General features: G+C 30.6%; 1 protein-coding gene across 1 annotated transcript; it reads left to right on the top strand.

Annotated features, from left to right (window-relative positions):
* The first annotated feature begins 23,811 nt into the window (after positions 1–23,811).
* On the top strand, positions 23,812–30,544 carry LOC147814111 (uncharacterized). The gene is made up of 3 exons (XM_087160206.1): positions 23,812–23,827; positions 25,584–28,220; positions 28,449–30,544. Exons 1-3 carry the CDS (start codon positions 23,812–23,814, stop codon positions 30,542–30,544), a joined length of 4,749 nt encoding a protein of 1,582 aa, XP_087016332.1.
* Positions 30,545–66,210: the final 35,666 nt, after the last annotated feature.

Here is a 66,210-nt window from a genome sequence, read left to right as displayed (position 1 = left end):
GTTGTTCATCTAAGTCCTCTCTCCCCGTCGACGGAGTTGAATAAAACGCATGAGGAATATTTAATATTCGACGAGAATGAAGTGTACAACAATTTCATTCACTTCCATTTATTTTTACTTCATTTTCCATTTAAAGCGACAGTAACTATTTCAGAATATTTTTTTGGCTGTTAATCATTAAACTCTATGACATGAAATAAAGAATTTTAGAAATTAATATGCTAATCGTTTTAGGTTTGTATCAGTTAGTGATGATTTTGAAATTAGGTTTTACCTATATTTAGGTAACGCTCTCTTTGCTTATTACAAAATTGGCTCAAAAGCTACAGTTTTGGTGAAATGCAAATTGCTTACAACGAGTTTTTTTTTAACTTTCGAAAAATTTCTCCTACGTTAAATAGTCAGGGTTCATCAGGACAGAAACAGTAAGACTTTTTCAATATTGGACAGAAAAATATTTAGCACCTAAGGGTTAGTTAAATAAAAATATTGAACTAACCATATTAAATTAGATTAATCTTTAGAGTTTACGACCAGCAGCACCATTTTGTACATCCTTTTTACCAGCGTCTTCTACCTATGTTTTACCTTGATTAGCATAAATTATTTAAAAAATGTATACCCCAATCAAATTGCATATTCGCCTATTTAATAACATCTGTGATATAATGCAGGAAGATTTATTAGGTAAATATTGAAATTTCTTAAAGAACATTAATCACGTGCAAGTTATTTGTTATAGGATATTTGTGTATTCTTCTGGATTGGTTGTTCTTGTTGGTAACATACACGATCCTAACTTCAATGAAAAATGTTGTCAGTAGCCAAGAATTGCTACTGCTCAGTTTTTGTATTAAGCACCATACATGTATTATAGTTGACCATATATGTATTATAGTTGACATTTTACAAAACTCAACAAAAATTAATGTATCATAATGTTAGTAAATTTGTTATTGTTAACAATAATTCTATAAAAATGTATTTTAAAAATTTTATTGATTTAATAAAAATTTCTGCTCCAAAAATGGAATTTTTAAGTTTGTTTGGAATTCAAGTTAAATAAAATCTAGTGTAATGCTGTGTATCACTTATAATTTATTTATATTAATAATATAAACAAATTATATTTTATTATAAATAAAATATAACTTATTATAAATATGTACAATTTACTTATAATTAATAATTATTATTTTTTCATGAATCTTTATATAAAATTTGCATATGAATATTTAAATCGAGCTAAAAGTATTTTCTGAAAAAGTAGTATACCCCTCACATTTTAAGTTATAAATTATGGTATTAATTCGAGTTAGTTTACTTGTTCTGGCGTATTTCACTTAATGAGGATATTATTTATAATAGAACTTAGTATATTAATTTCAGCTTAAAAATTTTTCTCGAATTCTACAAATAAAAACTAAGCATGAAAAATTCAGTTTGTTATCTTACTACCTGAAGAAAAAAAACTTTTGCTATTAACACTTGAAATCATTTGTTATTTTAGAATAACGAAAGCCATAGATTAATAGAAACTTTAATTTATCACCATTTCGAAGATGCTTATCTACATCTTTTAAAAATACTGTTACTTTAAATTCATATCTGCGTTTTATTTTTAACTAACACATCGCCGCGTCTGATCTGCGAATGCGATAAAACTTTACAGTCAATCCAGCAGTTGGAGACTAACACCATTAATAACGTCAGTCACTGTTGTCTTCGGGCATTTTTGTCACTTCAAAAAGAGCGCAAATCAAAGCCTAAATTTGATTGAAGGTTAAACTCCAACCATGAATTTTCAGGGTTGAAAGCTCCTCCATGCTTGTCTCGCCTAATCCCATTAATGACATAAGCGATGGTATTTAACGAAGCAAAAGACTTCTCAACTCCACCCATTTCATTAATCAGATGGGCAGACATCTTGTTTTAGTGGTAGTTGTTACAGTACCCCCTGCCGAGTTGTTGCTTAGTTCTTGATAATCATGTCGTATCAAGCACACGCAAAGGATTAATAAAGCGCTGCTGGAACTTACAGATTAATACGTGTATTCGTCTTAGCAACGTTTTCTGCGAAGTTTGATTAATGTGGTTCTTGGTATTAGCATTTTACAAGGAATTCTTAAGGTGTAAAGACTTTGCAACACTGTTTTATTGTTCTCAAAGGCCACTAAGTCGTATATTTTCGAAAAAGTACTTTACATGGGGATAAACTTGGAATTGAATAAAAAAAAAAGTGGAGAATAGAAAACGTGAAGAATTTCGCTAAAAATGGCGCTATCTTATAGATTAAAAAAATATATATATATTAAGAAAAAAAAGAAACAATGTGAAACTGACATAAAGTTTCAACGTTGAAACATTTTTTTTTCTTTCTAAAAGACGCATCAATCAAATAAAAGAAAAATGAAGAAAAATCTAAAACGTTGATGGTATAATGGAGGGGGGGAAAGTAGAATGAAATGATGTATGAGATTTTATGTCTTAAACATTGTAAGACCAAGAAAATAGAAAAATTTGAGAAACTAAAAGAAATATTTGAAAAAAAGTTTAACTACAATTCAATTAAGTAAACTAGTTAATAATGAAACAAAAAAGCTCTAAAAAGGATTCAATTAAGTTTAATCGAATTTTGTTCAAAGCTTAACCAGAACTATTTTATCTTCAGAAATAACGCATATAAATATCTTATTTGTTCACCAGAGCAGTAGAAAAGAAAAATTCAAAATTACAATTGGCGAGACTGTATTTTTTACTAGAAATTGTATAAGTAATATTAAAAGATGAACGAAATGGGAACCATAAACTGAAGCAAAACTAATTTGATCAAGGGTGTTTTGTCGTGTCATATGAAATATTGACTTCTAGCCAATAACATATTATTTTCCATAACAGCTGTGAGTTATTTATAATTGAAAGGCTCTTTAGTCAGTGCCCTGTATGCTGATTATGAATACAGCACGAAATTTCAATATGAATAAAAGACTCAAGTATTCAAATATCTAAAGAAAAAAGGAGAATATTTGTACCTCATAAGAAATCTGTAATTCTGAGTCGATCTGCTCCAAATGTGGTGTAAATACGTTCGAAGACACAGCGGATTTAACTGTCGACTTTAAAACTCTATCTGACCACAGATTTTCGTTTTACATTTTATAACCGTCGTTGAACTGACGACCCAATTCTTCGGGTTCACGCCTACTAATGTTCAACTCCGTAGCCTTATAATTTTGAACCCAATCCAGAGGACGAGGGAGCTCCAAGATCAAGTATTGGGAAGTAGACTTCGTAGAAGACTTTTTGATGGAACTAACCCATATTTGCGTTATATTGATAGGAAAACCTTTCACGGTTAGCCTGACGGCAAAGGGATTCTAACCCATGATAAGTCTTCCACTCAGGATGTTTTACGTCAGCACTGTGGTCGGTGTAAGCCGGATGAAGAATTCGTATCGACCAGAGCCATTGCTGGGGTTCGAACCCGGTTCACCACAGTGGAAGGCGGACACACTTTCCCTGAACCGTCTCGTGTTCCATGTGAAAAAAAGAGTTTTGCGCTGTGATTTCCTAGAATGCAGCTCTAATCAATCAAAAATCAGTTTTATCGCACGTTTTTATGAATGATTTATTTCTGGTTTCCAATGTTAGGCTTACACGAGTAAAATCAACGCTAATAAATTCGAAACAAATAGCGATAAAGTCAACGAAGAAAATTTATATGAAAAAATGTTAAAAAGGAATCTGATACCTTGTATTTTAAATCGTATTTAAAAGGTGTAAGAAATCACGAGTTACTTATATTAATACTTTCGATTTTTCAGTGTGCTTTATGAAGTTATGATGGAAACTAATCAAGAACTAACAAGAATCTGAAGTTATCAATTAAGCTATGAGAAAAGTGTGCTAAATGCTGAGTATCGCGTTTTTAATGACGCGTTTTTCGGAGCTCCATATGATTCTATAATTTTAGGGAAATAAATAATTTTTATTATTCAGATTTGATTCATATCACAAATTCGCCATTTTATAGCATATAACTTTACTTTAATTTAATATTTTGGCCGAAGACGTTTATATTCTGCAGAAAACAACAGTATTTCTTAAAATAACTCAGATAAATCTATGTAGTTTTTGTTATTAATGATTTCAAGAAGCCAGGAAAATGACAGCATAAAAACCTACTTACCTTGAAAAATTTTTCGAAATAGATTTTGAGCCAGAAAATTAGTTCTTTATTCATGCAACAAGACATGTTCAGATAGGAGGGTATCTAATCAATCTATTAACATAAGATATTGATTCCTGGCGCTATCTATTTTGGTTATAAATCACTAAATAAAAGTAGCCAGGAAAATGACAGATTTTCATGGGACAAACAAATTATTGACAGAAAAATTTATTTTAAACGAAGTTTTAGTAAACAATACCCTCTGCGTATATTCTAGAAATGCTTACATAGGATAAAATTAAAAAAAATTAGATTTTGAAAAATGTATGGGAAGTTTTGAAGCTAGTTATTATTGGAAATATTGCTTGGGACGTGAAAGGAAAATTACATTTTGATATTCAATTAAATTTTTTAAGTACACAAAACAGTCAATGCTAGTACAAAGTCATTTTAAAATGCTAACAGCAATGCTATTTATTAATTTTTTTAAAAAAAAGTTCTTTTAGTATTATAGTATTAGATCTGGGAACAAGGGACAGTGAATATCATGTTTCGTGAGAATCACGCATATAACAAATGCATCAATCAACATTTTCAACTCCAGGTAATTCATTGAACTTCTTCAACAAAACAATTCTTGATAATTATTTTTAAAAAAATCAATTCCACTTAGTTAAAAGCTTTTTTTTTACGTATTGCAATTATACGTATCTTAACAGTCAAAACTTCCTTTTGGAGAAATAAATTTCTAAAAGACTTAAGGGGTTTCAAAATAAAAACTAAGAAACTCTCATGGTGACATATTGAAAACCCATCCAAATTAATAAAATCGAAAACTAAACTTAACTCAAGCTGTTCTTTTATATTTATGCAGAAAAAAAAACATTGACTATATGAGCCAAAATATACAGATATTTGTTTGTATTTTAAGTAATAAAATTTCAGACATTGCAGCTACCAAACAATTCAACTTTCAAAAAAATGTTTGATTGCCCTCAGGAATGAAAAATTTTAAATCCAGCATATTGTAAAATCCATTCTCTCATGTTTTCTGTGAAATGAAACTGGAAGACTTAATTTTAAACTTTTCTTTTTAATGTTTATTTTCATGTCTTTTGAGTACAGAAAAAGAATTACTAATACTTTATTAACGATCTTACATCACCTCAGGTGGATTCATTCAAGGTGGGTGACAATCGAAAAGTTTACCTCTTCCTGAAACTAAGAAATTCCATTTGATATCAGAAATTATTAGTTTTTTTGTGCTTCATTTGTTGTAGTTTAATGCAATTAATTTTCATTCACATTTATTTCAATTTATAAATGATAGTCAAAAAATTAAAGCTTACTTTTTTCTGTAACGAAAGAAAAGAATAGAAAAGTTTGCTTTTATTCCATAACTGAGAATTTTTTTTTTAATGTCGTAAATTACTTGTTTTTTAGAGCTTTATAAATAGTTTTAGTTTGAAGTAATTAATTTTCATTCTCGTGTATTTGAATTTATAAATTCAATAAAAGAGAAATAGAAAATTTGCCTTTTTCTTGCAACTAAAACATTCCTTTTGATCAATGTAATTATAAATTTTTTTAAACCTTATTTGCCGTAAAATATAGTTATTTTTTATGAACATTTATTAATTAAATTAAATAATTCCTTTTTTTCTGTACTTAAAAAAGTAGAAAGGTTCCTAGCTGATTCGTTTTATAGGGACCATGAAACCATGTTTAAGTATGAACAACGCTTGCTAGCAATTATGCAATAGGTATTTCAAATAGGACAATATCGCTATCGCGATAATTAATGATAACAATGCAAATCGAGTATGAAAATATCGTGGTCATTCAAATACGATAATACCAAGATCGTTATCGATAACATTACAAGTAAAATATTTATCGCCTACATTATATATTACGATAATTATTAGATGCGATATTATTGTGAGACTCGATAAAAATTTTTTGATTAACGAAAATATTAACTAAAATAAAAACAATACAAATTAGTTAAATGATTCATCTTTTCCGTATTAAAATAGTGGGTAATCCTGCCTGTCCCCCTCTACCGCTGTGGTGCGACGTTGAATGCTGAACATCTCCTCCCGATACTGGGAGGCTAGAGACCTATTGTTCAATTTAAATTCTTGATTTAATTTTTGCGTTTGATGTTTTGCTTTTGTTTTTGTATTTTGTATATTTCATCTCTTTCTGTATTTGTATTTTTCTTTTCTTTTGATCTCTGTACGGCGTTAGGATAATGCCTGTATCGCCTGCTGCATTGGAAATAACGAAAAAAAAAGAGTTAAATGAGAAAAACATAGGTAATATTAAAATTTTTATTATTAGGGTCATAATTAATTGGGCCTATATTCGTGTTGGCGTACAGCTCGGAAACGCAGTCAGGAACACATGGCTCCTATACCCTATAAGTACTGAAAAATTCTTTTTTTTCTATAACTAAGAACTTTTTTCCATAACAAATAAATTATTTTTAATATCGGAAATTACTAGCTTTATTGGTTTTTTATAATTTACTTCAGTTAAACCCCTTTTGGATAACCCCTAGGACCCCGAGCTCAAGGAGGTCTTCCCTAGAGTTGAGATTTGGGGTATCGAAACTTTAGATTTAAGACCTTTTTAATTCTTTAACCCGTTCTTCGAAATAATTGATCATTTTCAAACTTTTTTTGGACACTTTCTATTACCACCATATCTAATACTAGCTTAACTTTGACAAACTTAAAATTTCTTTTCTTTCTCAAAATTCTAATCTATTTTTTTAAAAATTATTTTGAACTTTTTATTAAGTTGTTTATAAATATTTTTTTAGTAAAAAGTAAAATCAAGTAAAAATAATGACTGGGAATAAACACACATTTCAACCAGATGATAGGATATATAAAAACAAATAAGATTAATTTCGGGGGGGGGGGAATTATTCGAACTTCCGAGAGACCATCACAATCGAAAGGAGTTTTTCCATACAAAATTTGAAAAATGCATTTTCAGAATCTTACTGAAACGCAATCCTGGAATTTCGAATAACTGGATATTTTAACAAATCAAACACAAACATAAATAAACATCGTTTTAATTTTAAATGAAGAGATTTCGATACATTATTCGTTTAAAAATCAAGACGATATTTAAATTTTAAAAACAACCTGAAAAGAAAAAATTTCCATACCGTTCATTTAAGGGTGATTCTAATTACAGATCATGTAAGACACTTTAACCATATCTCATAAACAAGAAGAATATGCGCTGAAATTTATTCTTCCTTATTAATTATCAAAAAGGCATTTTAGGCCTATAACACTCGATAATGTAGTGAATAAGTAGAAGAGAAAGAAAGGAAAGAATGGAACATTTTTGCTGAGCCCTTTCAAAAGATAATCGACTAATTTATATTCATATAAGCAATAGAGGGCTTACATTTAAGGCTCATTTTCTCGAAACAGCCCCCAAAAGATCTTCGAGCATAAAATAAATATTGAATCAATGAAAAACACCTTAATTTGAAGATTAAATAAAAAGAAAGTTCTTTTGATGGGGTTTCTCTTCTATTACTTTTCTTTGCATTTCAAATCAAGATTTAGAACTAATATTATCAATTGCTAATTTGCTTCTATTTCATGACCAGTGTTATCTTTAGAACAAACGTATAGAGAATGAAAACTTCTCTTTTTTTTAGGAATTAGGGAAGCTAACAATAAAAATCAAAAAGTGAAATTTGTCTCATTTAAAATTGAATAAAGACAGACATCGGGTATGTTATTTATTGGAAGAAAGAAAGCGTGAAAGAGATGACTTCAATTTTTTTTTAAGAATTGTGAAATTTATTACTTTATTATATCTTTTTGAAGTTCAACAAAATTTGATCTATATTAAATAATGGAGTAGAGAAGATTTTTTTTTAGCTCTAACAGATCCAAATTACCATGTAAGATAGATTTCCAGCGTCTGCTATTAAACAAAAAAGAAAGAAGGAACAGTTGCCTTCCAGCTCTTCTTATTGAGAAAATAAACAACTGAGGAACAGTTGAATGTTTTTTATTACAGTCGAATCTCGATCCATGGTTCCCGCAACTTTCGTTTTTTCCATCGTATCGTCAAGTTTTAACGGTCTCATCACAAATGCCATTCTTAAAATGTTGAAACTGACAAACTCTTAAAACTAGCCCACGTTTATCATTCAGAAATTCTACCAACATTTAAAATTCTAAAAAAGAATTATTTTTTTTTATTTTGAGAAGAAAAACAGTTACATATACTAATGATGAAAGGGAAAATTGGGATTAGCTACACTTTAACGAAAACGAAATTCACCAAATTGTAACTAATCCCAATTTTAACAGCCAACTTTCACCAACTTGCACGTGAACATCGCGATTTGCATCAGATGATGAAGATTTTCAAATGTGTGGTCGATTCAGGAAATGGTTGCAGAAGTTATAATGCAGAATGATATAGTGAAATTTATGAACAAAATGGTGAAATTGATGAATGATATGGTGAAATTGATGAATGATATGGTGAAATTGATGAATGAAATGGTGAAATTGATGAATGATATGGTGAAATTTATAAATTAAATCGTGATATTGATGAATGATATGGTGAAATTGATGAAGGAAATGGTGAAATTGTATCACAGCTAGTGTCAACTTCTGCGAAAGACTTCGAAGCTTTTGATACAATGAGAAACGATACTCACGCGAATTTACAAAATATAGAGGACATTACAAAAGTCGAAAATTTATTATTTGTTCTGAGATGAAAAGAATTCTTAAGCTAAAATAGCCTTTGATACAATGAGGAACTATACTCACACGAACTTACAGAAAATAGACGGCAATCTGTTACAAAAGTCGAAAATTTATTATTTGTTTTGAGAAAAAAAAAGTGCTTAAGATAAAATATCTAATAATTTTAAATAAAAAAATATGCTTATTTTATTCTTTTGCAACGTAAATAAGTTTGCAATAAGTAAATAATTTTTCAATTAAAATTTTTTATACGAAGGTGGATCAAATATAAATGAGGCTCTTTCAAAAGCAGTAGACGATTTTTATTCCCATTGTCATGGCAAGAATAGAACTTCATGTAGAGTCTAAATTATTGTTTAAAAGTGTTTAGTTCCTTATAAGTTCTTTTTTTAGTAACTTAAATCATAAGTGAACCTAACGTTCCAAATGCAGCTGCACAACGTATAAAAATTAAATTTTTAACAAGAGAAAATGTCAAACCAATTGAAATTTTTTCCTCAGTTCAGAGGTACAGTTGCACATTACAGGTACAGTTCGACAATGATACTCTGTCGAGAGCTCAAGTATGCAATTGGCACAAATTATTTGAAAACTTGCCTCGGGCTCTTTGATCAAGAATGATCACTCTCACGGCAGAGGAAATAGACCATGTTCCTCATTCATAATCACAGACATTCATAATCACATGACCTCATTCATAACGACATGACTTCATTCGTAATGACATGACCTCATTCATAATGATGGACGAAGGAAAGTTCGAAAGATTAGTGCTATAACATAGATGAGTTATAAAAAGTATGCAAAGCATAATTAAGGACGATTTGGAATATCGAAAAATCTCAGAGAGATAGGTGCTTAGAATTTAGATACACAAGTCAACAGGAGGCAAGAAAAGACGTTTGCATAAAGCCGTATAGAACCACAGTAACACAACAAAAGTTACTGACAATTTACTGAGAAACAGTTGAACATCCTCCATACAGCCTGGACTTAGCACCTTCAGACTACCATTTGTTTGGACACCTTAACGATGCATGAGGGTGATTGATATTTTCATCCAATGAAGAGGCTTAAGATTTTGTGCGCAATTGGTTCTCTTCTCGGCTTAATTCTTTCTATGCCACCGGTATAAAAAAAACTTCAAAACGTTAAAAGTGTATAGAAATTATGTAAAAAAATAACATTTTTGTATTTTTTGAAACTAAAATTATTACATTTTATTATTAAAAAGTTTCATTCATATCCATCGTATTTATTATAAAGTTATAAAAATTAAAGTCTCTTACGTTTCATACTTTTTTGAATCATTATTTGATATTTTATATTAACCCGTATTCCTCTCGTTTATCCGTTTCTATCGCCCACTATCCCATAAGATACTATAGATCAAAATTCTACTTTATTAAGAAAACAACACAAACAGAGTTATTTTCCATGTTTCTTATTAATCAGGAAGAAAAGTAACGGAAAAAAATTAACTTGTCAGCGCATATTATTAGATGGGAAAAAATTACTGTGAAGCAGTTATGATTTACTGTGAACTCTTGATATTGGACAAGAAACAACAATGAAGGAGTTGTTGTCCAAGCCATGCGATAAATGAGACAGTAGAAATCGAGCATTTGATTTCAACAACCCGTTTTTTGACAAAAAATATATATATTTCATCTCAAAATTTGTCATGCCTATACTGAAGCTTCCTGACTATATTTGGAAGCTTTAATAGCTATCTTACTTTAATTTGAGTATGGAAATCAAAAATAAAATAATGCTGTAAAATATTACTGTAAAAATCGCGTATATGAGATTCTTTTTCGTTCCGTAAAACTGTACGGTAAAAAGTATTGGCAGGCGGAGTTGTAAGTAATTTTTATCGTAATTTGTCCCTGAAATTTTTACAGTGTTAAGCTACTGGATTTTTGCACAATATTTGCACACTTACTAAATTTTACGATGAAACGCACACAAAAAAATGCAATTTTTTTTTACTAGTCAAAACGGTACTGGGCTGACCAAGGAATGTTAAATTATTTCCATTTAATTTGCTCTGGTGCATTTCTCTCGAGTTTGCGCGACTTTCCATGAATGAGAAATGAACCAGAAGCTGAGTGACGTCACTTAAAGCAGCACCAATACCGCGCAAGTAATTGTATTTTATTTTGAATACATGATTAAAATACAATTTAATAAGAATTATAAAATATAGACTATCTAAAATTTAAAGAATCAACATTCCACAGCGATAAAAAGGTTGAGGAGCACTGTTCTAGACAGTAAAAAAGAATAATCCCCTAGTTAATTCTAAACAGTAAAAAAGGGGAAAAAATTTAGCTGTCATTTTCTATCATTTTACTTTTAAAGTAATAAGATTCCTCTTTTTTTTATGAAACAATAGATCATTTTCATATTTTTTTATCTAAAAAATTATGTTGAGGAAACATGATAAATATTTTTTTTAAAAAATCATATCGATATTAATAAATCTCTTAGCCATTTTTTCAACAAAAATAAAATAATAATAAATAGTGAAAGAAGACATAAATCTTTCCTAAATGAAATTTCTTTTTCAGGAAAACAAATTGTCTTTAAATTCATTTACAATTCATTTTGTAGCTAGCAGAATTTTTTAAATCGGAGAACAAAAGTACAGGAAAAAAAAATAAAACTGAACCTAAAACATTAGTTGCTTAAATGTAATTATTTTTTAAGAAAATGGAAGAAATATCTATAAAGCATTTTCAACAAATCTTTTACAACGAAATAAATCATTATAAGAAGTTAAAATAAAGAATCCTTATGTTTTTGGACAAAGCCCAAAAACATAGTTTCACTGCTTTTTGTTTCATTTTCAAACACATCTTACTTTCAACAAATGAAATTTTTCGACAAAAAACTATCGAAATAAAGACATTGATGTTTGTTTACTTCTTTAAGGAATAAAAAAAAAGTCAAAAGAAAATGTTGCCAAAAAAAAACTTCTTAAAAGGTCCATTAACTTCAAAGCTGCTGTATAAAAAATATATCTAAAGATACTTTTTTTTTCTTTTCTTTTTATTTCAAAAGAAAAAAAAATCGGCCATCTGTCTTAAACGACAGAAGTTTCACTACGTTAACTTCGACATGTATACTTGTAACACTCTGGTATTGCGACTTCTATCATTTTATTGGTAGCTTTTTGTGAGAGAAAAAGGCGCGATTTGTAAGCATTTTAAAACGAAATGAAAGGAACCATTTAGGATGTTTTTTTTTATATCTAAGAGAACCAAGGACACAAAAGATAAAAAATTTTAAGTTTTTTTTTTTTTGCTTAATCTGATATGAAATTATTTAGTACATTTTATAAACTATTTGCCTTAATTTTGAACTGTATAACAATTTTAAAGAGTTCTTATTAATATAACTTTCAAATTTGAAATATCATATAACAATGATAAAATACAAGAATCCCCAGCGTTTCAAATTTCAATGTCATATCTTCTAACTCCATCTACAGTCAGTCAAAATCAGTTGTTTACTTATAGCAAACCATGATTTTTTTTTTTTTTTTTTTTTTTTGTGGTGTGGAAAAAAAAATTTTTTTTTCTTGGATTTAAACGAATGTAAATTAAGCAAATTTTATAATCTCATTGGCTTAATTTTGAAATCGATGACATTTTAAAGGAATTTTTATTGTTAAAACAAAACAGAAATATTAAGCCATGAAACAAATACAAGAACCCCAATAATTTACGGTTGAATTTTTCAGCTTTCCAAAAATCAGTTTTTGTTTAACATTAGTATTGCTTGAATTCTTTTTATTTATTTTTTTTTCAAATATTTTATGATGCATTTATTCTGCAAAATATATTTTTTTACTAGAATTACTTTTTAAATAGATCTTAAATACTTTCGTATCATTGATATCAAATCTGCAATTGGTTTAAATGTCTAAGCTACAATCTTTTTTAGATGACATTTTTAGTCTATTTTTCTCGAAATCAACCAAAAGTTTTAAATTGTTACGTATAACAGGAGTTCGCATAAATGTTACGACAACCTTCTAGGGGAGTTAAGAGCAAGCACATCAATCAGAATTAAGAAAACATGTCTGGAGGGAAGCCCGCTAAGGGCGCTTCTCTAGTAAGAATTGTTTCTTTGTGTGCTTTCTGAACAGGTAATTTATAAATGTGGAGGCTATTTTGGCTATAATCAGAAGTAGCTTTAATTCGTGTAGAAACTTTTTTTCCCTCCTTTTATGCACATTTAATTATTTTTCTATTTCGATTTTTTTACTCATTCGATTTTTCTACCCGCTCAATTTTTTTATTCTATCAATTTTTTTTTACTCATTCGATTTTTTTTCACTTTTTCGATTTTTTTGCTCTCTTGATTTTTTTTACTCTTTCGATTATTTTACTCAGTCAATTTTTTCACTCTTACGATTTTTTTGCTCGCTCGTTTTTTTTTACTCTTTGGATTTTTTTTTTCCTGTTCAGGTAGGTGGAGCAGCGAGTAAATATGTGTTTGTATATTTTATACATGTATATATATATATGTTTACTTAAAGAAAAAGAGAATTGTGCTTACATAATATATATCGTTATGCTTGCATGATATGAGAACGTTAATGAGAGAACGTTATGCTTACATAATATATATTTTTACATAATTTATATGTTTACATAATATATATGCTTATTTTATATTGGTTTTCTTTGCGTCCAATTATGACACCAGATCAAGGCAACTTCATTTAGGTGGGACACTCTGTAATGATGTTGTTTAAAAAATCGCTCTTTAAATAAATATTTTAGTACAACAATTTAAAAAATTGGAGTAATAATTTATTTTGTAAAGAAATAGTTCATTAAGAAAAAGAGGAAGTTTAAAATAATTAAGATTGAAAAGAATAAAATAATTAATTAACTAGTTAGCCATTAACCTCAACAACATCATTTTGGTGTTCTATAAAAATTCCTAAACACACCTGAGCGAAAAGTATTCCTCCACAAAAACTACCCTTAATGTATAATTGTAGAATTCTTGTTAAAGATGTGGTTAAAAATTAATATCTAAGCGAGGAATAAGCAGAAATGCTATGAAAATTTGTGAAATCGTAATTGAGGAAGGCGAGTGTACGAGGTATCAAAACTTTTTTAATTGCCGGAAGAAACAAAAACTTCACAAGGGTAAGTAAGACTTCTCAAGATCCCGGGTGTAATTTCTGTCTTGAGCTTTGGCAAGCATTCTTAAAATATATATTAAGTACTGGTTTTACAGGACACTAAAATATATACGATTGCAACTTGCATCGTCATTCAGCTCAGAGATCCACTTAAAATTTGAGCACTCCAACTTGTCGGAAATTGGTCGAAAATTTGATACAAAATTGAGACTTCACTCACACGAAAGCGACTTAATAAAAACATGGTAAAAACGTGGTTCGGCACAATATTTGTAAAAAAAAAATTTTTTTTTTTATTTACTACAAAATACTTTTCCTCTTGTCAGAATTAATTCAATCAATTCAAATTAAGACAAAAGCTGTAAAAAACTTTTAATCCATTTTATTTGAACTTATTGTTCTAAGATATTACCTCTCTCTCTCTCACACACACACAACATTTAATTCATAGAAATTAAGACAATTAGCATAATATGTTTACCATAATAGTTTTCGCAAGATTTTTTTTCAAGTCTAGACAATGTCAAAACACAAGAATATGAAAAAGTTCGAAACATCATACCAATTTGGCAACATTAACTTTCATGACAATATTTTTTTTCTCTAAACTATTTTCAAGACGCAAATAAACTGTCTGGAAATTTAACTACCAGTTTTTTTTTTTTAAGAAATGTCTATTATTTTCGCTATATATAATCGAAAACAGAATGATAAAAATGTCTGACATTTTTCGAAAAGAATACTATCTAACGGAATGTATTATAACATCAAATTCATGTATAATTTATGTAGAAAAAGGCATACGTAATGCGAAGCAATTAAATACAGTGATTTATCCAAGTTAAAAAGAGAACTGGCGTCTTTTCGATATTGGATTTCCTTCGTATAGTGCATAACAGAATGCATGGAGATGCGGAAATAAAAATTTTACAGAACACAAAATCGAAACCTCTAAATGCTTTTATTTTAAAACAACATTTGATTACCTTGTTGACAGAGTTTCAAAGAAAAGATTCGATCCATTACTTTAAATTGTTTCTTATATTGAATAATATAGTACTCTCCGAATATAGCATTCTCTCTATTGCTGAAGTTTTCTTTGCTTTATATTTATATTTTGAGATTTCTTTAGACACATTTTCTTGTAATTTTTCGATGTAAAAAAATATTACCATTTTTCAGCTACTGTTTACAAACTTTCTTTATCTTTCATCCGAGTTTTATTTATTTTTGGTGTTTTTTAATTCCCCACTATGACGAAATTTCAAGGTAGATGGCGTTGCAATGATAACACAAGCGAGAACAAAGCTAAAAGTTGGGGAAATATCAAAATTTTCTTTTTTTTTTTTTTTTTCGTTTCTTTCGAAACGATTAGATGCTTACTTTTTACATAAAATAAATCATAAGATATCGTGTAATTATATCGTTTTTCACAGCTCGTTGTTTAAATGCGAGGATAAGAACCATTCGGTAATTTTTATCAAGAAGTTTTATCTATTAAAGCTTTTTATTGCAGTGGATGACTCTAAAAATATGGGTGGTGACCTTGTGGTGACATCAAATTAATCTTCCACCCACTTAAAATTCGATAATTTTCACCAAAAAAATTCTTATTCTGTTAATAAAATATATAATTATTATAATTGTAAGCAAGCACATTTTGTTAATATGTTTATCATAACAAAATGAACTAATTACATGAATTCGAAAAATAATGAACTGTACTTGGAAAAATAATACTTGCACTTCGGTATATATGGGTGATACAAGAAAAGTAATAAAAGAGAAGAATTGTTACGTGTTAACAAACTATAACGATACAATTACAATGTAAAACAGTTCAAATAGAAAACAGTTTATGAGGAATTTATATTTTTTTTTAAATTTCGAAACAAATGCGATTTTTATTTTGGAATTCATATTTGCGATTCACCTTCCATGCGTGGGTAAAATCTAAAAGAATATATTTTTTTTAGATTTTACGCAACAAAACAAAATGTAACATAAAGCAAAAAAAGTTAGAAAAATTCGCAATAAAGCATGTAAATTGCAATAACTATTGAAAAAAAATGGAATTTTAAAAAAAAAATAAAGAAAAAAGGAAGCTCGTTTTAAGTTCATGAACAAGCATGGCCCTGGCAGCAAGTCCGTTTTCAACTCCGCATGTGCATTCCTGCGGTTCACATGATGTTTTTTCCTACAAGTGATACCAATTTTAATGTTATTTTACCCTCAACTTGAACATGAAAATTTGAACTTTTTAAACCAAGGATGAAATCACGACTATCATTTTTCTATAAGATAAAATGAAAAGATATAAATAGTATGAAAAAAAGCACCTATTTTAATAAAATCGCAAATTAAACTTTACTTCGTTACAAGTTAAGAAAAAGACATTATCCATATGGAGTGAGCTTGTTTGCCTCTAAGTGTACGCCAAATGGATGCCAAGCTCCCAGCGCTAACGTATATCAACATCGCCGACTCTTAAGACGACGTTACACAACCATCATTTTGCTTGCTTTCTTAAATCGTGGGAAATGAGGAAAACAAAACTTACTGAATAATCAATAAACAAGTAATAAGAGTTAATAAAAATGATATCTAAAAAATCATTCCAACCTCATTTTTCAAGTACGAATGTACTTAATTATTGAAATATATCTTCAGGTTCCTTAAGACTTCGAAACTGTAACTTTTTTCTATAATTGTATGATATATATCGTAAAAGATAGCACGAATTAAATTTCTCTTTAACGTGATTAAATTTCTAAAGCTTTTAAATTGGTTTGAAAGCATATTTATTTAACTTGATAACGAAATAAAACGGAACTATAAGCAGTCGCGGATGTTTACTTAAATCCTATACAGCAATAATCTTTTCTTAACTTGCAACGGTGTATAGCAATTTTAATTTAATAACTCGATGATATCAATTTATAGGAATGATCATCTAAAAGATCAAGATCATTAAATTAAATTAATCAATTAAATAATTTATTTCATAAATAATTTGGCATATTTTAATTTGATAATGAAATAAAACGGAACTATATCCAGTCGCGGATGATTACTTAAATCCTATACTGCAATAGTCTTTTCTTAACTTGCAATGGAGTATAGCAATTTTAATTTAATAACTCAACTGTAACGATTTATATAAATGATCACCTAAGAAATCAAGCTCTTAAGATTAAATTAATTAATTACATAATTTATTTCATAAATAATTTGACATATTTTAATTTGATAACGAAATAAAGCAGAACTATCAGTATGATTACTTAAATCCTATACAGCAATAGTCTTCTCTTAACTTGCAATGGAGTATAGCAATTTTAATTTAATAACTCGACTGTATCGATTTACATAAATAATCACGTAAAACATGAAGCTCATTAAATAAAATTAATTAATTAAATAATTTATTTCATAAATAACGCGTTTTATTTTAATTAAATAATTTAACATTATTTATCAATGAAAAAAAATACAGAACTTAATAGTTTTTGAACGATTTTAATGATCACGGATTATAAGAAATGTTATTAGTTATAAAATTTAGCGTATTGAAATTATTATTAAATAGTTAGTATTAGAATTCAGCACTGTTAGCGCTGTTTAAATTTCAGGATCATAATACAAACGGTAAAGGAGTAAGATAAGTAAATCAGTAATAGATAACAGTAAACAGCAAATTTATCAGTAATTATAGTAACATTTCATCACAACAACCAATGAAATCACGCGATCCCATTTTTGTTTATTAATTTCAATCCAGTAGAACGCGAAGATCAGAATCGAAATTAGAAAAAATCAACGATGAAACAGCAAATATACCATTTTTCAACAAATTGAAGATGAAAAGATATAAATTGCGTGAGAGTAGAAAACAGCTTTTTCAATAACACAACACATCACAACGAGCCATTTTAATTCAATAACTCACACTGTATCGATCTACATGAATTATCACCCAAAGAATTTTAAGCTCATTAATCTTAAATTCAGTTTAATTAAAGAGCGACGATTGATATCAGATCTTAAATGTCATTAGACGATAATACTCGCCAAAGTCTCTTCGCCAAACAAAGTTCCATTCCCTTAATTAAGATACTATGTCTGTCCCATTTGAAAACATTAATTAGAATGAAGTGTAAGCGATGAAATTAGCAACTATTTATCTGTTTTTGTCTTCGGTATAAAGCGAGATAATTCGTGCTAAGAGTAAATTTCCTTTAGATGATTATTTAACGTACTTTACGAAAGGACTTGTTTATCAGATAAAAACAAACAGCGTTGCATGATTAGGAAAGTTTGAGATAAAACCACTTTTGAAAATGAAAACTCGCATTCTCTCCGACGTAACATTTGTAAGAAAGTAAAATAATGACCCAATTATGTAAGGAAAATGTAAAAAGGTGGTTATCACCTAGACTATTACATGTAATTTTATTTTGTAACTGGCGTTGAACAGCCCATCACCCATTTTTTGGTTTATAGCCATCAATGATCAACTACGTTGCCTCGTAATTTTGAATCCAATCCAGAAGACAAAACTCCTTAATCAAGCATTGGAACAAACTAGCTTTAATGAAAACTTTGTTGACGGAACTAGCCAGCACTTGTGTTACATGATGGGGAAAATCACAGAACCTCACACGGCAAGGTTTTCTAACCCATGATCCGTCTACCATTGAAGATATTTTTAATCAGCAATGTGGTCTGCGCGAGACGAGAGCAGAATTCGAATTAACCTGCCATTATTGGGATACGAACCTGGCGCATCTTATTAGCAGGCAATCTGCTCTGTCATTTAAAATTGACTTTTAAACAATAATATCCATTTTTTACCACGTTTATATAAACTTGCCTTCGTGTATGTCTGTCCGGGTGAAATTTTGTAATCGATTTTAAACTAACTTCCCGACTAGCTACAAACTTCAAATTTGGCACATAGTTCAGAATTCTGTGACAATGCATGAAAATGAAGAGAAGAAAGGCATACAAAGTAAAATAAAATTAAAATTTAAAAAAAAAATTTCGAGATTGTCTTTTGTTGTCGATTCCATTATTTCAAGTCCCGCAGTGAACTGATCGTTAAGACACGGTTCCCAGCAGATCACCGAAGTCAAGCATCACTGGCTGCGGTCAGTGTGCGGGTGGGTGACCACTTGGATCAGTCTACTTAGGGACAGAGGGTGTGCGGTATTGGTCCTCTTTAAACTGTGCTACCGTACAGTCCTCGACTTCGCGCGCAGGTCGTCGGGCGACCGAAGCGAGGGTGCCATTCCCTCCGCAGAGGATCAAAATTGTGATGGCATGTCTTCGGATCATCCTCCGGGATGTTTCCCAGACCGTCGCCAATAGCCCATTGTGCAGCTCTAGTGCGACGTAAATTAACAACAACAACCATTATTTCAAATTAGTATTACAAGTCAGGTGAAAAGATTTTTATTGTCGGAGTATTTTTATTGGCTGAAAAATCACGTGGTAGGATCCAGTTTTACCTCATTCATTGGTTGTCATCAGCATAAAACTAATGAAAGTCGTAAAGGTATTGTTTTTCTATAAAGATTTTTGCATCCCTAATTTAAAATGAAAGTTCTATTATTTCAGTAGTGGTCTTGTAGTAGTCTTGACTACTCTTGACTAAGAAAAATAATCTAAATAAAAATATATATTTTTAAAAACCACGTTTTTTGTAGTGAAGAATAATAATTAAAAAGTAATAATTTTAAAAAAATATAAAATAAAAATTAAAAATTAAAAAAATTATAATTCAAAATAAAAAAATTCAAAAAAAAAAAAAATATTTTTAAAAACAGCGTTTTTGTAGTGGAGAATAATAGTTTTTAAAAAAATTTTAAAGCGAAAAGCGTGGGGCGCATGAAATACATAACAGTACATATACACATTTTCTTACTCATACACATGCACAGCCACATATACATCCACATACATATGCATATACACAAACATATTCCACATTCAAATACAATTACAATTACAGATATACATACACATATTTTCAAGAGCACACATACACACACTAATATAACATTACTGTTATGCATATCATGCGCTCCACGTTTTTCGTTTTTCAAATTTTTTTTTTAATTATTATTCTCCACTACAAAAACGTGGTTTTTAAAAATATTATTTCTTTTTTTTGAATTTTTTAATGTTGAAACCATACAGAAGTTGTTAGAATTTTGCTCAATCTGAATGTCTATTCTTCTTAATTCGACAGGATCGCTGATAATTTTTATATAATGGATGAAAAGTGCAATTGGCTCAGAGAAGTTATGCTGCTGGACTAAACATGAAAGGTATTCGTAGTTTCTATCACCATGTAATGAAAACGTTGGTTAATTTCAATGAAAATGACCTCAACAGAAGCGAGTGTATCTTAATTCTTGTTCCAAGAGCTTCATAGTCTTCTCATTGTGTTTAAAATAATAAAGTTGTTGAATCAAACAATTGTAACTGAGTAATACAGTTGATAAAATTAAATAAAAAAATATTTATATTTAAAATTGTCATGTTAGCGCAAAAGGATACAGCACTAGCTTTGCAATAAGGTGAACCATTTTTGAAATCTCAGTGTTGGATCAGTAGCCACAGTGATGACATAAAATGACCCCAATAGTGACAGATCATGATTTAGAGTCTCCGTTCTTCTGGATTAATTTGTAGGATATTTGCTTAGTTTTACTCTCCATGAAACAAAAATAGGAACTAGCTTCATTCACGCTTTATTCAAAACAACCTATAGTGCGGCTTTCAGGAGAACTCCTCCCGACACCCGTCTCGCGTCATGGCGGGTACTATGGTTACAAGGAAAGGTCACTTCGAATAGGGATGTGGAGTGAATAGTTTTGTCTTAATCTTAGCGTAGGACGTCGTGAGTAAACCAATCGACACCGTCCTTCTTCCATTTCACCCCCATTAGAAATGTACAGCAAACAGCCCCAGACTTTCAGTCTGGAGGAGTTCTCCTCAAAGCCGCACATAGTACAAAATGCTTGATATTTTATGCGGATCATATTGCTTAATAATATTACCGTCGTTGAACAGCTGATCCAATTTTTTGGGTTTACGACTACTAATGTTCAACTCCGTAGCCTTGTAATTTTGAATCTAATCCAGAAGGGAACTCCTAGATCAAGTATTGGAAGAAATTTACGAGAGAAATTCGTTGAGGACTTTTTGATGGAACCAACCCGAATTTGCGTTACTTGGTAACCACGAGAATCTCCCACGGTTAGCCTGACGGCAAAGGAATTCTAATCCATGATCCATCTACCACAGAGAATATTTCACGTCAGCACTGTGGTCGGTGCAAGCCGGATTCGTTCCGACCAGCCACCGCTGGGGATTCGAACCCGGATCACCTGATTTGAAGGCGAACGCTCTATCCCCAGAACCATTGCGGCTCATCATATTGCTTAAGAAGTTTTTAAAAAAAAGTAGCTGTTGTAAATCTAGTAAAAATATATTTGAAGATGCCCTCAATGAAAATTGGCAAATTGTTTTGACGCCCGTTGTATTTACCTGCAAAATAAAAGGGTTTCGGAAAGAAAAAGAACACATTAAAATAACATAAACAAAAAAAGCAAAAAATATATATATAATTCAAATAAAATGCATTTTATATCAAAATAAAAATACAGAAATAACGTACAAAAAGTTGTCGACTATGTGCAGCAAATGAAGGAAATATTACCTTATATAGATGCTTCTACCCTGGTTGAATAAATGAAACAAAATCGCTCATCCTAGTGACCAATTTAGCGATAATCCAATGAAAACATCTCGTAAGATATAATATAACCCTAATTCTTCGAAGAGAAACTTTCTTATTAGAATGTTCTTGAAGGCAGAAAAATAAAAAAATTCCGCAATATGAGTTCCTTAAACTCAATGTAAAGTTCAAATTTTGTATACTCAATAGATTTTCCAACTACTGAAAGCGAATTGAAATAAATCAATTATTTTTATTATATAAAAATTTTTGTGATTGTTAAGTTGTTATACAATGCAGACAATGAATACCTGCTCAAAAATTTAAAAAAAATTGGATCATAAAGAGGTTTGTTTTTTTTAATTTTTAGATTTTTTTTTTTTTATGTTTAAATTTTACATTATTTTCGATACCAAAAAAGACAGCACTGGCTAGAAATGGAATACGAACTCTAAACATAAAATATAACTTTCTTTCTGGTAAAAGACGTTATTTCGCATGATGCGTGAGCTTTCGAATCGAAAAAAGCATTGTTAGACCAAAAGCAACAACAAAAAAAACAACAACAAAAAGTTATGAAATTAAACAATAAAAATATTAATAACTATTAAAAAAGAATTGGCATTATCTTTTAATTAACGAGCTATACAATTGCGTACAAAAAATTTCCGATAGGCTTAAAAAGTTCCTGAAATATCGCGAAATACGCAAAATGGCAAAGTAACATGAAGAAGTCTAAACATTCGACAGTTCTCTTGACTAAACAATTTGAACCATATTTTTCAGATTGCGCTTTTACCCAAATTGTGAAGATAAAGAGCTTAATTTCGTTGAAAAAAAAGGCGTGTATATTCCGAGAAAGTGAGTTTCATAATCTAATTTCGTAACTTAAAATATCGTCTGTACTAATTAATAAATAACTTTTATGCCAATCCCTCGAAGCACAGAGATTGCATGTTAGTACGTTAAAATCCGATTATTAAATTAAAAGTTATTCAAATCTCCAGCTAATTTTGCGCACTCTATGAAGTTACAGTCAAAGCCAAATTTTAGGAAATTCAGCCTTCGTTAACAACTTAAAATATTAGTTATTCTCGATTACATAAATAGTATTCATTTTTCTCGATAGATAAATAGCATTCTATATTCCACAGCATAGCATTATTCTCGATTGATAAATAGCATTCAATATTCTATAGCATAGTATTATTCTCGATAGATGAATAGCAAAAAGTTCTTTAAAGTAGAAAATTTGTGTCGAAAAAAATTCAAGTTTCAAGCAATATGGTGAGTTAATTTAATATTTAAAATCAAAATCAAGTAACACGTTAACTATATTTTATTTTATATATTCTGAAGAAAAAAAATCAAACAAAAAAAGCATTAAGAAGGATCAATTTTATTAGTTTCGTAAAACATTTAAATTTCATCTCCAAATAATTTTTCTTTTATTTATTTATCCTTTTTTTTAGCACAGAAGCATATATAATATACTACGCGCATTTGCATTATTCCTCAAATTCTCTGAGTAATTTGCCAATTAGGAGAGATTATTAAATTTGAGAAAACATTTGCTCTGCTAAGCTTTCTCTAGATCCTAACTAGTTACACTTTAAACGCCGGGAATTGCGTATCACATTTTTTCAAAACGCCAATTAAAACCATCGCAGCTAGATATACAAAAAGAGTTTTAATAATCCTATTTAATTAATTTAGCATGTTTACATTTTTCATTTCATTTTACAGCAAGGGAAAAATATCGCCAATGGTTATCATCGCGCTCTAAAAAAAATTCGTACGAAAGTTTGCTCGAGATAATTAAATTAAATTTTTCTCGAGAACAATTATGATTCACCTGGGATGCATGAGATAAGGTGAATTTCAATTCAAATGGAGGGAAAGGAACTTTAATAGGAATCATAACATAATCACTCGTGTTTATTTAAAGATAATGAAAATGAATTCATTTACTCGTAAGTTACTCTTGATACTTTTTTATAAGAATGGGGATTAAATATATATGCTATATTTTCGACAAAATAAATTCCTTTGCTAGACACGAAGCGTTTTATTTGTCCTTAAATCACTTTAGGGATACAGGCATACTTGTATACGTTTACTTTCTTCAAAGTTTTCGTTGGATCTATATGCAGTTTACCCCGCCATCTTTGATTTCAAGTTTAATGTTTGATTTCTATTTTATCGATATTCGTTGTTTAACAAATCTTCATATTATTAACAAACTTTTAATGACAAATTCAAACTTTCAAAAATAGATAAGTTATTTGCTATAACAATTGGTAAATATAGCACTCGATAACTTTTAAAACTTTTTTCTCCAAAAATTTGAGGCATTATAATTTTATTTTTTGATTCCTTCTTTGTACTTATCGAAAATATCAGCATGTGTGTATGTATTTGCTTGATCAAAATTTTTCTTATAACTATTTAAATACAGCTCCATTCGCCTTCTTGAAATCGAAATTTAATTTCTGTTTTCTCGATATTTGTTTAACAAATCTCCACATTATATACACATTTTTGATGACAAATTTAACGGCACAATGCTTTTAAATCTGATGATGGAAAATAAATTATTTTTTATATTAGATTGGAAAAAAGCACTTGGAAACGTTTAGAAATTTTTGTGTTTTTCCCTAAACATTTGAATCATTTAAATTATGCTGTGTGTATTTTTGAATTGTTCTTTGTCATTTTCAAGGATATAGGCACATATATGTACATATATGTACACATATATGTAAACAAAAATTTTTAATCCATGTAAATGTCCCCAAATTTCTATGTTTTCTAAATATTTAAATACAGCTTTCGTGTTAGTTCCTTTTTTTTGCCATCTTGAATTGTAGTTTTTCATTTTATTTTTCTCGATGTTTGTTTACAAATCTCAATGTTATTAATCTTATGGTAATAGTGTTCCCGTCAAGTAACAATTTTCTTCTTACGTAGAAGTAACGACGCGCATGCGCACTGCCAAAAACAAAAAAAGAACTGAATATTAATATTCATTCGATGTTTAGAATTTCATGTAGCTGTTGAGCTAAAAATTGCAATGTAAACTTTTTCTTTTCTCCTCCCTTTCTCTTATTAAATACTTAAAATATTCTTAGATTTGACTGTTGAATTAGAATTGCGTTGATTTCCTCTTATTCGAATTTTGAGAATTACTTTGATCATTTCCTGATAAAATTTCTAAAATCAGATTTTATAGATGAACCACCGTTAGCATTTTTGGTGCATACGCCGCGAAACAACATTCTTGTTGTTATAGATTGTTTCGATTTCGGATTGATCAGGAAGTGTAAAGAAAAGAAAGGTAGGAATATTTGATAATTTGATCTATATGAAGATTTAGATAATTTGATGCTTCAAATTTAAAGCAGTTGTTAGTTGTTTTGTAGAAAGTTGCTTTGTTTTGATTGTGTGATGCAGTATTTGTTTACATATTTACTAAATATTGAAACATCATACAAATTATAAATTTGATTATTAGTGTTGATAAGAATTTTTAAAATATGGAAGAATTAACTAAACAGAGAAAAATTAGAGGCGTTTTGCGTTCTAGCATAACAAAATATATTAACAAATTAGAACAAGAATTTGATGAAATAAATACTGATACTGAACTAGAACAACATTTAGATTTTTTGACTAGTAGATTAAAACAAATAAATGATTTAGATAATACTATACAATCTCTAATTGTAGATGAAAATGATTTTGATGCAGAAATTGAATCTGCAATGGAATATGGTCAGAAAATTATTTTATGGAATTCGAAACTTTCTTCTAAGATAAAATCCTTTCTTCGTAATGCATCTGCTAATAATTATGATAAGGTAAATTTAATTCAGGCACAAGAACATTCCAACAATACTATAGCCACAGAAGTTTTGAATCGGAAAATAAATAATAATGTTAAACTTCCTAAATTATCGATAGAAAAATATTATGGAGATCCGTGTGTTTGGATAGAATTCTGGAATCAATTTCAAAGTACAATTGATAAAAATGAAACATTATCTGTAATAGACAAATTCTCGTATTTAAAATCACTTTTAGGAGGTGCTGCAGCTAATGTTGTTAATGGGTTTTCGCTTTCTGAGGAAAATTATGGAAAAGCTGTTAAACTATTAAAAGAAAGATTCGGTAGAGATGAATTAGTTATAAATGCTCATATGAACAAATTGTTAAATCTCTATCCTGTTAAAGATGCTAATAATGTTTTAGGATTAAGAAAACTATATGACACTTGTGAAGTACAAATTCGAAGTTTGGACTCTTTAAAAGTAACTTCCGGAATGTATGGACATTTATTGTACCCCATTTTGATTAAATTAATTCCTGAAGAATTAGCTTTAAGCTTTAACCGTAGAAAATTAGATAAAGCAAATCTAAGTGATTTTGATGTAATGGAACTGATAAATTTTCTAAAAATTGAAATAGAATGTAGGGAATCTGTTTCATTCCAAAACTCGAGGGTAGATAGAAAGAAAAACTTCATTAATCATAATACTGTCGCAAAACAACAATTTGGCAATTCGCGTGAGTCACCTCGAAATCAAAATCGCCCTTTCAATTCAAATGTAAACAAAACAGTAGAGTATTTAGCTCCTGTCACAGAAAGTAATTGTATCTTTTGTAAAGAAACTCATAGTTCGGAACACTGCAACAATGTAAATATTGATGAAAAAAAGGATTTGTTAAGAAAACAAGCTCGTTGCTCTTTGTGCCTTCAAAAGAATCATAGAATTAGAGACTGTAAGAAAAGGACATTTTGCGATATATGTAATCATAAACACAACAGAACAATTTGCTATCAATTTGGTAAAGCTGAGGATAAAAACGAAACTAAAATTGTTACTGCTATTTCGCAATGCCATGAAGTTTATAAAACTGATTCGTTGATTAAATCCACTATTGGAATTTATTTGCAAACATGTACCGCTATGATTAAATCATCATTAAATGAAGAAACTTCACCTGTTAGAATATTATTAGATAATGGATCCATGCGAACATTCGTTTTAGAAGAAGTTTCAAAAAGATTAAAACTTCCCATTGTAAGATCGGAAACCTTATCTGTTTATGCCTTCGGAGCTGATGGAGCTCAAGAGAAAATTTATGATGTTGTTAAAATCAGATTAGCTAATAGGGATCAACCTTCTTTAAATATTGAACTTGAAGCTCTAGTCACCGATCAAATATCTGCTACTAATTTACCAGCACCTGATACCAACATTCAAAAAGCATATAAGCAGTTGAGAGGCTTACAGTTAGCTGATTCCTATGACTCTAAAGAAAATAAGATAGAAATTTTAGTTGGAGCTGATTTTTATTTTGACATTGTCAGTGGTAGAATTAGAAGATTGAACGATAAACTGGTAGCTTCAGAAACCATTTTTGGCTGGTGTCTTCAGGGACAAGGAAGCATTCATAAAGATCTATGTAGCTTCAAAATTATCGTCGAAGAAAAATCCATCTCCGATCAACTAAGAGAATTTTGGGAGCTGGAAAACTTAGGGATTAATGTGGACTCAGAAACTAAAGATAATGTTGAAAAGGAGATAATGAAAAATTTTGAAGAAGGAATTTCATATGCAAATAATCGCTACAAAGTGAAGTTGCCCTGGAAACCTGAATTAAAGAGTATGTTACATAATAATAAGGTAGTCGCCAGTAGAAGATTTCAGTCTTTGAAAAAATCTTTCATCAACGATCCAGTCTATTTTTTTGAATACAACAAAGTTTTAGAAGATTATCAAAAAGAGCACATTATAGAGCCTGTTACAAAGGAAAACGAAACTTTGAATGAAGAGAATTGCTTCTACTTGCCTCACAGAGCTGTGGTCAGAAATGACAAGAGTACAAGTAGATTACGAGTCGTCTTTGATGCATCATCGCATTCTGCTGGACAGATTTCACTAAACCAATGCTTGTATACTGGACTTAATTTATTACCTGATCTTTTTCTTCTTTTGATTAGATTTAGACTTCATCCTGTAGCTGTGACTGCTGACATCAAGCAAGCTTTCCTGCGGATTGAAATTGATGAAGAAGACCGAGACTACACCAGATTTCTTTGGAACAAAAGCCCAGACGATTTCAGTCCTGATGAGACCTACCGGATGACAAGAGTTCTGTTTGGTGTGACATCTTCTCCTTTTCTACTTAATGCCACCATAAAACATCACTTGAAGAGGTATGTACAGAAATTTCCTCTTACTGTTCAACTGTTAAGTAAATCGTTGTATGTTGATGATTGCCTCATAGGCGAAGATGAGGTAGAAAGTGCTCTGACTACTTGTTTAGATAGTCATGAAATTTTTAAAGATGCTAGCATGTGTTTGAGAAAATGGAAAACAAATTCCCCAGAACTGTTTCACAAGTTGAAAGAACTTAAATTAGAAGTAGATGACATAACTGATTCTTTTGATCAAACTTTAATACCTTCAAAGGTCATGGGAGTTGCATGGAATCCCAAGGAAGACTATTTTTACTTTGATACTCGAAATGTTGAATTATTACTTAAGAAAAATAAGGGGACTAAAAGATATATTTTACAAATTGCAGGTCGCATATTTGATCCTATTGGATACATTGGGCCATTTACTATTCGTATCAAATGCCTGATACAAGAAATATGGTGTTTAGGCTTAGATTGGGATGAGGTTGTACCAAATAAAACCATTGAGGCATTTAATAAATGGTGTGATGATTTAAAGAAATTGAGTAACATTCGATTACCGCGTTACTATTTCTCACATGCATTACCTAAAGATATAGACAATATCCAGTTACACCTATTTTCAGATGCTTCCATCAAAGCTTATGGAGCGGTTGCCTATCTAAGAGTAAAGCTAAACGATGGAAACATCATTACTAGTTTTGTTGCCTCTAAAGGACGAGTTGCGCCGTTAAAGATGCTCTCTTTACCTAGATTAGAACTTATGGGAGCACTTTTATCTGCTAGACTGAGTGAAAAAATCATAGAAGGTTTAGAATTTCCAGTTGAGCGAATTTTTTGGACTGATTCGTCTATTACGTACTTTTGGATAAGAGGTTCACCAGATAGGTTTAAAATTTTCATAAAGAACAGAATTCAGGAAATTCACAAACACAGTAATCCTTCAGAATGGTTTCACTGTCCTGGAACGGATAATCCAGCTGATTTAATATCACGTGGACTTTCGGTTTCAGAATTAGAAAACAGCGACTTTTGGTGGCAGGGTCCACTGTGGCTGAAAGAAGATGAATCGTCGTGGCCAAAATCTTTAGAAACACACAAAGAACTTATTGCAAATCCAGAGACACTAGAAATTCGGAAAGTTTTAACTTTAAACACAAACGTCGCAGAGAGAAACGAAAACATCAACAATTTCCTTAATCGATACTCCTCTTTCACTAGGTTGGTTAGAATTACAGCTTATTGCTTAAGATTTCTTAAAAACTGTGAAGATACAAATAGAAAAAGGGATAATTTAAGTACATTCGAGCTACGAAATGCTACACAGGTGTTAGTAAAATGTGTGCAATCTATAGAGTTTAGCTCTGAGATTAAATGCCTAAAAAACAAACAGCCAATTCCTCAAAATAGCAAAATCATATCATTGAATGTGTTTATGGACGACAATGGACTTATGAGAGTTGGTGGTCGCTTGAAATTCTCCGAGTTAACAGAATCACAAAAATATCAAATGCTTTTACCGAAATCTCATCACCTTACACAATTAATCATCGAACACTTTCATAACAAATCATTACACTCGGGAGTTCAGACAACACTTTATTTGATTAGACAATTTTACTGGATACCTTCTGGACAAGATAGAGTCCGAAGATTCATACATAAATGCTTGACTTGTTTCAAGACTAAGACACAAACTATTAATCAAAAGATGGGTAACTTGCCCAAAGATCGGATCGTACCATCACGACCCTTTGATAAAGTTGGTTTAGACTTTGCTGGTCCCATATTAACAAAACCTAATTTGAAGAGATCTAAGGTTGTAATTAAATCTTACATCGCTATATTTATTTGCTTCAGTACTAAGGCTACTCACTTCGAGGTTGTCTCAGACTTGACAACAGATGCTTTTTTAGCTTGTTTGAGAAGGTTCATTTCGAGACGTTCAAAACCGTCGATTATTTGGAGTGATAACGCATCTAACTTCAAAGGTGCAAGAAATGTTTTGAACTCAATGCTTGAACTTTGCCAGTCAAACTCTGTGAAGAAATTTAGTGCTGAAGAGGGAATTCAGTGGCATTTCACACCGCCTGCGTCTCCTAACTTTGGTGGTCTGTGGGAAGCTAATATTAAATCCATGAAGAGAATACTCTTGAAAGTCACAAAATCTAACTTACTAAATTTTGAAGAACTGACTACGCTCGTAGTGCAGATCGAAAGTATTCTCAACTCACGCCCACTTTCGCCCATGTCATCAGACCCTAACGATCTGCAGCCGTTGACACCAGGACACTTTCTAGTTGGAGCTCCGATTATGTCATTTCCTGAACATCATACTGCTCCAGATTCTTTTTCTCTTTCTTCTAGGTGGAGCCTGATTCAACGTCTGAAAGACAGCGTTTGGAATAGATGGAGCCATGAACCTGAGTCAACTACAAACACGTTCGAAATGGACTTGTCAACAAGAAAATCTGAAAGTTGATCAACTAGTCCTTCTTAAAGATCCTAGTAAGACAGCAATGCAATGGAATCTGGCTAGAATTGTGAAAACTTATCCTGGAGAAGACAATCTTGTCAGAGTGGTTGACGTCAAAACAGCTAGAGGAACTTTTCGCCGAGCCATCTCTAACATACTTCCACTACCGGATGATGTTGGACTAACATCCAACGGGGGGTGGGATGTTCCCGTCAAGTAACAATTTTCTTCTTACGTAGAAGTAACGACGCGCATGCGCAATGAAAAAAAAAAAAGAACTGAATAGTTGAGCTTAAAATTGCAATGTAAACTTTTTCTTTTCTCCTTCCTTTCTCTTATTAAATACTTAAAATATTCTTAGATTTGACTGTTGAATTAGAATTGCGTTGATTTCCTCTTATTCGAATTTTTAGAATTACTTTGATCATTTCCTGATAGAATTTCTAAAATCAGATTTTATAGATGAACCACCGTTAGCAAATAGGATGTCATTCAAAGCACAATCCATTTAAAAAGTAGAAAGAAATAAAAAGTTAGCTTGGTGTTAGATTTGCAAAAATAATACTTTAAGTTTTTCACAAAAATTTAAGCCATTAAAATTACAAGGTTCGACTTTTTAAGTTTTTTCGTTAACCACATCGATAATCTAGGCATAGACATGAATGCTTCTACTTTAATCAAAACTTTAGGCTTAATTATTTGAATACGAAAAATAGCTCGTTTTCTTTAGAATGTTAGGCATAATTTTTTTGATTTTTCCTTTTCTTGATGTTATCACAAATATAGTTGTTTTTAACACACTTTCGTTGATAAAAGACCATTAGAAAACATAACGCATCCCCTCCCCACGCCAAAAAAAGATAAATGAAGGTTTTGTTGTGTAGAATAGGAAAAATAACATTTGAAAATTTCTCCCAATGGATTTTCATATGAGAAAGAAATTAAAGAGATTTCTATAATAAAAGTAGAAAATTTTGGTGTTAAAATTACACTCTCACAGAAATCAGTTTAAAAATAAACAAAATAAAATTTAAATTGAACCTTGAAACGTAACAAAAAAGTATACACGATCTTTTACAAGAAGTTTAGTACAACCAAATATAAGATTCAAATAACGTTCAAATTTACTGCATCCTTAATAAGTGTTTAAATTGAACCGTGTTTCTGCACCAGTTTAACAATAGTATCACGTAAATAGTCCAGGAAGTACTAAAATATAGTTCGACTTAGCATCTTATCAAGGTTGCAGCAAATATATGCGTATAATGATTTTAGGTACCAATATTATGTTTCTGAGAGCATAATATATCCGTAAATAAGTAAAATATCTTCAGTGTTTCTTCTTTTAAGAGTAAATAAATTTCAATGAAATAGAAATACAAAAAAAAATGCTGTGTAATTCTATACCATAATACTCTTTGGGAAGCACGTTTAGGATGAGAATATTACACATTTACCCAAACAAAAAAACATCAAATTCTCTTTTGTTTCCAAAAATAAAAAGAAGAAACTAAAATGTTCGAGGCGAGGAGAAGGACCTGAAGACAAGAATCTACACCAATGGACAACGGTCGCCTTGGGACACATCCGATCGTCGAGCATCACACTGTTGCTTTGTGTGTGAGTCCAAGAAGTGAATCCCACCAGAGGCCACTGCCTTTTCCTCAACTCTCATTACTAAAGAATTACGAAGGGAAACAAACTGGCGCAAACGACGTTTCAGAACTATTCGAATTTCTCTGGAGTCGTATTCGAATTTTTGCCCTTTTTTTTCCATCTTCATTGTTCTCGTCGAGATAGTTTGTGAGTTTTAATTACAGCAGTTAAATATTTCAAATTCCTTTGTGATTACAAAGTAAGAGAGACGACCGTTTCTCAATTAAAGATGTCCCTGAAAGGGAGACGAAGAAAAGAAAACAATTCGCTAAACTCTAAAAGTCTTAATGGAACATTAGTAGCTTTTCTTCAAAAAGTCGTCTGGATAAAGTCGATGTTAGTGTGCTAATTCACATCCCTACGTTAGGGAAGAAAACTTCAATTAAAATGTGATTGCGCTACGTAAATAAGTTAAATACTAATACTTTTGTCTGATGCAAAGCTTTAAACTCGGTGGACACTCCCTTCCAAGAGATATAAAATTTTGCTGTAGTTTAAAAGGATATTAAAGATAATCCAAAACATTCGCTTCGTTAAGTTTGCTGAGCAGGCGCCAGAAAGTTGAATTGAATTATTGACTTTAAAACTTTAGAAGTTTGAGTTTCAAATATTCTTTAAAATATTTCTTTGAGTTTTCTAAGGTCTTAAGTAATTATATATTTGCGTTCTGTGAGGTTTTTAACTGCTTTAACTGTGTCATTTGAAAAAAAAATTAATGGCATATATTCGGTTTCTTTAAATCATTTGCTTACATAACAAGTATAAAATATGGCTTAATCTCAAAAGGATAAGTTTTTTTTTTTTTTAATCTGAATTATTTCAATCTATCGGAGTGTAATAACCCTATATTAATTACACTTAGAAAACATTGCGTAAGTGAAAATTTATTTAAGAAAACCTATCAGTTACATATTTTTAATGAAAACTGTTTCTACACGTTGCATGTACTTAGCTTGGCAGGGTATCGTATGCTCCGTAACAGAGTGTTGAGCAACCATAACATTGTACAAAATTGCTGCAATCTTAATAAATATGATACGAATTAAAACCACATTATCATATTTTGAAAATTTAATTGCACGATATTATGGGCCAAGTTGAACGAAAACATACGTGGTTCAATTTAGTACCTTATTAATATTCCACTGTATTATGGTTTAAGGTACCGATATTATGATTCAAATTTGAACTTATTTTTAGAGTGTTGCTATTAATTCGCAAAGATTCATAATGGATATCAGATTTGTAATGTTCTTAGATAATTTTAAGCTATTGTGAATATTTTATTATAGTTGCAGCAAAATTTAAATCATATAATGGTATAAAGTATCAATATTATGGTTCAAAGTGGAGTCTGTTTTTTCAAAATGTTTGTATTAACCCATTGGGGACCCATTTGCTTAAATACCAAACTAAAAGGAAACAAATAAAAAACAGGTAGAAAAAATTTTACGTGGATGATTGAAATTTTTTTATTTAGTGGATTAGTTACTGAATCTAACCTGATACCTAAACTACATTACCACTCTAATAACTAGTAAAAAATTTTTGCCATCACTTTTTATTTATTTGAAATAAATGCATGGCGCGTCTTACTCGTTAAACAATGCCTTGGGTAGGCGAAGAGGTTCATAATGTTCAGATACCGTTAGGCAATTGATATTAAAAACATCTATAACAGGGAAAAATTATAAATTTTTAAAAAAAACTTATTTAAATTTAATAATAAATTTAACAACTTCTTTATAGTTTTCACAGTAATTTTCGACAATATTCGAATTTATTTAAAACATTACGTTACTCGGCTGATGTTCCTTTGGCTGACAAAACGGTATTCTGTACTATGTCTGGAATAAAAAGGGGGGAAAGATCACTAGAGCACATCGCGACCCGCAAAATCATATTTTTCTAATGATAGAAAACCCTCTGAAAGGTATCCTTCGACTACATGTTTGTTTCAATGTTTGCAATCGTAAATTAAGTGTAGAAAAAATACCTTCTTAACTCTTTCATCGCGGCGGACGAGATAACTCGTCTTCAAGGAATACTCGCTTTGCTCTATTGTTGCATTAGTGAATATGTTTATTGATTGCAATTGATTATTATTTTTTAAATTAAAATAATTAAGTTTTAATGAAATCTCAGCTTTGTTTCAATTTTAGACATTCTTGATTACTATAATTATCGAATACCATAAAATCGAGATAATTATCGAAAGCATATCAGAAAAATGATATCGCGATCATTATCATTACCGAATAACTATCATTATCGAATACGATATTACTGTGATTAATATTGATTGCTATAATTATAAAATACGATAATATCGTGACCAATACCTATTAAATATCAAAAAGATAATATCACGTTATAAACAAAACATAATATCACGAGTATTATGTACGATGATTATTATTAAAGGTGAGTTTTGGTACATTTTTATTTGGATTTCGAAAATATAGAATTATGCAAAAATATCATAAGTTGGTTAAATTGGATAAATGTCGCTATATCTTGTTTAATATCAATATTTTTGGGCTACTAAAATTCCTATTCATCGACTATAGGGACCGATATATGACGGTATTTTACGGCTCGGAAAAACAGTCGCCAACATATGATCCCTATAACTAATAAGAGCCTAACATTCTTTTAAGGATAAAAATTAAAATAAAGTAATAATTGGCAACAATAATTTTATTATAAAAATATTTTTTGAAAATGAAATTGTTTAACTTTCACTATCTTTTTCTAGCAGAAAATTTTTTTCCCCTCCTTCTTATTTGAAATATAAGAAAAGCAAGCTATTTAAGTGCAATTAATATTCAGGAGCTGAATTGCCGAGAGAAAAATAAAAATTAAATTACCTAACAAGGAAATAATTAAGTTTAAAAAAAAAAAGAATGATTTAAGAAGAAGAGCAGCTTTTGTCATTTTCTTCTCCACTCAGAAAAAAAAGAGAAGTGGAGAAAAAAATACTCTCGAGGGATCATTCACTGAACTTTTGGAAGAACGATCCTTTTTCGACACTTAAATATTTCTCCAGAGAGCGATTGCCCACTTTCTGTCCTACTCTCAAGAAAAACTTTTTTTTATTATTTATTTTCATTTTCTTCTATAGATTAAAAACACTCACACAAATATTACTTTGCTTTCTTTTATTGCTCTACGAAAATTGCTTTTATTTATGTCAACAACGGACTTTACCATTTAAGAAATGAAAAACTGTATAAATCTCGGTATCTCAAAACACATCCCGTTTCTTAGAAGTGGATTAGAACATTTTCAGAGTGTAAAAACCTCGAAAATAAATTTTAGTAGATTTTGAAACTAATAATGCCGATATGCTAAACTAATCAATACATCATTTAAATTTCCAATAACATTATTAAGGGTGGTTTAGAAACTAATAGTTTAAATAATAGTCCTAATCGTTAGGTCAGGAGAGCGGCCCAAAGTTTGTACCCCTTTATGCTAACTTTACTTTATGCTTATTTTGACACATCTATTAAACTTTTCAGGCAAATTGAAATATTTTTGCGCACAATTATAAAATTTGCTGATCCGAAGATAATTCCATTCAGAAAATAAATTTGAATAAAAATTTATAATTTTTTATTATTTTCCTTAATAATGGTCAAAAAAATTCTGAATTTTCATTATTATACAATTTTTTACATCATTTCAAGGGAACTAATTGTACATGGTAAAATACAAAATTTACTCGAAATCGGTTGAGTTGTTTCTGTGAAATCGAATTTTAAAAAAGCAGTATATTCGAAATTCGATTTCTCAGAAACTATTCAAACGATTTCTTTCAAATTTTATATTTTGCCGTGTGAAATCTAATACTTTCAAAAGATGTAAAAAAAATTTATGTCCTACAATTCAAATTTTTTTCGACTATTATTAAATCAAATAATTAAAGTAATAAATGTTTACTAGAATATATTTCTTGCATGGAAATATCTTTTACAAATCTTATAATTGTGAGCAAAAACATATCAATTCGCTTAAAAAGTTCTCGAGATATGTTGAAATATGTAAAACTTTAATTTAACATTAGGGGACCGATCTTGGGATAGCTCTCCTGACCAAACTATGGGGACAAAATTTCTCAGATTGCAGCTACCACCTATAATTTAGGGGTAAGAAATCCGAACCCGTGAAATAGAAAGATATGTTTATTCAGAGAAAGTACGTTTTGTGTCCAATTTCGAAACTTCAAATATCGTCTGCACTAATTAATTAGTATATTTGATGTCATTTCCACGAACCATTAAGATTATAGGTTAGGATCCGATTATTAGATCAAAATTTATTTAGGGTATTCTCTTTGTTGATTGATTTATTTTTTCAGCCCACTGTTTCCTGGAAATTACTCCCTCGATAAAACTTATTTTTAAGTTATTTTCTTTCAAAATGTAAGTTAGTTAGATTCGAAAATCCGCGCAGTAAAAACTATTTCATGTGACCAGCATTAGCTAAAATAAATCAAAATACACAATCATAAACATGATGTAATCAAGTGTCCAAGTTACAATAAGCATTTAGTTTTTTGATTTTGTTAGACCTAACAATAATAAATTTCTTTTCTTAAGGCGCAGTATATAGTTTTATGTTTTTGTTAAGCCTAACAAAAGTAGGTTATTTTTCGTAATCAAATGGTCCAAAGTACCAATCCAAAGACTGATCCATTATACAATACTCTTTTAGGACTTCCTTTGGCCCAACATCAAACAATCTAAGCAACACGTTCACATCTTTATGATTTTGTTAAGCCTAACAAAAGTAGGTTATTTTTCGTAATCAAATGGTTCTAAGTACAATCCAAAGACTGGTCCACGATACAATACACTTTTAGAATTTCCTTTGGCCCAACATCAAACAATGTAAGCAACACGTTCACAGTTTTATGATTTTGTTAAGCCTAACAAAAGTAGGTTATTTTTCGTAATCAAATGGTTCGAAGTACAATCTAAAGACTGGTCCACGATACAATAGACTTTCAGAATTTCCTTTGGCCCAACATCAAACAGTCCAAGCAACACGTTCACAGCTTTATGATTTTGTTAAGCCTAACGAAAATAAATTATTTTTCTTAAAAAGTTGGCATTCTATCTAAAAGACAATGATGTTTTTGTTAAGTTTTATTTTCCAATCAAATTGAAAGAAAAAAATTTCTCAGCAACTATAAAAATCAAAAAACTATTTTTTGGCACATACGACTTGAAAACTTGAAAAAGTCAACTCTATATTTACTAAAGATTATTTTGTCAAAATTTTAAGTCTATTCGACGCCAATAAAGTAGACACGAACAAAAAACTAAAAAGATTTAAAATTCGGAATTTTTTTTTCAGAATTAAATTTAAGGGAACTTATGTGCTCAGCACGGCACACCTCATCAATTAACTTCATCATAGAAAGTCTCAATGACTAATAACCGAAACCTAATATCGGAAAAAAATATACTTTAGGTTGTTAAAAAAAAATAAAACGGGTTAGCTTTTCCAGATTTGAAAACATTGCTGGGAAAAAAAAAGTCATCGATACCATCTTCAAAGAACACTAAAGAACTTCAAAAATTGATGAAGAAAAGAAAAGAACGAAAACAAACATTAGATTACGTTACCGAACAACGAAAAGAAAAAAGACTAAAATAGGAACTTGGCTAAAAGAAGAAAAAAAATGTACTCTACCTCAAACTCCTTACTCGCTGTCTACCACACGTCACAGCTGTAAAATAATGGAAAGACTTTCGAATAAAAAGGAAATTCCTCCGAACACCTCTTGATGACTTCGATATCTGTCTTGTCCCACCCCTTTACTCCTGAGACACGGAATGGGGGGTTGGGGTGAAAAGCGGGGGGTAAACCAATTATCGAGGAAAAGCTTTGGTGAGCATTAATGAAAATTTAACACAGTGGCTAGATTTGCATTTAATTAACACGAGTTTTCAGAGTGGAAAATTGTTATCTGTAACATATCGGTTTCATAGCACCAACTGAAGGAAGATAGAAATATCATATCGGGCCCATTCTGTTATTAAAATACCGCTTTATTTGGAGCTACGCGTGGATAGTTAATCCATTATTCCATAAAGTTGTACTTCCACATAGGTGATTTAATAAGTATGTTAATTGTTCGGTACTGTTGTTAGGCAATTCAATATCATTTTCGCAAATATCAGTACGGTTGCAAAAAATGTACATAGATGAAATTGAAAACCATTAATAAGCTTTACATTTTGCTCATACATAATTCTGTGCACATTGGTTAAATTATACTCCGTTGGCAGTCAAGAAAAGACCTTTGTGGAATAGGATTTAAGTAATCATCCGCGACTGCATATAGTTCCGCTTTATTTCGTTATCAAATTAAAGAAATATGATTTCAAAACAATGTAAAAGCTTTTAAAAGTGAAACACGTCAGGTAGAAATTTAATCCGTGCTACCTTTTACAATGTATATCATAGAATTATTTTAAAAAAATTTAGTATCGTAATTTTACTGGAATCCTAGACTTGGCGATATATTTCCATGAAAAGGAGAACGTTGGCTCTAGAAGAAGAAACAACTATATGACGTTGCAAGAGCATCGGATTTGATTGGACCCAAAAAATTGACGTGTCTTATGCAAATCAAATGCGAGATAAGAACTTTTATTTTTGCTTCGCTGTAGAAGAAAATCGTTTGCAAGAAACAATATTTATTATTCTTTCATCAGTTTCTTTAATTGCCAACAGAAAGGTGTTTATTTTTTTACGATATTTCAGATATCATTTTTACTAATTCTTCTTATTTGTTAATTGATAATTGAGAAAGTTAAGTTTTGTTTTCCGCATTTCACATGATTTAAAAAAGCAAGCAAAAAGAAGTGTGTGCAACGTGGTTTCAAGAGTTGGCGATGTCAATATACGTTCGCGCTGGGAACTTGACATCTATTTAACGTGAACTTAGATGCAAACAGGCTCCCTCCATAGGGGTAATGGTTTTTACTTACCTTGCAACAGAGTATAGGACAGTTTTACGAAAATTCTTTCGCCATAAAGATACATGAAATAACATGTTAAATTATTATAACTGTTGTAATCTTCGCTTCAATTTCAAAATATTTACGTAATTTTCAAAAGAAAAATATGGATTTGACCTTTACTTACATTTTAATTTTTATTCAAACACTCAATTAACAAGTTCTCAGAGTGGAAAATGGTCATTTGCAGCAAACCGGTCTCATAGTTGAAGAAGGTGGAAAATAGCAAGCGATTATTATTTTAAAAATTGCGCTTTACTTGATATTTCCTGTGGAGCAATTATCGTATAAAGTTGACTTCCACATAGGTAGTTTAATAGGTAGTTAGATAGAGCAAAACAAATTTTTAGTAGTTCATCTCATCAAAATAAAGACTCAGAAACATTTGACATGATGTTGTCGCTCTAGGCCAACTCACGATAGTCAACATTTGCCAAAATCATGCGATTTTCTTTTCATCTTATTCCTTTCAAGGGCACGTAAAAAACCTCTTGAAATTGTATCTATATTAAATCTGCACAGCGATGTAATTTAAATAGGTACAGAATACGGAGCCCCGGAATACCTAGTTCCATTAATTTCTTTCTTTTTTGTACATAGTGAAATGTTCTTAAGTTATTCTAAATAACTGCTGTCTTAGAAACTTCTCGTTTCGAATAATTCAGTTATTTTATTTTACGAAGATTATCAACAACAAAAAAGAAAAGATTATCGAAAAAGATTATCAACACAACGTTGTTAGTTACGAACTTCCAGGAAAGAAAATGAAAATAAAGGACCTAAAATAAAATATGATGGGTGTCGCTATTATATCATTTCTATTTATTTGGTTGCCTATTGTAAAATTTAATTAAGTATCATTGCGGTCAATTGTAGTAACGCAAATTTTTACGCTTCTCGTAAACAAATTCGTATTGTTTCTCCAATAATTTTTCGTTTTAGTTATTCTTTATTTTATTTTAAACACCGTTGATTTCAAAATATTTAGTTTTATCGAAAAACATTTTAAAAGCATAACTCATAACAAAATAAACACGTGGTTTCACATAACTTTAGAAATGCTAACAAGGTGGCGTAGTCCACGCTTGATACTATGTTCACTGTTGTTGTTGCTGTTGTTAATTTACGTCGCACTAGAGCTGCACAATGGGTTATTGGCGATGGTCTGGGAAACATCCCGGAGAATGATCCGAAGACATGCCATCACAATTTTGATCCTCTGCGGAGGGGATGGCACCCCCGCTTCGGTAGCCCGACGACCTGCGCGCGAAGTCGAGCACTTTACGGCAACACAGTTTAACGAGGGCCAATACCGCACACCCCCGGTCCCTACGCAGACTGATCCAAGTGGTCACCCACCCGCACACTGACCGCAGCCAGTGATGCTTGACTTCGGTGATCTTCTGGGAACCGTGTCTTAACGATCAGTCCGCTGCGGGACATACTATGTTCACATTGATCATTTATTTTATCTTACTCAACGAATAATAAATAATTAATAAAGAAGGTGCAATAAACTCCTTTGTTAAATAATAAGAGCTATAAGCTAGCAAATATCGATAATTTTACGTTTAAAGTATTTCTAAAAAATAGAACCGTTTATGGTTTAATTTAAAATAAGTGCTAATGCCAAACCTATCAGAATATTTTATTAAGAAGCCAAAACTATCCTTTTCATCCACTGTCCAAATTTCGAGAGTGATAAGAGAGAGAGGGGCAAGCACGCAAACTCTACATTTTATTATTATAGATTAATAAAGTTTTATTTTGTAGTGAAGAATTTAATTTAATTTTTAATTTAATTTTTATTTTAGCTTAATATTTATTTTTATTTTAATTTAATTTTTTATTTTAATTCAATTTTTATTTTAATTTAATTTTTATTTTAATTCAATTTTTATTTTAATTTAATTTTATTTTAATTTAATTCTTATTTAGTAAATATTGGCCTATAGAAGAAAGTAAAAAAAAAATAACTCAGTTTGAATATGTTCAAGTGGAATGCGTAAAATTAAAGCAAAGCTTTAATTCAACATTCAATGCAATCGCGAGATAATTATTTGAACTTTAAAGTGAATAAACGTTTTTTTTTCTTTCTTTCGTTTCTTTATAGCCGTCGTTGAAAAGCCGAAACAATTTTTGGATTTACGACTACTAATGTTCAACTACGCAGCCTTGTAATTTTGAACTCAATCCAGAAGACAAGGGAACTTCTGGATCAAGTATTGCGAGAAATTTGCCTCCGTGGAGCACTTTTTGATGGAACTAACCGAACTAACCCGCATTTGCGTTACATGGAAAGGAAGACCACGAGAGCCTCCCACGGTTAGCCTGACGACAAGGGGACTCTAACCCATGATTCGTCTACCACTGAGGATCTTTCACGTCACAACTCTGGTTGGTGCAAGCCTGATGCGGAATTCGTGTCGACTAGCCATCGCCGGGATTCGAACCCGGTTCACCTCATTGGAAGGCGAACGCTCTATCCGATAAACGTTCAAGAGTTTAAAAAAAGTTCCTAATTTTCTATTTTATCAAAAAAATTATCTCATTCTGCTTACGTCTCTGAAAAGTGATGAGTCCCTGGCTTACCGTATTAGGTCAGACAAAAATATTCTTTTTTTTTCCTTTCTAAACTAGATGGGGGAAAAAGAAGTTTTTAAACTTTTTTTTTTACTTTACTGCTGCTTAGAAGTTTCGCATTATTATACTAGTACAAACTGGATTTTGTTTTCAATATGGTCACTATGGATGGTATTTTCAGTACAGATGTAAATAACAACCATCTCGATCTCTTGACGTGCTCTACTTCCGGTTGGAAAATCTACAGCTGCTTAGAGCAGCTTATTCTGGGAGGCGACATTTTCAAACAGGTAATTTTGTATTTAAAAAAAAGAATGAAAAATATAGTTTCTGAGCTCAAATCTTCCGTATTTCATAAGATATTAATGATACTATGTAATTCTGGTAAGTTAAAGAACTTCATCTACTCCCGATACTGGGAGTCCAGAGGCCTTTTGTTCAATTTAAATTCTTGATTTAATTTTTGTGTTTGATGTTTTGCTTTTGCATTTTGTATATTTCATCTCTTTCTGTATTTGTATTTTTCTTTTCTTTTGATCTCTGTACGGCGTTAGGATAATGTCTGTATCGCCTGCTGCATTGGAAATAAAAACATTCTGGTAAGTTGGAGTTGACAACTTGCTTTAGTTATTTAGAGATGTATTGTTAAAAAAAAAGGTGACATGGTTGCTAAATTATGAAAAAGCCCGCTTTTTGGCAGTCCCGATTTGGCCTCTTTTTATTTGTTTATTACTATTTCCTTTTGGTGCAAGCCGTGCACCATCAGTATGATGGTGCACATTGTTCGAGCAGCGAGATTAAGTTCATTTTACAAATTATATATATTGTTCACAAGGTAAGAAGTGTTTAATAACGTTTCTTTTTTCAAATGACAGTTCTTACGTCTTGGAATGAGAATTCTTCTTTTAAACACAAATAATAAATCGCGTAACAAATACACGTATACAGGAAATACTACTCAAGAGAATCTCAAAACACAATGATCACGTTGTGAGCTATATGTCTTCAAAACACTCCAAAAACAGTAAACTGGCATTATAGGCAGTTCAAGAGCTTCTCTAGTATGGTATCAACACCATCCATAAAAACGAAAATTAAATTATTTTGCCAGTTGCAATTCTTGAACGACACCAACTATAAGCTCTTGGTAGTCAATAAAGAATCCTTTTTTGAAGCATATCCTCAGTTGATAAGGGAAGGAAGACGTGGGGAACGATGTATCAGAACAGAAAATGTGAAAGACACCAAATCTTGAAGCATCGGGGGATCTTTTCTGACATGGACACCCCATCAACAGGGATTGCAATATTGACAAATGCCTGAGACCACATGTGATCCTCGTGGCGTGAAAGGCTGTGTTCGAAGTGTCACAATATTTGTAAAATATGACCCATTCGAAAGACTTGGGTGTGTGCGAGTTCCATTTCAGTATCAGTGATGATAATCACAAAACAAAGTCCTGTGATGGATTGCAGTCTCTGATGGGGTCATCATTTCAAATTATATTCGTGTTCTATCTGCTCCATGGGTTCTTGAAAAGATCTACTCAACTCAGGATGCTTCCAACAAAATAGAAATATTTTTAATAGTGTTTTTTTTAAAAAAGCACTGTTTTAAATCTCAATAAATCTTTAATATTATACTATTTATGCAATCTGAAAATAATTAACTTAAAGTTAAGGGTGTTTTAAAGTAAATTAAGGATTTTTTTTTCTTTTTTTTTTTAAAAATTTATTTTCTCTTCTTGTTTTTTAAATTTTCTTTAAAACTCTTCTAAACTTAAATTCTTTAAATTCGAAGTAAAGCTTTAATTATATACTACTTATACAATAGAAAAAATTGATTTCAATTTGTTGATTTTTTAAGGATGTTATGGAAGTTATTAAAGAATGTTTTTCAAAGCTCTTCAGTTACTTTAAATACTTTAAGCTCGAAGTAAAGCATTAATTATATACTACTACTTAAATAATTACATACTTTAGTAAAGCTTTAATTACATACTACTTATACACTGTGTAAAGAAGGATTTCAATTGAGCGATTTTTTAAGGATGTTATTAAAGGATGTTTTTTACAGCTTTTCCGTTACTTTAAATACTTTAAACTCGAAGTAAAGATTTAATTATATACTACTACTTACATAATTACATACTTTAGTAAAGCTTCAATCATATACTACTTCTACACTGTGAAAAGAATGATTTTAATTCAGCGATTTTTTATGAATGCTAAGGATGTTAAAGGATGTTTTTCGCAACTTTTCCGTTACTTTAAATACTTTAAACTCAAAGTAAGGATTTAATTATATACTACTACTTACATAATAACATACTTTAGTAAAGCTTCAATTATATACTACTTATACACTGTGAAAAGAATGATTTTAATTCAGCGATTTTTTATGAATGCTAAGGATGTTAAAGGATGTTTTTCGCAACTTTTCCGTTACTTTAAATACTTTAAACTCAAAGTAAGGATTTAATTATATACTACTACTTACATAATAACATACTTTAGTAAAGCTTCAATCATATACTACTTCTACACTGTGAAAAGAATGATTTTAATTCAGCGATTTTTTATGAATGCTAAGGATGTTAAAGGATGTTTTTCGCAACTTTTCCGTTACTTTAAATACTTTAAACTCAAAGTAAGGATTTAATTATATACTACTACTTACATAATAACATACTTTAGTAAAGCTTCAATTATATACTACTTATACACTGTGAAAAGAATGATTTTAATTCAGCGATTTTTTATGAATGCTAAGGATGTTAAAGGATGTTTTTTGCAGCTTTTCCGTTACTTTAAATACTTTGAACTCGAAGTAAAGATTTAATTATATACTACTACTTACATAATTACATACTTTAGTAAAGCTTCAATCATATACTACTTCTACACTGTGAAAAGAATGATTATAATTCAGCGATTTTTTATGAATGCTAAGGATGTTAAAGGATGTTTTTCGCAACTTTTCCGTTACTTTAAATACTTTAAACTCAAAGTAAGGATTTAATTATATACTACTACTTACATAATTACATACTTTAGTAAAGCTTCAATTATATACTACTTATACACTGTGAAAAGAATGATTTTAATTCAGCGATTTTTTATGAATGTTAAGGATGTTAAAGGATGTTTTTTGCAGCTTTTCCGTTACTTTAAATACTTTGAACTCGAAGTAAAGATTTAATTATATACTACTACTTACATAATAACATACTTTAGTAAAGCTTCAATCATATACTACTTCTACAATGTGAAAAGAATGATTTTAATTCAGCGATTTTTTATGAATGCTAAGGATGTTAAAGGATGTTTTTCGCAACTTTTCCGTTACTTTAAATACTTTAAACTCAAAGTAAGGATTTAATTATATACTACTACTTACATAATAACATACTTTAGTAAAGCTTCAATTATATACTACTTATACACTGTGAAAAGAATGATTTTAATTCAGCGATTTTTTATGAATGCTAAGGATGTTAAAGGATGTTTTTTGCAGCTTTTCCGTTACTTTAAATACTTTGAACTCGAAGTAAAGATTTAATTATATACTACTACTTACATAATTACATACTTTAGTAAAGCTTCAATCATATACTACTTCTACACTGTGAAAAGAATGATTATAATTCAGCGATTTTTTATGAATGCTAAGGATGTTAAAGGATGTTTTTCGCAACTTTTCCGTTACTTTAAATACTTTAAACTCAAAGTAAGGATTTAATTATATACTACTACTTACATAATTACATACTTTAGTAAAGCTTCAATTATATACTACTTATACACTGTGAAAAGAATGATTTTAATTCAGCGATTTTTTATGAATGTTAAGGATGTTAAAGGATGTTTTTTGCAGCTTTTCCGTTACTTTAAATACTTTGAACTCGAAGTAAAGATTTAATTATATACTACTACTTACATAATAACATACTTAAGTAAAGCTTCAATCATATACTACTTCTACACTGTGAAAAGAATGATTTTAATTCAGCGATTTTTTATGAATGCTAAGGATGTTAAAGGATGTTTTTCGCAACTTTTCCGTTACTTTAAATACTTTAAACTCAAAGTAAGGATTTAATTATATACTACTACTTACATAATAACATACTTTAGTAAAGCTTCAATTATATACTACTTATACACTGTGAAAAGAATGATTTTAATTCAGCGATTTTTTATGAATGCTAAGGATGTTAAAGGATGTTTTTTGCAGCTTTTCCGTTACTTTAAATACTTTGAACTCGAAGTAAAGATTTAATTATATACTACTACTTACATAATTACATACTTTAGTAAAGCTTCAATCATATACTACTTCTACACTGTGAAAAGAATGATTATAATTCAGCGATTTTTTATGAATGCTAAGGATGTTAAAGGATGTTTTTCGCAACTTTTCCGTTACTTTAAATACTTTAAACTCAAAGTAAGGATTTAATTATATACTACTACTTACATAATTACATACTTTAGTAAAGCTTCAATTATATACTACTTATACACTGTGAAAAGAATGATTTTAATTCAGCGATTTTTTATGAATGTTAAGGATGTTAAAGGATGTTTTTTGCAGCTTTTCCGTTACTTTAAATACTTTGAACTCGAAGTAAAGATTTAATTATATACTACTACTTACATAATAACATACTTTAGTAAAGCTTCAATCATATACTACTTCTACACTGTGAAAAGAATGATTTTAATTCAGCGATTTTTTATGAATGCTAAGGATGTTAAAGGATGTTTTTCGCAACTTTTCCGTTACTTTAAATACTTTAAACTCAAAGTAAGGATTTAATTATATACTACTACTTACATAATAACATACTTTAGTAAAGCTTCAATTATATACTACTTATACACTGTGAAAAGAATGATTTTAATTCAGCGATTTTTTATGAATGCTAAGGATGTTAAAGGATGTTTTTTGCAGCTTTTCAGTTACTTTAAATACTTTGAACTCGAAGTAAAGATTTAATTATATACTACTACTTACATAATTACATACTTTAGTAAAGCTTCAATCATATACTACTTCTACACTGTGAAAAGAATGATTATAATTCAGCGATTTTTTATGAATGCTAAGGATGTTAAAGGATGTTTTTCGCAACTTTTCCGTTACTTTAAATACTTTAAACTCAAAGTAAGGATTTAATTATATACTACTACTTACATAATAACATACTTTAGTGAAGCTTCAATTATATACTACTTATACACTGTGAAAAGAATGATTTTAATTCAGCGATTTTTTATGAATGTTAAGGATGTTAAAGGATGTTTTTTGCAGCTTTTCCGTTACTTTAAATACTTTGAACTCGAAGTAAAGATTTAATTATATACTACTACTTACATAATTACATACTTTAGTAAAGCTTCAATCATATACTACTTCTACACTGTGAAAAGAATGATTATAATTCAGCGATTTTTTATGAATGCTAAAGATGTTAAAGGATGTTTTTCGCAACTTTTCCGTTACTTTAAATACTTTAAACTCAAAGTAAGGATTTAATTATATACTACTACTTACATAATTACATACTTTAGTAAAGCTTCAATTATATACTACTTATACACTGTGAAAAGAATGATTTTAATTCAGCGATTTTTTATGAATGTTAAGGATGTTAAAGGATGTTTTTTGCAGCTTTTCCGTTACTTTAAATACTTTGAACTCGAAGTAAAGATTTAATTATATACTAATTGTACAATCTGAAACGAATGATATTAATTTGGTGACTTTTAAGGATGTTATTAAAGAATGCTTTTCAAGGCTCTTCCGTTATTTTAAATATATTGACTTCAAACTCGAAGTGAAGCTTTTATTATAAAGTACTTATACAATTTGAAAATAAGTCTCTAATTGATTTTAAGCCGAAACTAGTTTAAAAATTGGAAAAGATTTTAAACATCCTAAAAATGAATAAGTTTTGAAAAAAATATCAATTTGGCGTAGTTTTTTACTAGATTGAAATTGCTGCCTTTCAACAGTTCTCCTAAAATAATTTAGCAATGGAACAACGTTTCAAACAAATTTGAGTCACAATATATATGTTACCGTTAAAGTATATAATGCAGTTATTTCATAGAATACCTAGTTATTCTATGAAATAACTGATCGTGTCCGTTAAAGTGTGTAATATGTTATTAATTTGACACTTTAACTAGTTATTCTATGAAATAACTAGGTATTCTATAAATTAACTAATGAGAGACAGTTAAAGTGTAAAATAAACAATTGATCTAAAATGAAATAACTAGATATTCTATAAATAAACTAATGATAGACAATTAAAATGGAAAAGAAGCAATTTATCTAATTTATGCAGCGTATAAATGGTATTTATGGAAACGTACCAGAAAATCATTTGTTACAACAAGGATTACTAAAATGACACTTGGAATTACAAAGAACATTATATCTAAAACAAAAAAAAAAATTGTTGAATGGTTCATAAATGCAGTAGGGGTGGAAGGTAAATGTATTTGTCGTGCGAGATATATGATTATGATATAGATTATTTTACACTTTAACGGGCTGCAGATCGTTATTCTATGAAATAACTAGGTATTCTATAAAATAACGGATTTCATACTTTAACGGTAACATATATATATATATATATATATATATATATATATATATATATATATATATATATATATATATATATATATATATATATATATATATATATATTAGCATTGAGTGCGCTTAATAAAGGTAGGCACAATTATTTAACAACAGGAGAAGTAAACTGCAACTGCTGAAAACACACGAAGTTTGAAGAAAAAATACAAACAATATTAACTTATAGTAAATTTTAAAAGAATTATAAGAGAACACACAGACTTATCTTCTTTTTTTTTATTATAAATTTATTATGGATTTTTTTTATACGGGAGTGATGCCAACGGATCAAAGGATGGAACACATGCCCTTTTCCCAGCCTAGGAACAAGTCGAATAACGGCGTATTCTGACATCGGCGAGAGAGGAACTAACAGACTTTTTTGTAAAAATAGAACACAATTTTATAAAAAAAAAAAGAATAAATAAAAACAGTGTTAGTATGAAATTTAATCTTTACCGATTGTCGGTAATTCCATCTTTGCTGACAAAAACATTTTAATGCTCCCTCCCCTGATTTTATAGCTATTTAAATATCCTAACAATTATCGCCTGATTAAAATTTTCATTCACTTCAAAAATATATAAATAGGAAATAACAGTCGGCATGTTTCAAGCTCTCAAAAACAAGCTCCCATTTTTTCAAAAGAATGAGAAGAAACTAAATTGATTTGAAATATTAAACGATATTGCCAACAAAAAATTTTCATAGGTTGCCAGACGTGAAATTTCCATTTTTTGGGGCAACTTTTTGTTTTATATCTCGAATCAATTTTGTTTCTTCTCGTTCTCGTCTGGCAAGTCTTGAAAAATGGTCGCCTGTTTTTGAGAGTTTGAAACATGTTGACTGTTATTTCCTATTTATATATTTTTGAAGCTAATAAAACATAATTAGGTAATATCTCACCGCTTCAGTTTCTTTGGATTATTTATTTAATACTTACAGCTATTTTGTTATAACTTTATCGGTGAAATAATAAAAAAGGAACCAGTTTCCATTTTAACAATATAATAAAACCTTAAAAAGAATATCGGCCAAAAAACTTAAATTAATTTTTCCTTTTTATCCCTACTATGCTCCTAACAAAATTGTCTATGTACATCATAAATTTCCTTTTTGGAACTTGAGAAAAGATATCTTATTTAAAAAATATATAGTAAATTAAGTAATGTAATATGCATTAAAGGGCTGGAATAGCTTGATTGGTAGGGCGTTGGACCCACGTCCATGAGGTCGTGAGTTAGTCGAAGATCGAACGGTGACTGGTAAGTTTTAAATCTTTGGAAACAAAATCATCCATATTCCCATAACAAATCATACCTCCGGGGGTACTAAATTCGAGATTGATCATTTTCTGGTTCAGGTCAAAATTACGATCTGTGGAAGAATAAATGGATGTATAAATGGGCCAGCCCTATAAACGGGCTGTGACGTATGTGCATGCTAGGAGTCGAATTCGTGACCATAGATGACCACACTGGAAAACAAGAAGAAGCGCACCCCAATTCATTTAATGGCAAGCAATAATATACCTCAATACGCACGACAGCAATATACCTCAAGAAATAATTTGATAGTTAGTTCTCAAGATTTTGATTTATTCCATAATCAGAGTAGCATAGCTCTATAATTGAACTTACAACAACTTTTTTTATAATCTTATCGGTAATAAAAGCGAAATAAAAAAGAAATCCAGTTTCCATTTCAACAAAATAATAACAATTGAAAGAAACTCAACAAAAAAATGAAAGCCAATTTTCCCTATTATACTCCCAGCAGCACATAACTAATTTCTCTTTAGGGAAACTAATTTTAAATCTCGAACCCGGATAAGACACCTTGTTAAAGAAATAATAACTAAAGTGTCCAGTCACTTACTCTGACATTTTCGAAAGCTCATTACTTGCGTATAATTCGGTATCTTTTCGTCATTCGAAATGTAACACTCAGACAGAAATAGATTTCCCATTTTTGAAGTGGCCAATTAGAATTCCAGATTGCAATGTCCTATTAAAGGATAAAAGAGTAGGGAAATCATTAGGTGATCGAATATGACATGGACAACTCTGCAGTTGCAGGTACAGTTACGTGATACATAAAGGCCAGCTTAGTCGCATTTAAAATGAGGGCTGCATTTGCTGTATCATGGATTTTGTTCGAAAGCAGTCTTTTGGGGTTCGAAATTTACGGAAATGGTCGCTTTTCAGTCGTTTTAGAAGTTTGTTAATTTCATGACACTCTTATAAATAAAAAATGACTTTAATTATGAATGTGCAGGGGTATTGTAAGGTACTATCATTTGTTATTTAATTTTGTATTATGATACAAAATAATATTTGTTAAAAAACATCTAATCATTTTGAGCTTAGGCACAAAAACTACAAAGGAAACTACTTGAAACTTTTTAAGATATTCAAATCGGACTTTTTTCATTAGTTGCCAAATACGATTCACTACTAAGTTATGAAGAAAAAAATATTAAATTTTTTTTTGCACTTGCGCAATATAAAAGAACTGCTTTAATTACTTACATATTGCGTAGTTTACAACGAATTATATTTCAAATTTCAAGGCAAAAATAAATTTTGGGATTAATTTTAAATTGCTCTAAAAATTTTGTTTGATTTTATTAAATATTTTTTAAAGTTAAAGTGAAAATAAAACGTAAGACAAAACATTTAGTTTTTTATAAAAATGGCCATATTTTCATAAATATTTTGCAAATATTTATGAAATTTTGTGCAATTATTGCATATAATAATCAGAATAACTGCTGCAAATTTAATTCTACATTTTCTTACTTAGGGTGTTCAAAAAAACTATTTTCCGTTTGTAATTTATTGTCAGTTCCTCAAACTTATAAAAACATTAAATTTCGTTAATATGTATGAGAAATTGCATGTTTTAAACTTTTCTAAAGTTATAAAATGATTATTTTAGTATTTCATAAGAAATATGAGAAAATGAATTAGTATAGAACTGCTTCCATTATTTTGTCCACACCCTGTATCTATGTTACTGCTTAAGTGTAGAAAACTAATATTCAATAGATTATTTAGATAATTTGCAGATTAACTAAGGAGATTTGTTAATGTGCTAAAGATTTTTTTTTTATTTCTGAAATTGCCTTGGTAATCTACAAACTACCTAGATAATCCGCAAATTATCTGCCAGTCACTCGTTAAAGTAAAATAAGATATTTTCTGGAACGTTTTAATTAACATATTATTTATTTATTTTCCACAATCAAAGAAACCAAGTTCCAGCAAACACTATAGTTGATAGAATCAATCACCAATAGCTTTAAAAAATATAATACGAAAAATCAAACTGTTTCAAACACTATCCCAATTAAGGAAAATAACAAGTTATTTATTTATTTTTCAGTATTTAAAGAAACAAGTCAATCAATACAATCAACAAATTAAACGTTTTACAGTATTATTACTTCATGGAATCTAATATAATTTCTTTGTGTTTAATTTTCGATACCCAAACAATCAACAAATTTGTTAAGGAATGAGAGAAACAAATTTTTGAATTTTTACCCTTTAACGATCGGTTAATTTTCAAGAAAATGGTCATAAAAGTGCCTATTTTGCCAAATACACGTATTTGATTAGTGCTGACATCTAGTTTAAAATAAACCAACTATCTACAATTACCTTGAAAATATCCTGGTACTGCCATCTGGTGTGTAAAATGAGAAATAAAATGACTTCTGGGCAAAAGAAATGAATTATTTTATTCTTATTGGCGCGTTACTACTGAACACTCCAGCCCGGAAATTTCACGGCAGCGAGAAATAGAGGGCGAAACCTCATCCCGTCATCCCGTCAGGAGCGAGAAGGAAGGGGTTAACAATACGGTTAACGTTAACGGGCACTGGACCTGGGTGAATTGCGGAAAACTATTGATTCCTCACTCAGGGCAGTAACGAACGATAGATTTTGGGAGGCAAAATTAACCGACTCGAATTTGCTTCAAACCCAACTCATTGAAAAAAATATTTTCTATCTGTTTGAAAACTTATAAGATTTTTAATTTTTCGTATTCAATTAGTACTTTTTATAATTCATTTCAAACGATATTTTAGTATTGATAATAAAAAATATCTGTTTCGAAACTCATAAGTTTTTTCCTTGTATTCACTTAAAAATTTTGAACATTTCTGCGTAAAAATGATGCATCAATAAATAAACAGTAAATGATGTAAAAAAAATTATATCTTTGATTAAAAAAAAATACTTTGTGCCCTCACTAAATCAAAAATCAATGTTATTTGACGAATTAAAGTTCAATGGGAGAAAAAAAGAAATGCTGTTTTTAGTTCTGGCATAGAAAACAGATCCCTTCACTAAAATCAAATTTTAAATCGAATCAAGTGTGGAAACAAAACAAAAAAAGTTATGACGTATAATTTGTGAAAATATTTTTAAAAAATATTAGTTACAATACAGACCTAGGAAGTAATAAATATAGTAATATAGTAAGTAACTAAAAATAATATTTTTTTTACTATTTTCATCAGTTGGTCAGTTTGCTATTTGAAAAATAAATTATCAGGGGCAAAATCCAATCGAAAGAAATATATCTATTAGCAAATTATGGGCCGACTTTAGTTTTTAATGCAGATCTGACACAGAAAAGAAATTCAACCGAAGGCAAAATATTAAAATTGCAAGATTCAATACGAACTCGTATTTTATTTATTTTTATCAGACTCTAATAGTGGTAACATAACCTGCAGGAATATGGTGAACATTCTAAAATGGAAACATTTATTGAATTAAAAGGTTTAAAAAAAATTTATCCCCATTTCCATAACTCAATACACAACGCAAGTTGAAATCTACAATAATAATATTTTTCAAACTGAAAAGTCAAAAAAGATAAAATTTATTATAAAGTTTTACTGTCTCTCTCTTTCCTATCTACTTGCTACTTGCCATATGCAAGCAAGCCTGCTTAATGGAACCAAGCGAATTTAAGGCAGAAAATGCGTATCTTGTTTTTCAGTGGTGCCAAGTATAGCCAAGAAAACGACTTCAGCCACACACAGATCACAGCCCATTTACACCGAAGAGCCATTACGTTATGACCACTCTGCTAATAACATGTAGGACCACCTTTAGCCCTCAAAACTGCCAGCACCCGCCGTGGCATTGATTCCACAAGGTGCTGATAGGTAGTCTGAGGTATCTGGTACCAAGCTCTCACCAACTGGTCCTGCAATTCCCTCACATAGCGAGGGGGTAGCGTGGCAGCACGAATTTGGTTTTCCAAGTAGGACCACAAATGCTCTATTGGATTAAGGTCAGGTGAATTTGGGGGTCAAGACATGACTTGAAAGTCACTGGAATGTTCCTCGAACCAATCCATAACGATTCAACCCCTATGGCATGGTGCATTATCCTGTTGGTAAACACCATTCCCCGCAGGAAAAACTGAATGGGTGAACCTGGTCTGCAACTATGTTCAAGTAGCTTACAGACGTCAGGGATTGTTCTATGAGGATTATGGGTCCTAATGTGCCCCATGAAAACATTGTTCCTGGGCGAGAAACCATGAAAACCTGGGCGAGCCCAGTGTTATAGATGGAGGGTGGTCATAATGTAATGGCTCTTCGGTGTATAGGGTGGATCTATTCATACATCCGTTTATTCATCCAGATCGTAATTTTTGACCTGAACCAAAGAACGATCAATCTGATTAGAGTTTGGTTTGTTCTCTGGTTCAGGTCAAAATTACGATGTGTGGATGAATTAATGAATCCTCCCTATAAAAAGGACTGTGACGTGTGTGTGGCTGAAGTCATATTCTTGGCCATAGAATGCGCCACTGAAAAACAAGATACGCATCCTATGCCTTACAATTTCTCTGGGATTCCTATCTGATGTTAGCAAGTAGCTTAAGTAACAAGAACAAGCTTCCTTTCTGTTGGCGATTTTGGCGTAAAAAGAAAAGCGTCCTGTGACAATTGATATGAGTCCTCTTTTGTGGTAGATTCGCGTATTGTATTTCTACAGGCAATGGAGGAAAGTTAAATGCTTCAGAAGCGTAAAGATTAGCTCAACAGCAAAATGGTGGATAATTTTTGAAGAAGGTTTTGTTAGATTATTTTATCACTTTAATTATTTAACGTGCATAAACTTTACAAATTAAGAAAATTCGAATTTTTTTTAAAGTAGCAACGTGTCTTGTGATAACCAACTTTCGAGACCTATAACAATAGGGGATTTTTCTTTTTATTATTCAAGTTGCTGAGTTTCAAATCCATATGATAAAAAAGCAAAATCCTATGATACGAGTAATTGTATTCCAAAACAGAACTAAGTTGTGAAAGTATCCAAATGTAATACTCTTTAAGATAAAATACTAATTTTCAATATAAATATGTCCACGCTAAGGTGTTCAAGTTACAGCATATAGTGGTCCAAAGTGCAACGCAATTTTGGACTAATTTTCTATTTTTTCATCAACAAAAATTCTTTTAAACTAATGTCTTTTTATTACAAAAAATTTTTGTTAATAATCAAAAGTATAATTTATTTCTCATAAAATCTCTAAGTTATTTCAATTATTACGTGTTGCATAAAATAATTAAAAGATAAAGTTGGTTCAAGGCTTTTCTAAGCTATAGTATTTTAGCACACATGTCAATCGTAATTCCTTGCAAGGACAGAATTAAGTCCTATAGAGCTCTTAAAAGGAAAAAAAATTATCGAAAAGTGTAGTAAAAAGTGTTTTGTTCAAAAAAGAAGAAAAATATTGAACTTGTTTATTAATAGAAACTATTAATTAATAGAAACTTGTAAACTTAATTACATTTTAAAACTATGATTGTAAATTTTCATTTTTTTTTACTAAACATGCTTTTGATACACTTCAGATGGATTCCTAATCGCTATCAGGAAACTAAACTAACCTTTTTTACAAATCTTAACGATTTACAAATCTTAACCTTTTGCAATCTTAACTTTTAGATTTCATATAACTCATTAGACTTACCAGATTTCGTTAATACGTGTCTTACTTCTGTTGAACTTCTGATAAATTCGTAATTACACCAGTGTAGCTAATCGAAACTTTTTAAAAGGTCTAATCTAAACTTTTTAACAAGTCTAATCTAAACATTTTTACGAGTCAAATCTTTTTTCAACTTTACACTTGTTAAGACTCATTCCTCTCACTAACAGACATGCATCTGTTACACTTCCGACGGATTCTTAATTCCTTTAGGGTAACTAATCCAAACTTTTTTCAACTTTAGTCTTGTTAAGACTCATTCCAATCCCTAACAGACATGCATCTGTTACACTTCCGTTGGATTCTTAATTCCTTAGGGTAACTAATCCAAGCTTTTTTCAACTTTAGACTTGTTAAGACTCATTCCTCTCACTAATAGTCATGCATCTGTTACACTTCCGACGGATTCTTAATTCCTTTAGGGTAACTAATCCAAACTTTTTGCAACTTTAGACTTGTTAAGACTCATTCCTCTCACTAATAGTCATGCATCTGTTACACTTCCGTTGGATTCTTAATTCCTTTAGGGTAACTAATCCAAACTTTTTGCAACTTTAGACTTGTTAAGACTCATTCCTCTCACTAATAGTCATGCATTTGTTACACTTCCGTTGGATTCTTAATTCCTTTAGGGTAACCAATCCAAACTTTTTGCAACTTTAGACTTGTTAAGACTCATTCCTCTCACTAATAGTCATGCATCTGTTACACTTCCGACGGATTCTTAATTCCTTTAGGGCCGCAGTGGTCCCCAACCCTATGCCCGCGGGCACCATGGCGCCCGTCGATTGGTCTGCATGCGCCCGCTGCTTGTGCCCAACAATAAAATATTTCAGTTTTCCATATTCCCATTAAATGCTATGCAAATTTCATGCTGTGCAAATACATACTGAAGTACGCTGGCTCAGTAATGGCAAAGTACTTGATAGATTTCTACATTTAATTGAGGAATTAAAAAATTATCTTGCAGTCAAAAATCAAACATTTTTAGAACTAAGAGATCCTGTTTAGCTAGCAGATTTGTCTTTCATAACGGAAAAACTAAATAATTTAAACTTGGATATGCAGGGAAAGGACAAACATAGCAAAAATGATAGAGACTATTAACTCGTTCAGAGCTAAGCTAGTTTTGTGGATATCACATTTGAAAATGAAGTCTCTTGTGCATTTTCCAAACATGAAAAAAATGATAGGTGACAGTGAAATTGACATATCAACATTTGTCATCAACCTCCAATTGCTTAAAGATCAATTTGAAAAGTGGAAATAGAAATTGTGGATCTTCAGAATGACACTATCCTCGAAACTATTAAATCAGATGAGAAATTCTGGAATATAGTTGAAGGAATAAATTCCATTCTTAAAAAGAGCAGCAAATAAAGTAAAGTCGTTCCTTGGTTCCACATACTTGTGCGAATCATTGTTTTTGACAATGTCAAATAAAATATAGATCCTGACTTACAGATGAACACCTTGACGATTGTTTGCGAGCAGGAATTTCATCATATTCTCCCAATTATGAAGCGCTGGCCAGCGAAATGCCATGCCAAAGACCGCATTAACTGTATTTCATAAATAAATTTTATGCTTCGCAAGTCTTTAAAGCAATTTAGTAATCATTTATTTTACACAAGAATATTAATACTAATTATATTCATTTGTTAAATTAATTTTTTCAATTAAACTGTTTGTGCATTATATGTAGTATGTGTATTATTACCTATGTCATCAACTTAACATTTATCTTGAAAAAATAAATGGTGCCCGCCATTCGACCGATATTCTGGTATTTGCTCTTAGGTACAAAAAGGTTGGGGATCCCTGCTTTAGGGTAACTAATCCAAACTTTTTGCAACTTCAGACTTGTTAAGACTCATTCCTCTCCCTAACAGACATGCATCTGTTACACTTCCGTTGGATTCTTAATTCCATTAGGGTAACTAATCCAATATTTTTGTTCAAACTCATTCCTCTCACTAATTGACTTCGGATACTCTTCTGGTTCTTGTGGTTCCTGTTTGATAGGGCGTCCTCGATCTTCGCCTGCCGGAAACTCCCTGCGTAGTAACAGGTGCATGTTAAATCTTTCGGGTCACTAAGTCCTCCAAGTTCTCATAACAAATCAATACCTCTGAGTGTACTGAATTGAATATTGATCGTTCTCTAGTTCAGGTCAAAATTACGATATGCGGATAAACGAATAGATGCATAAATGGGTTCATCCTTTAAACCGGGCCGTGACGTGTGTGTGGTTGAAGACGCATTCTCGGCCATAGATAGCACCACTGAAAAACAAGAAACGCACCCTTTGCCTTAAATTCGTTTGGTTTTAACAATCAGGCTTGCTGGTATTGGATAGTGACATTAAAAACAACATATCTTCCTATATTAATTCCTTTCGGGTAACTAAACTTTAATCAAGGGAAACTTCTTTTTACAAGTTTAAACTAAACTTCTTTGCGACATTAGTTAAAAGGTTTTTCCAGTTATAATTATTCCAAGCCATATTAATATAAAAAGAAAGTCAAAATTGAAGAATTTTAATAATTATAAAAAATGATCAAAGTTTGAGACGATTTCTAGTAAGTTAATATCAAAGGTAACTAAACAATATAAAGGAGAATATTTTTTTCTTAAACAGCTATGCGAAATTCCTTTTTTCAAAATTTAAGACACTATACTTTTGCAGCTTCGACATAAGCTCTTCTCTCCGCTTTGTAGGTGTCAATGGAGAAGAAAAAAAAAAGAAAACTACATTTTAAAAGAGAGGGATAAACCTTTTTCCAGTCGCTGATATAAGAAGTTGGGAGAGCGGTATAACTTCGGTAGTTCTTTGTTGAGGAAAGAAAAAATGAGTATCTCAATTTCATCCGTTCTTTTTCTTCGAAAAATAAAATAAAATAGTAATAAAAGAAGACTGGCTTGCGTTATCGTAAGCTTTTGTTAGACACAAAAGATGTGAAAACCGATGATGGAATAATGCTGTGGTATTTCTTTCTGATTCCCGAATATAAGTTATTATTTTTACACCTGTTTAAATTTCGAAAAAGAAAAATAAGGAGAGAAAGCAGATGATAGATGACGAAAATTGTATCTTCTTTAAATGAATTCTGAAAAATAGTTAAGATAATACTTCAAGTTCACGTCTAAGGTATAGAGGAAAATGAACAGTCACCACTGTCCACAGGACAACTAAATTTATTAACTGAATATTTTAATAACTAAATTTAAAACACTTGCCAACCGACCGGCCTGTGTAGGGGACAGGGAGCTGACCTTGCATTAGAAAGGTCCTGGGTTCGAAGCCCGGGCAAGTCATGGATGTTTCTTTCTCTCTCTGTGTGTGCTCTATGTCTTTTCTCCTTTGTATGTGAATGGGCGTAAATGTGACCCACCCTATAAACGGGTTGTGGTTGTGTGAATAGCGTGGCAGAAGTCGAATTCCTGGCCATAGATGGCGCCACTGAAAAACAGGAACAATCGCACCCCCGCTGCCTAAACAGGCGTACGACAAAAAAAAAATTGCCAATCGTCATCCGATCGCCTATTTTTTTGTTGAAAATGCACTTATGCGCATTTTATTATTTTTTTTCCCCAATAAATAAAGAAATACAGTGAAACCTCTCGGAAACGACCACTCTCCGTTCCACAGTAAATTGGCCGTTGATGAAGGCTTTTTATAGGTTACCTCCACTGACTTCAAAATTGTAATCGAAGGTACATGATTTTTTGCAAACGCTTTTAACAGGGATCGAAAAATCGCCCGTCCGCCCGTCCTCGGCGGTCAAAAATTCCTAGCAGACAACGAATTTCTCGAATCCGACACCAGGTTGGACGGCCATTTTCCCGTTAATATTCGTGATACATTTTCAATTTATGTTATCTTACAAGAGTCTAGCTCCTCACTTCTAAAATGGCCCTCTAATCTAGGAATACAGCAACATACTGCACATGGTGGAATTGATGTTTTCTCTGTCTGAGAGTACTGCAGCGGTTGAAAGGAAATTTTCAGCAATGAACTTACAAAAAAATACGTTACGTACTGGTCTTAAACAAGAAGCGTTGAACGCAATTATGAACATCTGCCTAAATGGAAAACCCCTTTCAGATTTCTGTGCAGAAACCTCTGTAAATCATTGGCTTGATTGTGGAACTGGCAAACGTCATATTTGATTCTTTTAAAAAACGCAGTACCTTCGGATAAATTGACATTCCAGATAACTTGACCTTTGTCATTTAAATTATTTCATAAAAGAAATAAATTATTTCATAAAGGAAATAAATTATTTCATAAAAGAAATACTAGGTTACTATTAGTAACCTGGTATTTCTTTTATTACTGTGTAATGTTATCCTAGCAACTACTAATTCATTGTGCAATTTATATAAATGTTTGTAATAAATAAGAGAAAATTATATATTTATTTATTTAGAAGCTACGGGTTAGTTTCAAAGGAGGACGGGTACATTATTGGACAAGCCGTCCTCGGGGATGGGTAAAATTTTTGAGTTTTTTCGAGCCCTGGCTTTTAATTTTAGTCAGTGTAAATTTTTTTTTTCTTTTTTTGGTGCGGAAATGCCACTTTTGTTGGCGTCATGAAAAGACGTATCGATGAATAAAATTTAGCTTTGAGAAGAAAAATTATACCAACTGATATAATTACGCGTAAAACCAAATTCACCAATTATGAGTGATAAAGCCATTTTAAATAAATAAGCAATTACGTTTTTTGCTTGTTCAAATTCGAATTTAATTTTATATCATTAAAATTAGATAGCTTTAAAAGATGAGAAGAGGTGTGTTTGTTTTTTTCTAAAATAACTTTTTTTCTTCTAATTTAGCTTTCAACTCTAGAAGTAAATCGTAAATCATTGATAGCGTTGTCTTTAGTGCACTGACTGCAACATGAGGTTGTATTGTCAAAAAGAGCTCTCTGAATAATTTTGAATACATTTTAATCTACTTATGTGTTTTGTTAAATTTTTTGCTTTTATATTTTTTCTTGTTTCCTACTTTGACCTTTTCCGCATTTGGGGCAAATGTTTGCCCTGTCGCTGAGAGGTTTTGATGGTCTCTCTTAGAAGTTTCCTTCAACAGAAAGTTTATGGAAAATATTCCATGCCTCCCAAAAGCTGTTGTAAACAGAGGTGGTCTTTCCAGGAGGTTTCACTCTGTTATGAATGTGTTATAATATTCTAAAAACTGCTTTTTTCACGCTTGTTTCTTAAAGTTTTCCTTCATTTAAGAAACGAACGTTGTAAGAATATTACTGTATTTTGGGAAATGTTTCAAAAGAAATGCCTTCCATTATTGATATCAACAGTTTTTTATTGGTTTAAACTTTAAATTTTTGAAAAATAGTGCTTAGGGGCGTGTCGGGTACCCCCGCCCACTGTCAATTTCATATATATATAATATTTTTTTAAGTCAATGGGTCATCGGACATTAATTATTATATTAAAAAAAGATTATTTTCAAAGCTTCAAGTATTTATGCAGCTGGTAACATGGTAAACAATAGTTTCGAAAATATGTTAAATAGAGTAGTCATGAAATTAAGAAAAATTGGTTGAATGTTTCTATTAAACTTCATTTTAATACTAAAAAAATAATTTTTTCTATACATACAGCATTAAAGTATGTAGTCTTAAGTTTAATTTGCACAAAGAAAGAACTTTATATGTGAGAAATTGTTCGAGTAATTACAAGTTTACAAAGAAATTGGATTTCGGGTAGCCCCGCTCACCTAAATGTCGGGTATCTCCGCCCAATTTTATTTCGTCGATAAATGTACGGTTGTACAGATTATTATTTTATTGCTTCAAATTTGAATGTTATATGCATTTTTAACAACAAATATTGTTGTTATTAAATGATAGAATTCACTAAAAGCATATAAATAAGTAATAAATAAAATAATTTTGTGATAAAAATGATAAATGAGGTTTAACTATTGTCAATACATTGGTCATTTTCATTTACACCTGAAAAAACAGTCCAAAAACATAATTTTTGTAACTGGGCGGGGCTAAACGACACATTTTGAAAAGAGCTGAGAAACATTTTTTTTTAATTTCTATTTTTTTAAGTTAAACTATTCTTTTTTGGTTTATTCTTTCTGCATTATTTAATTAGATGATAAAACAATGGAAACATACAAAAAAATTGATTATTACTCAATATTATACAGAAATATAAGCAATACTCCTTAAGAGGGCGGGGCTACCCGACTCTCCCCTACGTCTTAAAAAAAAGGACACCTATTAAAAGTGCCACAACTAGCCACAAACATGTAGCAAAGTGTCTTAATTTTGATCCATATTTTAAAGAGCAATGAGCTGAAAAAAATAGGTAAGAGCAGTTATATTTTAGTACAAATATAACTCCGTTAATCTAAGAGATATTTTTAATGACTATTAGACTGCTTTTTATAATTAAATAATAGTTCTCTTAATGAAATCATCACCACGGATAAAACCAGCGTTGTCTATGACTTTGAAGAGAAGGGTTACAATTTTCAAGCTTTGCTGTTGTTGTCTTATACACTTGTCAATACTAACAAGCCTATTTTAAGGCAGAGGGGTGCGCTTCTTCTTGTATTCCAGTGGCGCCATCTATGGCCAAGAATTCAACTTCTCCATACACATTCCTCATAGCTCGTTTTACAGGGTCGACACATTCACAAACCATCTATCAGCAGATGAACTGAACGAGAACATGATCAATCTCCGATCCAGTACCCCCAGAGTTATTGACTTGTTATGGGAACTTGAAGGGCTTTGTGACCCCGACAGGCTTAGATTGCACCAATCACTATTTAAAACCAGTCTTTGGCCGGCAGGGATCGAATTCACGATCTTATGCCCTACCAACTAGGCTATCCCAGCCCTATTTTCAAACTTTAAATCCATTTATTTCATAGTATGGGTATTATGCTAATAGCGTAAGTTCTTGGTATAGCTAAAAATGTATAGCTTTCTATGATACAGCTTTTTTATCGTCCTTATCTACGCTAAAGGTAAAATCTCCTCAACTCGGGTCATTTCCGAATAACAATTTTTCAAATTTGCACAAGTTTCAAGTTTGCAGTTTATTGAATCTCAGAGAAACAGTTGTAACAGTATTCTTTAATTTGCAAAATCAATTATTAATGCATTTCTGAAAATGGCTAAAAAAAAAATTTAGAACAACTTTTTGTAGATTTTATATTTTAGCACAAATATAATTCCGATAATCTAAGAGATACTTTTAATGACTATTAGACGGCTTTTTATAATTAATTTATAATTAATTTTATAGTTATTTGGATATCAGAGAAACATTTATAACAGCATTCTTTAATTTACAAAATCAATTATTAGTACATTTTTGAAAATGATTTAAAAAAAGTTTCAAACAACTTTTTGTTGATTTTATATTTTAGTACAAATATAACTCCGATAATCTAAGAGATATTTTTAATGACTATTAGACTGCTTTTTATAATTAAATAATACAACAATATATTTTTACTTATAATCAGAGCGTCAGAAAAAAATACATAAAGGCACCGGTATCCCATCTTCTGCGAAGGTTTAAGCGAAAACATAATTTATTTTCATTATAATGGTTACTACACATTTGTCTGATAACACCTTAATAAGATTACATTAAAGTTCATCATACCCTATTGAGGTTCTTAGTTCCTTATTAAGTTTACAACAAATTTCAAATATTTCAACGCATTAAATATTTCAACGTTGAACTGACTTTTCTGAGAGATTAGTCCACACGTTTTACAATAGCCTGGAAAATTGGTTATGCTACGTTCCTTTAAAAATACCATAATATAGCGAACATTTACTTATTATTTACATTTTTTTTAAATTGTGTCATTTCAAACGGCAAAAATTTAAACACTGTGGCAAATCGTTCAAATAGTTATCTCTTGAAAAATAAAAATTAACAAAAATTTATATTTTTGAAACTTTTATTTCTCTTGAACTCGACCAACTTCGTTTAAATTTTTGATTTTTCATTATTCGAAATTTTACTATACTAGAATGACATCATGAATTTTAATTCAAAGGGCTTTTCGAACATTATTAAATAAAATAATAATTAATAATTATCTATCCATATTACATAAAACACTAATACGTACGTATGTATGTATGTATGTATCAATAAAACCGATGATATTTCTTTTCTCGCGCTGGCAACAGTTTTCATTTTTAATTGTTGGATTCGGCGCGCAAGAGCACGTAGTGAGCAACCAGATAACAATAACCAGAGTGAGCATTATCAGGTTGTTCAATTCAGATTCATGCACTAAAAACATGACAATATTTAATTTAAACTCAATTAGGAATTAATTAATTAATTGAAGTGAGAATGCTTTAAAAGGCCGCTGTTGAATTGATATTTTTCTACTGGGAGCTATCTAAACGTCTAAAAACATTTAAGTGTTTGTATTGAATGCATTGAATTTTTTTATATTTCGTGTTTATTTATGCATTGAATTTTCACGCTTTAAAATGCAGAATATTAGTGAAGTAATATTTGATAATTTATTTTGCTAATGTGTTTCTTATTTAGCTAATGTTTTGAATTTTTCACCATGTACAATCTAAATAGCTAATATACTTTTTTAAAAGCCAATAAGAACATTGGTAGAATTCTTCTACATAAGTACAATACTATGTCTTTGATGATAAAATACTATGTCTTTGATGATAATATATTATGTCTTTGTGCTAGAACATTGTGTTCATTGGCGAGCGAGCGCAGCGAGCCATGGTTCACGGCGTGAACGACATAGGATTGCTTAGCAATTCTCGGGGGTTGGCGAGCGTTAGCGAGCAGAGGTCGGAGCCTCCTAGTATTATATAAAACGCTTATACATACGTATGTATGCATGTATCAATAAAACCGATGATATTTCTTTTCTCGCGCTGGCAACAGTTTTCATTTTAATTGATTGGATTCGGCGCGCAAGAGCACGTAGTGAGCATCATATGGCTAATCCATGTTATATAAAACGCTAATACGTTTTAATTGATAGGCTTCGGAGCGCAAGAGCACGTAGTGAGCAAAATTAAGGTTAAGAATTGCTTCGGAGAAATTTGAATTGTTAACAATGACTTAAACAAAAAGTTTTATTTTAACTGATAAATACTATATTATAATTTTAACTTTTTCTATAACTATACTCATTTTCTTACTCTTTGTTTTTTATACATTTTATATTTTTGTGATAAAATAAAGAACTTATAGTTGTTCTGCTTCTGAACACTGATGAAAACGCAAAATGATGGGCTTCATCAACAAACAAAAATATATACATTTATTTTACAAATTCCATATTAGGGTGGCGCCATTCAGAGAATTAAAAATACAAAATTATCTTTAGCGAAGCCGATGCTTTACATCCGGCGTTCAGTGGCAGACTACTATTTCATATTGTTTTACAACACATGGCTTTAGCCCTTTTGTGGGAAAGACTTTAAAACAAAACTTACAACAGTTACTTTTCTCAACAACTGAAATTTAGAATAGTGTGATTAAGAAAAATATGTGAACTGTTTGCAATTTCAAATTAATATTGAAATGTACAGATTTAGAATTTTCTACAGTGAAAAGTTTTCGGAACTTCAGTGTTCAAAAAAGTATACAAAAGCTAGACGTTAAGAACGTATCCAATGAGCGAGTAAAGCGAGCATCGGATTGCGAAGCCATCCGAAATGAACTGCGAAAGCAGTTCCGGGGGTTGGCGAGCACCATCGAGCAGGGGGCGAAGCCTCCTAGCTAAAACTATTTTTGTACGAAATAATATTTGTATAAAAGAGTTTCATAATTGTCAGTGAAAATTTTTGATTTACGTTCATACTTCTAAAAGCAAAGCAAAAGTAGCAAAATCGTAAAAAATTAACTTTACGAAACTTAATATTTGAACAGTTACTAGGTCAAAAGAATTACGACAAATCCAATTTTCAAATTGCTATTGTATGGGTCTCGACATTTTGTATGGTAATCTGTAATATTCTCTTGAACCCTATCTTATTTAAAGCAATTTAAAATTTGTTAAGCCTAATTCTCCAAAGTGAATTACTCTAAAACAAAAATACCCCATTTTTTCGCAACGAAATACTTAGTTCAGCAAACAATTCTTCAACAATTAAGACTCTTTTTATTCTAAAACAAAACCTTTTTTTTTACCAGAGAAAAATTAACTTACAAAATAATCTTACTAACCATAAAAAAAATAAACTACTGCGCAGGGGAAAAAAATCAGACTAGGCTTGAAAGTTTCTAGAGTAAGAGAAGAGAAGGAAAAGGGTCGCTTTATCAGGAAAAATGAATTCGATTAGGACAACTAATCAAGTGAAAGTCGCTTTAACATGATTATCATTTTTAAGCCTAACGAAGAACTCTCTTTCCAATTAATTGAGTTCTCGATCCTTTTGGAGGTCTTTGCTTTCTCATTAAAATTCTGATCCGAACACAAGAGTAGGGCTCCCGGGTGCTTTCCAAAGCAAAAATACTTATGAGTCGTGGTTTCGACAAAAAGAATTCCTCGTTAGGGTTAAAGAGAGAGCGCATTGTATGAAGAACTTTGATGTGCTCTTCTAAATTTCATTTATTTCATCAAATAGAAGTGACTTTGTCGTAATGTCTGTTCATTCACTAATTTACTTTGCATTTTTCATCAAATTGGAGTTACAGATA

The sequence above is a fragment of the Parasteatoda tepidariorum genome, chromosome 3, assembly GCF_982258835.1.
Source record: "Parasteatoda tepidariorum strain Cologne lab strain chromosome 3, Ptep-v5.0, whole genome shotgun sequence".
NCBI classification, from domain to species: Eukaryota; Metazoa; Arthropoda; class Arachnida; order Araneae; family Theridiidae; genus Parasteatoda; species Parasteatoda tepidariorum.
Note: the sequence above shows the minus strand (reverse complement) of the source record. Positions and strands in the feature narration are given on the sequence as shown.

Coding starts and splice junctions, on each gene's coding strand:
- LOC147814111 (XM_087160206.1), top strand. Junction 28,221..28,448: donor TTTTAAAGATGCTAGCATGT/GTTTGAGAAAAT, acceptor TACAAATTGCAG/GTCGCATATTTGATCCTATT.